We start from the raw sequence: 72,089 nt of genomic DNA, 5'->3' as shown, positions 1-72,089 counted from the left end.
ATTTAAAAAAAGCCATTCACGAATGACTTGACCTACTCAGTGCCGAGTCCATCCTTCATGGGACTAAAGGTGGCACAAAAATAAATCAGAGTGCGCCTTAATGAACATAGGTCAGCAATCAGGACCAAACGTTCCAACGCACCTTTGGTGGAACATTGGATCAATGCCCAACATAAGGAAATTGACATCAAGTGGTGTATATTGGAAGCAGTGACCCTAAATAAGAGAGGAGGAGATTTAGACAGTAAAAGAAAAAAGAGGGAGCAGTTTTACATGTCGAAATTTGAAACATTCAAGAGTGGATTAAACAATAGGGAGGAATGGGAAAGAATCCTATAACTCAATGAAATAATGTAACAAATCCCATCGTTTTATATATAGAAAGATAAGATGCTAAATATGAAAGGGCCCCTTTTTAATTTTAATAACTTTTAGAATTTCTGTCCTTATCTCTGTCAGGTCAGTATAACTATTACTGCAATACTGCCTGTTCTGAACATGATTAAGAGAAAGTTAACAACAAAGAGAAAGATCTGAGTACCGTTTCTCATGAATACACTAATAAAATTCTAACAAACAATAGGAAACACTCCATCCCCTCCCAGGAACGCAAGGATTTGACTAGTGCGTTCATCAGAAACCGGTCAGTGTATGACGGAAATAAGAACAACAGTATTCCTTTTGAAATTATATTCAAACGAAAGAAAAACTAATAAGATGAGAACTCGGATATATTTAAAATAAACTTATATCCTTCCTAGGAACGCAAGCATTTCACTAGCTCGTTCATTAGTAACTGGTCGGTCTATGGCGGAAATACGAACAACAGTATTTCTTTTAAATTATATAATTTTTTTAAATTATATTCGAGGTACTGCCATAACCTCGCAAAAATTATTAACAAAATGAGAACTGGCATAATTCTAAAATAAACCCAGAACGAAGCAATGGGTAATATGTATACACTCCTATTAACGAGGGGTACTTCATCTCAAGATGGCCGACGCGGTCACGAACAGCACAGAGCGGTACTAATATGAGAGAACCTGATACCAGGGCCGGTACCACGTGACCTAGCCAGCGGCACCCGGCGGGATATTAAGCGAACAAACTTTCCGCAAATAAAGTAGTGCCATTAAATAATATGAATTAAATCAGACCAACGCAAAAAAAACGGGGTCCGATAATTAAATAATTAAAAATAAATAATTAATAAACGAAAAAGTCGCAAACCATCGTAAATAATGAGGACCACTGATAAATGGGGTTGTATACAAAATATAAATCGATAGGGAAGTCGAGTATAATCATACTACAAAATAGTCATGAAAGCTTAGTCACCAGTGAGAATGGGTGGATCTCACTATGAAAATAACACACTACAAGATGGCCGACAGGTTTTATGTATATCCTTGAAGCAAATCTAATGAAGCCCGTTTTTGGCGGCAAATTAGTACTAATTAACCAATTGAAAATGGTATAAATAAACAGCAACCCGAAACCTCACTCTCAGTCACGATCTCAGCAGAGGACGGAGTGGATGCGGGTCTGCAGTTATCCAAGGTAAGAAAAACCAAGAAGTAAGCTCCTGAGTTAGAAATAAAACCTTAGAAGATCATAGAAGTGATACTTTTTGTTCCTTTTAGAAATCCCCTTGAAAAGAAAAGAAACTCTACCAGGGAGCAGCACCCAACAAGAATATTGATGAGTGTAATGAATAGAAGTCAAAGGTAATAAATAAAGAAGCTTAATGGTTGGTCAATTAATTGGACCTGGGGAACTGAACAATAAAACAGTCCTGTCCCTTATGTTTTCTAGCTCTATAACTCAGCAAATACGTACACCCGTCCTACCAGGGATCCATAGGGTTTTAACTTAAGGTAAGAACCTACAGTTAATACAGCTTAATCTAAAACAAGAAGAATAACCTATAATACTTACAAAAAATTACATCACTCCCACAGAATCCTAGTACAAAGTCCACAGGAAGAAATTGAAAATCAACCTGGGACTAAAATACTACCTCTACAGTTTGAGCAATAGAACTTATCCGCTTCTAAATAAAAAGGTCAGTACGGAACTGCGAGTCTGATTTGAGCAATACCAATATAATTCGGACAATCCAGACTGAGAATTATAAATTTCCTTTACAGGGTGCTTAATCCCCAAGTGGAATAGGAATGAGACTACGAATCCTTCCAATACTAATAAAAAGTGAGTAAAACGTTAAAATAACTAAGGATGCAAGAGCAATTTAGGAATCTCTTAGTAACACTACAGGCCCCCCTATAATGTAAAAGGGAGGAGGACACTGGGAGGAGGACATTGAGAGTCCTGTATAAAATTTGGTAAACCAGGTAACAGCGATGCTCAATGAACCCCCCTTTGAAGTTAACAACAGGGAGTTCATTAGTGCAATATGAGGCATTGCAGAGTAACAAATAGTAGAACGTTTTTCCAACTGCTGTATTTGTTAAATGTATCAATCTAATGGTCTAAATGAATTAGCCATGAGCAAAATGGACAGAGGGCAACTATGATGCGAGGTTGTTGTAACGCCAGAATGTGTAATTAAAATACTCTTTTTTTATCCTTTACTCAGAAATTTTTAACTTGCATAAAGCATAGTCCTGAAGAAGGTGTTCAAGCCAGTTCACCGAAACGCCGCGTCGACAATTCCTGTGCTTTCACGTTCATGTTTTTAATTATATTGTATCTCACATATCTAAATGTTTGTTTTTTAATGAAATTGTGAAAATTGTTTAAATTGTATGAATTTGTTTTTTGCTAAATACCACTCAAGCTAAATAAATGTATGAATTTTATTATGACTCTGGCACTCAATTTCCTCTTATCAGTCTGATATAAGACAGTTGCATGCAATAAGTACAAGTGTATTTAATAGTCTATGTGTAAATTTGTTACCTACTGTGGGTGCCTCATATCAGTGTAATTTAACTCGACATATAAGACTGGTTAAGTCCAGCCTTATCGGTCCACAACAACCAGGAAAAGGGAAAATTTTGTTTTTTGTCTGTACGAGACCCATTCCCTTTTCATTGAAGGGTGCCTCCTTAAAATCTTTATAACAAAAATAAATCTCACAAATCATCCTTGGGGACTTCAACACACATAACATAGGGGTCACTGCAACACAAAGCAACCATTCTGAGGCTACAGACGCTTTCAACGCCCTAATGCAGTCTTATAATCTGCTAACAGCACACTCTCTGTCTTTAAGGAATAAGCCAGGGGCATTCTTTGCTCCCACATATAATAATCAAACGACAATAGATTATATTTTATTAAGCGAAAGAATACAAAATCTCATGGCAAACTATACAGTGTACCCGCGAAACGAAAGCGATCATGCCACCTTAACGACTACGTTAAACCTCACATCAAATACACGCCACACTTTACGCTGCATTGGGGTATCTAACCGAGAAGAACTGCACAAGAAATTAAGAAGAATCAAATGGGGGCCAGCGCCAATTAACAAGTTTGACAAATGGAAAAAAACATAGGCAGACTGGTAACTTAGCGCAAACATCAGGGGCGCTATAGACGAATGGGATCAGTCCGCCAGCAAATTAGCCTCATTTCTCCGAGGGGACACAATAAGCAGAACCCCCCTATACCCATCACATACTTTAGGACTCGTCCCAGCAATTAAAGAGAGTGCCAAACAATTAAACGCCAAACTTAGGGCCTATCGATAAACCGGCTCAGCATCCACCAAAAGACTACTTAAAGAAGCCGTAAAAAGCCACTCGAAGGAGGTCTGGGCCGCAAAACGTGAATGCATTGAGGCGAAATGGCTGAAGATCTTTGATTTGCTGAGACCTTGCAAATCCCAAGAGTTCTGGCGATACCTAAATACTCTAACCCAAGGAGACACCCACAAAGAGAACTCACTCGACGCAGGCACCTGGGCCGCTCATGTTAGAACATTGTACTGCAATATCTTATTTCATGACGCAATTCAAATTGATGTCCAATACATAAAAATGGAGGTACCCAATACAATCAATGTTTCAATCGTTGGGTTTATGATGAACTATCCCAACGTGTCCTACATGCCGCATTGGCTGTATAGTTCCTGCTGGATGGCCAACAGGACTTCCTACAATGTTATATAACTAAAATTCTTTTGAATAATGAGGATAAATCCTCAAAGTAAATATCATAGTAATATATGGATATGCCTCATAAGGATGTCTGATATGTTTGTTATGTGAAGTGCTAAAGTGCTGACGTGAGGTGTGAGAAAAAAATATAGCTAATGCTAAAAGCATTTCTACATAACCGTAATACTTTTTTCACAGGTAATGTATCTGTTTTTGGTCTATGTTCTTTCTTTTTCTAATTTCAAGTGGTGGTTGCTGTTCCGTTTCTTTTGATAAATAAATAAATAAATGGCTATACGACCACCAATTTGAGATCATGTGGGGCCAATAGCACTTTATGAACTGACTTCATTATATAGTTTGTGTAAGTGCTGCAATTGTCTGTATATACATCTGTATATGCGGTTACAGAAAGGGTAACTATTTATTTATTTATAAAATTTCTAGAAGCGCACAAATACCTTGCGGTGTCTCGGCGCTGGAGTTCGTTAAGATTGCAGGGAGCTCCCACAGGGACTTACTGGTTGAAAAGCCAAGTTTTTATGTGCTTCCGAAATATAAGCAAGGAAGAACTTGATCTGATATTAAGGGGGAGCTGATTCCACAATTTCGAGGCAGTAACTGTGAAGCGTTTGTCACCCCATGTTGCTTTCCTAGTGCGTGGAATATCAAGTAGCTGAGATGCCGCAGAGCGTAAGGAACGATTGGGTTTATGGAAAGTGATAGATTTTTTTAGGAAGTCAGGTCCAATATTGTTCAATGTTTTATAAATGATGCACAGCGCCTTAAACTTTGTGCGACTTCTGACAGGCAGCCAATGTAGTTGGCGGATAATGGGAGAGATGGATGAAAATTTCGGTGTACCAGTTAGAATTCTCGCAGCAGCATTTTGCACTAGTTGTAATTTATTCATGACTTGTTCCTGTGCATTCAGCCATAGTCCGTTGCAATAATCAATTTTTGAAAGGACTAGTGTAGACATTAGGGTTTTACCTGAGTTTTGAGGAAGAAACGGAAGAAGCTTTTTTACCATTCTCAAGGTATAAAAGGACGCTGAAACCACTGCATTGGCATGGCTAAGGAAAGTAAGCTTATTATCGAATAGGACTCCGAGATTCCTAACTTTTAGCACCGGGAGAGGTGGATCTCCCAGCTCTGCTGGCCACCAAACTGGTGACCAAGACGGGGTCAGTTCACCGAAGAGCATGACCTCCGTCTTATCGGAGTTTAGTTTTAAGCAGTTCTGGTCCATCCAGGTACAGATCGCTCTCATTCCTTCCTGAAAGTTAGCGGCCACTGCAGCTCCATTTCTGTGAATAGCCAGGACTAATTGAGTGTCATCGGCGTATGAGGTTATTCCTATGCCGAATGACTTAATCACCCTCGCTAAGTCCGATACATAGATATTAAAAAGCGTCGGACTTAGCGAGGAGCCCTGAGGAACTCCACACGGCAAGGTGAAATCAGGGGAATAGTAGCTACCCATTTTCACAGACTGTTCTCTGTCTGATAGGAAAGATGCCAGAAGAGCCTTAGCTTTGCCTTGGATGCCCATGGCATTGACACGGTCGATCAAGATGTTATGATCGACCGTGTCAAAAGCAGCCGATAGATCTAAACGTATCAAAACTGCTGTGCCGCCTTGATCTAAAATTATTCTGACTTCTTCAGTTGCTTTTATCAGGGCGGTCTCGGTGCCGTGCCCCTTTCTAAACCCAAATTGGGTATCATCTAATAAGTTGTTGTTATCAATAAAGCTTGAGAGTTGTAAATTCATTGCCTTCTCAAATACCTTAGAAGGATAAGGAAGCGAGGCAATGGGTCAATAGCTTTTTAACTCAGCTGGATTTAATGTTGATTTATTTAGAAGGGGCTTCACGATGACTTTCTTCCAGATTTTGGGGTAGTCTCCTGTCTGGAACATCGTGTTACAAATGTGGGTAAGCACCGGAGCTACTTGATCAGATGCCAATTTGAGAATGCTTGGGGGACAAGAATCCATAGGAGATCCTGATTTGACCGCATTCATAATTTCCTCTATAGATGCTTGAGAGAGTGAGGAGAATGCTTCTAGGGTTGGTCTGGCAGGTATATAAGGAGCAACTGGGCCAACTGTAGCATCAGAAGTTTTTTTTGTGTGAAATGATTAAAAATATCTGTGACTTTTCCTTTGAAAAAATCCGCAATTTCATTACAGAAGGATTGAGAAGGTTCTATGGAATCAGGGACCATGGGGTTGGATAGCTTTTTTACCACCTGGAATAACTGTTTGCTCGAATTTTGAGCTGATTCTATTTGTGTGGTGTAATAATTACATTTTTCCTTAATAAGAAGTTTTTTATAATTTTGCAGGGCTGTCTTGTATCTCTCTTTGTCATTATTGTCGTAATTCCTGCGCCAGCGTCTCTCTAGATTGCGACATCTTTGTCTCTCGAGCCTTAGTAGTTCGGAAAACCAAGGAGCAGAAGGTTTATTACGGTTAGGCCGTAGATTTTTGATAGGTGCCACATAATCTAGTGCGTCGTTCAACCAGCGCACGTAGTTATTGGATGCTTCACTTGGGTCATTTGACTCTTTGTATTTATTGGCTTTGAGTACATTATTAAAAACATGGTGGTCAATATTTTTCCAATCACGACATTTAATTTGTGAACATGCAGATGGTACGCAATGTTTATGTTTCCTAATTAATATAGAGAATACGACTGCCGAATGATCAGTCCAGGTGAGTGAAATCACCGTAGGTTGATTCATGAATATGTTATTAGTGAATAGTCCGTCCAAGATATGTCCGGCTTGGTGGGTGGGTGATGAGACTCGTTGTTCTAAGCCTACTGCTTGAAAATCAGAGATAATCTTGATGGAATCTTTATCAGCCCGATTTTCTAGATGAAAATTAAAATCACCCAGTATTGTGTATTCTGTATAAGCAGCTACTGGTTCTAATAGAGGATTAAGAGCTTCCAGGAAGGATGTACGTGAGGTAGGCGGTCGGTAAAGTAATATGCCTTTAAAAGTTTGAGTGGGAGAAAGAGTAAAGGTGAAGCATAAGGCTTCCATTGAATCGTGGATCATTGGTTCAGTTTTTAGAGCCAGGTTAGCACGATGTATGATAGCTAAACCACCCCCTCTTTTTCCAGAGGGTCTATCTAGTCGGGTGACATAATAGCCATCAGGAGTAGCTATCTTAAAGTCCGGGCCAGAGGCCGAGTCTGCCCAGGTCTCTGTAATAAACAGTATGTCAAGATTTTGGGTGGCTATAAATTCAGCAACCTCATACCTATGTTTGACAAGGGAGCGAGCGTTTATAAGTGCACAATGTACAGAATCTTCAGGGATTAGTGGCATCCTAGGGGCAGCTAGATTAAAATGAGGAGAAGTAGATTTAAAAGCACAATTTGGACAAGGATTAATAGGCAGATTGGCCAGAGAGTCAACAGAGAAGTGGGAACATCTTTTATCAATTAAAGTATTGCCTATACACAAAAGTTGGGATCGCGTGTAGGTTATTACCTTGGGAATATTGTGGGTGTAGCAGGAGGCAGGGGGTATGGCGCACAGCACGGATCCAGCGCGGACTGGCGCAGACTGGCACCCCTTTGGCACGGCTTCGGCGCGGTGTCGGCGCTCCCGCTGCGCTCGACCGCTGCGCTTGAGAGTGACCATTTTATCCTTTCAGCCCCGCCCCCAGCTGGAACGCTAACTCCGTTCAGCTCGGGGAGGCGGGTCTGTAATTTTGAAGCTGACCCTGCCCTCCACACAATCGGCACAAGCCGCGATGGAACGGGGCTGGGGGTCCACAAATATAGTAAGTTAATAGATGTGTTTTAAGCGTCTTAGGCAATCAATTATTGTTCAATTAAGAGCACGTTTAAAACAGAGTACAAATACGATTTAAAAAAGTACACAATAATGAATCCCAGTGTGCAGAGGAGGAGCCCCTCGCAATCTGCATGAGCTCTGATATCAAAAAACTGCCAAGGAGCTGCCACCACCTTGTAAGTCGTCAGAGCCCTGAATCACGCTTGTATTTATCCTTTCAGCCCCGCCCCCAGCTGGAACGCTAACTCCGTTCAGCTCGGGGAGGCGGCTCTGTAATTTTGAAGCTGACCCTGCCCTCCACACAATCGGCACAAGCCGCGATGGAACGGGGCTGGGGGTCCACAAATATAGTAAGTTAATACATGTGTTTTAAGCGTCTTAGGCAATCAATTATTGTTCAATTAAGAGCACGTTTAAAACAGAGTACAAATACGATTTAAAAAAGTACACAATAATGAATCCCAGTGTGCAGAGGAGGAGCCCCTCGCAATCTGCACGAGCTCTGATATCAAAAAACTGCCAAGGAGCTGCCACCACCTTGTAAGTCGTCAGAGCCCTGAATCACGCTTGTATTTATCCTTTCAGCCCCGCCCCCAGCTGGAACGCTAACTCCGTTAGGAGTTGCCACCACCTTGTTCAGAAATGTACACAGGTATATTATCTGAACGGGTGTGTGTAAATCTGCTCATTATGCACAAAGATGCATTTGATAAAATACACATAAAAAATGTAAAATTGCATAAATAAATATATAAATATATAATACATAAATATGTAAATATATAGCAGCATTTAACAGTTCAAATAATATTGTGTAGTAATACAGTCTATAAAATGACATTAAAAATTGTAAATATTAGCAGCCGGAAATAGATACGAGGAGTTTGTAAAACCGATATAAAACATATTATAAACACGTATATAAATCCTCTGTTACATTAAGACCTACCGGGTGTTTAGTATCGAGTTCTAGAATATATCCAGTCTGCAGTTTTCTGAGCTTATGTTCCCTGTCCCCACCTTGTCTACTGGGGGGATTGTGTAAATCACATAGTAGATGAGTTCCTGATTGTTAGATTTGTGGAACTCCCTAAAATGTTGTGCCACTGGGTAATTATTGTCTTGATTTGTGATTGCGCGTAGATGTTGCAACATCCTTTTGTGCACTTGTAGTTTTGTGCTGCCTTAATACTGAAGGCCACATGGGCACAGCAGAACATATATGACATATTCCGTTTTGCATGTCAGGAACTTTGGATCTTATATTCCCTTTTGCTAAAAGGAGTAGAATACGTGTTTTTGTTGATACCATGTATACATGCTTTGCATGTTTTGCATTTAAAAAACCCTTTATGCGTTTGAAGCCAGCTTGTGCCTTCAATGATCTCAGGATTGGGTTTTACTAGGCTGTCTCTCATGGATTGGGCTTTGCTGTAAGTGATGGACACCATCCGCGGTAGCAGGGGTCCTATCACTGGGCCATTTAAGACCAATAACCAGATTATTTGTATAATCTTTTGTATGGTTTTCTGTTGCCTACTATACCCCATGATAATCCTGAATTTATTCATGTCACTTGATGTCCCTGATCCTGCTCCCTCTTGGGTCACGTTGCCTAGATGTTTGTCTCTCAGTAGTGCATCCCTAGTCAGTAGCATAGATTTTGATATGGCTTTGTTGATGATGTTTTGAGAATATGCCCTTTCCAAAAATCTGGATCTGCTAAGTCAGAGCCACTGCTGCAGAGGCGCCTGAGCCTCAACATCTCCCCATAGGGTATGCTAATAATCAGATGTTTGGGGTGCGAGCTGCTAGCATGTAAGGTAGAGTTACCCGCTTTTTCCTTTCCATATAAGCGGGTCTCAATCCTATTGTTATAGGTGTCGACTTGTGTATCAAGAACATTCACTGAGACCTCACTAATTGTTGCTATGAAATTTAGGTTGATGTTGTTTTGGTTGATAGTGTTGACAAATCCCTCTGCCTGTTCGCTTGTTCCCTGCCATATCACTAGGAGGTCATCAATATAGCGAAGCCAAACTTTATGTTACAATCAACAAAATGACCATGCTCTACTTTGAGGGCCAGCTTCTCCCACCAGCCCATGTGAAGACATGCATAGCTGGGAGAGAAGGTGGCCCCTATTGCAACCCCTCTTGTCTGCTGGTACAACAAATTGTTAAACATAAAGATGTTATTGTTAAGACAAAACTTACCCTTTTCCATTATCATATTATTATGCCCTTTATATTGAGGTGCTCGCTGCGCCAAGTAATATTCAATAGCATTCACGCCATCCTCATGTCTGATGCTACTGTACAACGAGGTAACGTCCAGCGCAATCAGCAAATAATCATCATGCCATTCGAAGTCTTTGATTTTTCTTATGTAATCACTTGTAACACGGACATAGGAGGGCAGAGCTTTAACAAAATCTTGTAAGAAAAAGTCAACATACTTTGATGTATTTTCTAATAGTCCTTCTGCGGCCGAAATAATAGGTCGTCCCGGGGGTTTATTCAAATCTTTATGTATTTTGGGAATAAAAGAAATAGATGGGGTTGTGGGATTTATATATATATAAAAAGAATTATAAATATTAAATATATTAAAGAATAAAATGAATTAAAAAATTCATTAGATTTAATATACATTTTAACAAATATATCAAATAAACTTAATTTTAAAAAGTTAAACACATACATAATAATTTATATACATATATATATATATATTTACTTTAAAACAATTAATAAATAAATAATTGTAATGTATTTTACAATTTTAAAATTATATATAATCAATTAACAAATAAATAAATATAGGTGTGTGTGTATATATATATATATATGATCCAGCGCGGGTGCCGGTCCCCCTACGTATTACTCCCAATTTTTCTTTCTGCTCGTAGAAAAAGACGCAGGATACCTCCGGATGCTTGAAAGATTTTATTAGGCAAAAAATGGAAGCTGACTACCGATGCGTTTCGCCAGTTACGGCTTGGTCACGGTAAAGCTACTCTCGTGATGGTGCTATTTACATACAAATTCATAGTTATGAAAATAGGACTGAGTTTCACACGATATAATAATCATAGCCGCCATCTTGGAATGGTATATATTAAACATTTCCAAAATCATTCGATACACGGTGGGTCTTACAATAACAGTGTAAATATAGATCATTTAACAAGTGTTGAAGAAGCACACTGATAGATGCCATCTAAATGCACGTCATATCAAACAGTTACGTTTTTCAAAATGATGTCAAATTCATATTTGTCTTCACTCTCGCCCCAGTGGGCGTACAAATGTTATTGATTCAAATACCGCCCCAGTGGGCAATTGAAAACATGACTGTGGCAACATTTCTGTGTGCTGTACATCCACCGTGATAAGGTCAAGGATAATGTTGGAGACGGTCCCATAATTTTGGAGTCCTACCTTACAAAACAAATGAAAAAAAGAAAATAACAGTGTGTAAAAAATCTGTGAAAAAGTGCAATTTAAAAAATATGTTCCTTGTATATACAACTTAATATTATAACATCAAATATGTTTGTTATTTACAAAGAAAATATTTGATGTTATAATATTAAGTTGTATATACAAGGAACATATTTTTTAAATTGCACTTTTTCACAGATTATTTACACACTGTTATTTTCTTTTTTTCATTTGTTTTGTAAGGCAGGACTCCAAAATTATGGGACCATCTCCAACATTATCCTTGACCTTATCACAGTGGATGTACAGCACACAGAAATGTTGCCACAGTCATGTTTTCAATTGCCCACTGGGGCGGTATTTGAATCAATAACATTTGTACGCCCACTGGGGCGAGAGTGAAGACAAATATGAATTTGACATAATTTTGAAAAACGTAACTGTTTGATATGACGTGCATTTAGATGGCATCTATCAGTGTGCTTCTTCAACACTTGTTAAATGATATACATTTACACTGTTATTGTTAGACCCACCGTGTATCGAATGATTTTGGAAATGTTTAATATTTACCATTCCAAGATGGCGGCTATGATTATTATATCGTGTGAAACTCAGTCCTATTTTTATAACTATGAATTTTTATGTTAAAAGCACCATCACGAGAGTCGCTTTACCGTGACCAAGCCGTAACTGGCGAAACGCGCCGGTAGGCAGCTTCCACTTTTTGCCTAATAAAATCTTTCAAGCATCCGGAGTTATCCTGCGTCTTTTTCTACGAGCAGAAAGAAAAATTGGGAGTAATACGTAGGGGGACCGGCACCCGCGCTGGATCGCCATAATTAGATGCCAGGAACAACCGGGAGAAGGGTGTACGAAATGTATAAGTATATATATATATATGCACACATATACCGATTACATAATATTTATTTGAAAAAAACATTCTATTATTCATTAAAACATTAAACTATTTAAAAATCTTTAAACCTAAATTTCCCACTCCAGTCAGTGCAACAGTAGGGAAAGTGTTGGATAGCTGAGGGATTTAAATTACTATTCACACTCCAATGAGTGCAACACTAGGGAAAGTGTTGTATAGTGGAGGGATAAAATTCACTATTCCCACTACAGTGAAAGCAACAGTAGGGAAAGTGTTGGATAGCAGAGGGGGAAAATGACTATTCCCACTCCAGTGAGTGCAACAGTAGGGAAAGTGTTGGATAGCGGAGGGATAAAATGTACTATTCCCACTCCAGTGAGTGCAACGGTAGGGATAGTGAGGGATAGCTGAGGGGTAAAAATGACTATTCCCACTCTAATGAGTGAAACAGTAGGGAAAGTGTTGATCAGCGGATGGGTATGGGTAAAAATTACTAATCCCACTCCAGTGAGTCCAACAGTAGGGAAAGTGTTGGATAGCAGAGGGATAAAGTTTACGATTCCCACTCTAGTCAGTGCATCAATAGGGAAAGGGTTGGATTGCGGAGGGGTAAAATGTACTATTCTCGATCCAGTCATTTACAAATTAAAAACAAACAAAATATCATCAACAGAATATAAAAGAAATTTTAAGAAGTAAAAAAATATATAAATATGTTAAAATATATATATATTCAATATTAAAAATGTTAAAATCGACAACATATTATAAGGTTAAATACATATCACAAATACCTATAAATATTATATTAAATAGAATAATATTTCTGAAACAACTAAATATTTTTATTTAGAAATTATTTATTAACAAAAACATGAATTATTACATACATTTAGTCTATTTACTTCATAGCCTATAACACCACACAACTCACAACACCCATCGAAAATAAAAACAATGTATTTGCATAATTCACATAATTAATTATCAACTAAACAATATTATTAATTAAAAAACAAATGATGACACACAAAATGTAATTAATGTCCAACCCTTTACACATATAATCCCCACAACCCACACCTAAAATTAAACTGTAAAAAAGTTAACTAAACAATGGCATTTTTTTCAATTACATACCTAATGGTATTTAACAACTAATTTTAAAGTAAGTACAATTAATTTACTCCCCACCATTCACCCCTATAAACCCCAAACCCTAAAACAAAAAACAATAATTATACAATTGCCCTAACTAATTACCAATTAATTAATTAATATTAATTATCAAGTAATTATTAATTAATTACACATGAATTACTTCCCATCCTGTACCCCTAAAAACCCTACAACCCACAGCTAAAATGAATTATACAATGTCCATGTTTAATTGTCAATTAATTGATTTATATTAACAAATATTTACTAATGAATTCAAAATAAATTACTTCCCACCCTTTAACCCGTATAAACCCCACAACCCGCACCTAACATTCATCATGCAATTACCATAATTAATTGTCAATAAATTAATTAATATTAATTAACAACTAATTATTCATTAATTTCAAATAAAATATTTCCCACCCTTTACCACTATAAACCCCACAGCTCGCACCTAAAAATTTCCCCCAAAAATTAAAAACACAATAACATTATAAAATCTCAATCAAATAAATATTTATAAATAAAAAATATTCATTAATTTATTATAATTATACTACTTCCCACCCTATTCCCCTATAAACCAGCAACCCGCTAGGAAACTAAAAAATGCAAAATGTAATTAAAATAAAATTAATAACTACTAAAAGTTTAATACATATATTAAAGAACATAAACAATACCTAGACAAAAAAATACATCTCATGCATTAAAAAAATATATAGTAAAAGAGATAAAACTAATTAAAAATTCAATATTTTAAAAAACGATATTTTTGAAACAATATTTATGACTTCTAAATTTTTCAAATCAATATTTCTTACCTAAAAGTCCATATTCTTGACCTCAATATTCTTGCTGTCGATATTTCTATGTCACGATATTTAAAACTCGACATTAGTGTAAGTCGACATTTGCAACTCAATATTTTGACTGAATACCTTTTGATATAAAAGATTAAGGGCCTGATCGAGTTTGGTGGTCCTGGAGCAGGCCGCCATGCCGGCGCCCCTCTCCAGGGCCGCCAAACCTGTAATCAGGCTGGATTAGGAGTTTTTTTCTGGTCTGTCGGGCAGTCCTTTGGTGTTCGCATGGCGGTACCTATTGAAAATGCACCGCAATAGGCATGCTAAAGCCCATTCCCGTAAGGCATGGACTGTAAAGTCCATGTCAGACAGGAAAGGGGGCGCATGCTGACAGGGGGGCACATCATGTGCCCCCCTGCATGCATCTCATGGCTCTGAGACAACAGGGGGCCCTGTAGGGCCCCCTAAGTTTCCTCGTGCTGCATATTTAATGGTGGGCTCACAGCCATTGAAAGCGAGGCAGTCAGGAAAGTCCTAATGTGCTTGGCGGTGCTGCAGCAGCCTGCCAAGCATATTCGGGCCTCTAATCGTTGCGAGATCCATATCCCCTGTGGTTGCGGCAGTCTTATGGCGGTCCCACCCCCGTATTTGTAATTCGTGGGTGGATCACCAGTCTGGAGGTGGAGGGACTGCCACCACGGGTTTGGAGGTCCGATGGACCACCAAGCTTGTAATCAGGCCCTAGGTTTTGGTGTGTTATCCGCTGCAGAGTTGTTTCAAGGCATCATTTGACATATCATACAGCCTGTCAAGAATTACAGTGATGACATATTGGTTTTCGGAACCACACAAAAAGATCCAGATAAAGCTCTCACACAAGTATGTGGTTTACCTGCTGAAGCAGGTTTGACTTTGAAAGCAGACAAGTGTTAGTTCCATATGACAAATCTAAAATTCTTACGCTATATCTTTTCTGATGCGGGTATGACACTGGATCCTGCCTGTCAAATGCTGATCCCCCACAAAATGTTTCTCCCGTGCGTACTTTTCTTGGCATGACCAGTTACTGTTCCAAATACATACAAAACTTTGCCACTGTAAGTACTCCGTTGAGAGCCGTGACAAAAAAGAATGCTTCATTTCATTGGTCACATATATGTGGGAAAAGTTTTCAGAAAATACTAAAAGCCATTGAGAATGCTACTGAAATGACATACTTCAATCCAAAGCTTCATACAGAGGTTGTTGTTGAGGCTAGCCCAGTCAGGTTAGGCACTATCATTGCACAGCACAGCTGACATCAGAATGCTCAAAAGCATATTGTGTTTCAAAAAACAATGGTCCCTAGACAGTCAGGGATAATTATGAGAAATAAATATACATCAAAATGGATTCTATATCATCTGTCCAGCCGGAAAGGGTTTAATAACTCACAGTCATTACGAGCATCGGCTCGACTGCAGGCTTGGACTCCCATTGAGGACCACCTTCCACGTTTTTAGATGGCATTCGACTTTTAAATTCTCTACTCGCAGCATATCTCTGACTGCGGTTTCGCTATAGTCTATTCCTTCGGTCCCCCACTCTGACCGACGCCTCCAGTAATTCTTTCAAGAAATGTAAATAAGGCATGAATCACAATGTCCTGAAGATGATCCCATTATCCTTAAATAGGGATAGAAACGTCGTTGACACCCTACACTATATGTTTTTGACTATATCATATGAAAAGTCACAATAGTGTATTCATGAATCATTAGCCTGCAAAATTTGATTGTATGCAGGCTGTCTCCTCTTGCCTGATACCCACCTTCTATGTATGTCACACCTGTCTATATGTGGTAGTAGGACACAGGCCGTGTCCCACTTGATATTGTAGAGATAAACTGACTACATCAACATATGCATTATTAAACCCTGTCCGGCTGGACAGATGATATAGAATCCATTTTGATCTATATTTATTTCTCATAATATTCCCTGACTGTGTAGGGACCATTGTTTTTTTTAAACAGTATATGTACCCAAGGTCCCTGACCAATTGCTCAGTTGGGTCTCCCTTGTACTTTGTAACACAAAAGCATATTGTGGCATATGCAAGTAGAGGTTTGTTTAAACAGAACATGCTTACTCACAACCAGAAAAAGAAAGTTTAGCTGTGGTATGGGCTAATGAACATTTCCACGTATTCCTATATAGAAAACCTTTTACGCTGGTAACTGATCATCAAGCATTACTGACTATATTTGACAATCTAAAAGCCAAAAGGCCTCCTCGCAGTCAACGATGGGGACTATGGTTACAAGAGTATAATTATATAATTGTCCATTGCAGGATTAGAACCCTTGCGACAACTTTTCCAGAGTGCCTATACAAGGTCACAGTACTCAATCCAAGACAAGTGAGGCCTATATTTACTTCTGTGTAAAATCAAAAACACCAGCTGCCATTTCATTAGCCCAGATTATCACTGCCACAAACCACAATAGTGACATGTTAAAGTTGAAGGATATCATTACACATCATTTATGGAACCAGTACACTTGACTGCTCACTTGACCAGTGATGCTGAATATCACAAATACAAAAATGTCATGGATAAACTGTCAACATCAGGAAGGAGTTATACTACCAGGGTTGAGAATTCTGATTCCAGAGAGTCCGCGACAGAAAATAATTGAAGTGGCAAATGGCGGACATCGTGGAATCATTGCCTTAAAAAAGCTAGTCTGGTTTTCTTATCGTGGTGATAGGGTTGAATGGGAATTACAGGTCTGTCATCTATGCAACTGCCCTTCTACAAAAACTGTTCACCTTACCTTGAACATGTCAGATCTCCCAAAACATGCATGGGAGAGAATAAACATTGACTTTTTTGGTCCACTAGACAATGGACATCACCTGCTGGTGATTATGGATGAATACTCACGATTTCCAGTGATTGAAGATCTTTTGTCTACTACTCAAGATCTAGTTATTGAAAGACTAGATGGCATGTTTGGACATGGGGTGTTCCAGCCATGGTGAAGTTTCACAATGGCCCACCTTTCAACATTTGAGAGTTTAAAGATTTCTTGGTGCTTTTCAATAGAAAGTATCAGAAGAGCACACATTTGTGGCCACAAGCCAGTGGACTTGTTGAGCGTTTTATGCGTATGTTAAAGAAAGCAGTTGTTTGAGCCCTAGTGTACCCCTATATAGGCTTAGGTAGCTGCCCAACCCTTTACCTACATTCGTCCTACCTTGGTCTACATAACGGTTCTGGCGCTGACCTTTTACCTAGTTATGTGCCGAATAAATGTTGTGTGGTTTTCTTTGAAAACTAGCCCCATTTAATATGTATGAGGATTCTTAGTTTCATGTCTTAATTCCTTGCCTATGACATGCACAGCAGGATTACCTAATAATTCTGTACAAAAGTCACCACTATCGTCATCCTTAAATGACAGACCCACAGTACCATTACACATCTAGGTACGTTTCGGGTATAAAAGAACCACATCTTCACTGGGGAGCGCTAGGTGGCGCCAAACCAAGATGGCCGCACTGTAGTGAGGCTCTCGCCAGATCGAGCCTTTGAACTATCCTTTTGACCATCCTGACCGGGAAAAACTACCCAGACACCTCGCCACTGTGTCTCTGACACTCCACGGACCACAGCGGTACTGAAACCGTCAAAATCGGCCAGCCGTAGGCGGAGATATCCACCAGCCTTTCTGGAAGCGACCTGAGGTGCTGGTCCGTAACCTGCCCATCTGTGGTATCGGCCTGCTGGGAAACTCCATGGCTGTGCGGCCTCATCGGAGCTGCGCCGCCAGCTAGCGACGGAAGCTATCGTCCTTGCCAAGATTCCTGAGCCAGTGACTTTGCCGAATGCTGCCCATACTGTGTTAACTTAGAGCCCTGCTTGAAGAGGGGAGAAATAAAAAGCGCGAATTTCAGAACTGCTGGCGGGAACTGCCGGCGGGCTTCACGGACTCGCCTGCTGTAAAGTATTGCGACCGGCGCTCCACTACCCACTGCATACGCGGCTGGGACGTTGCTTGCGAGGCCTGGGACACAGACATCGCCAGGCGCTCCATAACGCCCTACACAGCAGCGGCCGCCGAGGGGACCCGCCCGCTCACCGGCTGTGGCCTCCCCGCGGCCTACAACCTGCCGGAAGCGACCTGAGACTTTCCCCGAGGCTTGGAGGCCTAGAAGGGGCGCTTGCGGGGTCAGACACACAGTAAGTGCCAAGGCGCAAGATAACACGCTGCACTGCCTCAGCCGCCGACGGGGCCCGCCCGCTCTCCAGCTATGACCCCCTCACCGCCTACTAATTGCCGGCAGCCGCCTGCAAATTTACCCCGAGGCTTAGAGGCCTACTATCGTCAGTGACACTTGCCGAAGAGAACCCAGACCCACAGGCACAACAGCGGCTCCGTAAGACTATTGGGACAAGGGTGGATTAATGACCATAGCGGACTGTTCCCCAGGCAAATAAAGGTGCAGAATCTACCACTGGTCTAGCCCACTAACGTCACCGGCCCCTGACTGAATTGCCCGCGAAACACGGATGGTAGCTCACGGGTCACCTGCTTGCCTGGTGGGGGTTGCCTGCCTAGCACGACAGGAGGACGCTTCTCCCCCCAACCTCATACCCTACCGCGCTTTCTCCTCAAGGGTGCATTCAGGGCCACATCAGATCAGTGAGCTGCAGCCTGCACGCGGGGTGCTGGTGGGCCCGGGGACCGATATCCATCTTTACCTGCGACACCCGAACAGCAACTACCAGTGGCTCCACAAGGCTGCAGTATAACACCTCCCTCATCTAAGTTGGATCCCTCCAGCGGTGGTGCTGCTTCCCCGTGTGCTCACCTGTCGTGGTCTGGACCTTGAGGAACCCTACTGCGCCTGTGCCATGAGATCATAGAGGACAGAGAAGCTCCGCGAAACACTCTGTCCCGCAGCCATCTCCTGCCCAGACTGAGGCCATAGGAGAGACAGGTCCGCTGTCCCCATCTACGCATCGTGGGGCGAGAATATAAACTGCGCTGCGGAAGACGCTACAGATCTGAGCTGCACCCCGAGCGCCACTCACAGACGTAGCCTGAGCCATATCTCACAGGAGGAGCATTGCCCGCAGTCCCACTCCGCCCCGGCCACCCCCGTACAACTGGACAGGACGCCACCCCACTGCGCCCTGGCTGCTGCTGCCTCATCGGCCTCGCGAACGCCAAGACGCGACATGGGTCGAAACGACGCCAGACAATCTAAGATACCGTTTGAAACTAAGAAAAACCCCAAGGGTGCACAGGAGCCGGATGACAGTCCTTCCGCCCGAGGACCCCCAGACGAAGACTGGAAAGCCTTGCTGATAAGCATGCAACAGAGTTTATCTAACATCGACTCCAAAACAGACACGATAAACACTCGCATGGACAGCGTGGTCACTAAGCTGGAACAACACGACACCAGAATCAAAGACGCGGAGGATAGGATCTCTGAACTGGAAGATGGCGCCACCTCCAATAGCAGACAAGTGACCCAAATGGACAGGCTCCTAAAAATCATTGCTGAAAAGAACGAAGATTTAGAAGCGAGGTCCCGGCGCAACAACATTCGCATTTTGGGCCTTGCGGAGTCCACAAACACGGGGAATATGGAGGTATTTATCGAAAATTTGGTCATCGAACTCTTTGGTAAAGAATCATTCTCCTCGCACCTAATAGTAGAGCGCGCCCACAGATCCTTAGCCGCGCGCCCACCACCAGGTGCCCTGCCGCGTCCCATCATCGCGAGATTCCTAAATTACAGGGACCGGGACGCAGTGCTGCGGCGGGCATGAGAGATCGGTACTGTGGGCTACTGCAATACTACGCTCTCCTTCTTCCCTGACTTCACCCCATCGGTACAGGAGGCCAGGAGGAAATTCTCCGGAGTGAAGAAAAAGCTGCAGGATCAAGAGTTGACATATGCCATGCTATATCCGGCAAAATTGAAAGTTTCCTTCCAAGGCAAGCAACATTTCTTCCAAAACCCACAACAGGTGGAAGATTTCCTCAAACAACACAAGAAAGACAAAACCAGAGAAAGCGCTGAAAGACGCCGCTCCAGATCCCCCTCGCCCATGAACCAGCAAGAATAAAAGGCGGCCTCAACGTCTGCTACACCTCGGATGAGTATTGTCGGATGGGACTCCTATAAACTGGTGAGGTACACTTTAAAACTATTGCATAAACCGGTTATATGACTTTTTGTGCTCGATCACCCACCTCCGTCCCACGCAGAGAGACCGGGTACATACCTGGCTCCTAGTGGGTGCAAGTAGGGAGGTGGATGGCAGGTTGGGTGCCCCTAGAACTGACCCCCGATGGGCGAGCCCCAATACCCCCCTTCTGCAAGAAGAGTAGGGGAATTTGTATTATTGCTTCTGTTTCTAAGTTGGGGAGAGGGTGGGATGGCAGGGGATGGGTGGGTTCCATATTCCCGGTGGGTTGGGGTTGCCGGTGTGGGAGGGGAAGTGTTCCAACGTGATGCTTGCACGAAAGCACTAATTGTCATCTATTCCTGTTGTTGGGCATGCCACGAAGGAAGTTGGGGATCACGTTACATATTTGATGTCAAATGCTATATAAACATGGATGTTGGAGACCTTTGTTATATATGTTTTCTGTGGGAAATATGGGAGACGTAGCAGGACCGCAATCGGCCTCGCAGTTCCAGATTGCCTCCTGGAATGTACGCGGGTTAAATAACCCGAGGAAGAAGAGGCAGATTTTGGGGTATCTGGACAGACAGGGGATATCCATTGCTCTGCTGCAAGAGACACATTTAACGCCAGATGGATCCCCCTCATTTGCTTCAAGATGGGCAGCGTGCAAGGTGTTCTCATCTTACTCTAACTACGCTAGAGGGGTGGCAATTCTTGTAAGACGTGGGACGAATTTCACTCCGGCTGGCACTGAAATAGACTCCGAGGGGCGTTATTGTATGGTCTGGGGGAAATTACACGCACATACGATATTGTTTGCATGTTATTATGGTCCTAACACTGATGACCCGACTGCTCTTCTCATATTGTGGGGGAAAATACAGGCCCTGGGGATAGCTCACGTGGTACTGGGGGGGGGATTTCAACACTGCTCTAATACCTGGGATGGACAGATCATGTCCGCAAGCCTCCCACTACACGAATACTCAACGATCACTATTGGGAATAGTGAAAGAACACCATTTAGTAGATGCGTGGCGACACCTCCACCCCACCGCCAAGCAAGGCACCCACCACTCAACATTCCACTCCACATGGGCCCGCCTAGACTACATATTCTTGTCAGCAGGACTGTCCCCATGGTTGACCAAGACACACCACCTGGCGCGTACGTTCTCTGATCACTCACCGGTCCTCATTTCCCTGCAGATTCCCCTCATCATGGCCCCTTACCTGAACTGGCGACTGAACCCCGCACATCTTACAGATACTGCCTTTGCTGCTGAATTAGAACAGGACATCACAGAGTTTTTCGAACGGAATGTTAATTCAGTCTCTAGTCTTACTACTGTGTGGGAGGCCTTCAAAGTGACGATTAGAGGAAGTTGTATAGCCAAAGGAGGGGGTGTTCTGAAAGCACTGCGGGGAGACATACACAAGCTGGAAATCGAGCTCAAACAGCTGGAGCGAGAGATAGCTCAGGGAGACAGAGGCCGTGCAGCACAGGCTCAGCTTCGGGAAAAGTTGAATGACTACTCTGACTTGGCAGATAAAGAATGCAAATTTCTGGGGAAATCCTTCACGGCCTGAGTATATGGAGAGGGAGACAGGCCAGGTAAAGCGCTTGCTGCTGCAGTTAGAACCCCAAGGTACCAGAATTATGTCTCTACTTTACTAGACAAACACGACATACCACAACGTGATCTCGAGCAGCAGCTCCGAGTGCTCACTGAACACTACACCTCGCTTTATACCTCGCATAGAACTGACACACTCAACTTGCAGGAATACCTGGAAGACACCGCAATTGCCTGGTTAGGACCGTCCCAGCAAAAATTCCTTCATCATGAGCTTGAACTGGATGAGATCAATAATGTCCATGAAGTCCGGGAAGGCGCCGGGATCGGATGGCCTACCGATTGATTTTTATAAAACCTACATACATGTGCTAGCACCCATACTGAAGCAAGTCTTTTACGATGCGTTAGAGGAAGGCTCACTCCCGCCTACAATGCGAGAAGCACTAATAACGTCGTTGCTGAAACCAGGTAAACTACCAGAACACTGCGATTCATACAGGCCTCTCTCATTGTTAAATACGGACAGTAAGATTTTAGCAAAAGTTCTCGCTACACGTCTCAACCTTCTTATGGAGCGGCTCGTTCTTCCAGACCAGGCAGGGTTTGTCCCGAACTGCGCTACGTCCCATAACTTGCGTACTCTCCAAACGGTGCTGCAGGATATTAATCCTAACTGTGAAGCAGCTGCTGTATTCCTAGACGCCACAAAAGCGTTCGATTCCCTGGAGTGGGATTACCTTCTTGCACTGCTCGAAAGGATGGGTGTCCCATTTGCCTTCCTTGACTGGATTCGGCTACTATATTGTAAGCCCCAGGCTATGGTGCTGCTCAACGGCGCCCGATCTGCTCCATTTGCGATTCAAAGGGGCACCCGGCAGGGCTGCCCATTGTCCACGATACTTTTTGCGATCGCCATCGAACCCCTAGCCGCTAAACTCCGCCAACACCACAAACATCGCTCCCTCATTTACCCGGAACGACAACTTCTAATTGCGTTATATGCAGATGACATGACCCTCTATGTGGACAAACCACAAGAAAATCTAAATCCCTTGCTGCGGGAGATAACCAGGTTCGGGGCAATAGCGGGGATACAGATAAACTGGGCAAAATCGGCCATGTTCCCCCTGACTGACAGGACCGAGGAATTTCCTCTAGATTACCCCCTAGTGTGGGAATCTGAGGAAATCAAATATTTGGGAATTAGAATCACCAGAAACCGAGAGTCCCTGATCAGAGCCAATTACGGAACAGCGCTAGACAAACTGACAGACAACGTAACCAAATGGATACACCTTCCACTGTCCATGGCAGGCCGCATTTCCCTTGTAAAAATGGTGGTTCTCCCCAAACTGTTGTATCTTTTCACTAACATTCCCTATAGCCCCGGCTCATGTTTCTTTCGCGCTCTCGACTCTCAGATGTCGCGCCTTATCTGGGGAGGCAAACAGGCCAGACTTAGTCTGAAGACGCTAATGCTTCCCTACCACCAAGGAGGGTTTGAAGTCCCTGACTTCCGAAAATACTATGACTGTGCCCAAGGACATTTCGCTGCATACTGGTTCCACCCCCCTCCATTCATGGCCCACCTGGCGGTTGAAGATGGATACATGCGACCGGAACAACCCTCGGGATATCTTTACACGACAGTCCGTATGACAGACAGGGACCCCACTACGGTGGACTGTACTGTCAGGGCTTGGAAACGTATCGCAGAGCATATGGGAGTGCAATTCCTTTATTCACCTTTGATGGTGCTGGCAAATGACCCCAGAGTGAGCGTTGCACGTGAAGAAATAGGACGCAAGTTCCTCGCAAAACTCGCTATTCACACCTGGGGAGATCTCTACCTCCAAGGTACTTTCCGCACGGTAGTGCAGCTCTTTGGAGACAATTCCCCCACGATGATGGATACTTTCCTTTATGTGCGACTCCAGCAAAACATTAAATCCATCACACCCAACTTTCCGGATGAGCCGGAAACCATGGCACCTCTGCATTCCCTACTCCTGGCAGACACCCCAAAGAATGTGGTCTCTATGTTGTACAAACACGTTCAAATAGCTCCGTCTCCACCCCCCCTCAGAGCTAGACACGATTGGGACGCTGACCTGGACGACCCTCTGACTGACGAGCAGTGGGAGATGAGTTGCTCTCATACACACGCCGTGACAGGCAACGCTCGCCTTAGATTAGTGCACTATAAATTCTTGCACCGGCTCTACTTCATGCCGGCTAAATTGCACCGTCTGGGTCTCAAGGACAACGATCGCTGTCTTAGATGTGGCAGGCCTGGCGCAGACTTCATACACCTAGCATGGAAATGCCGTGCAGTTGCCTTGTACTGGATAGAAGTGTTCGAGGCTATATCGGTAATGATCGGAGTGCCCACTGACCCTTGCCCTAAAATAGCCTTACTCGGACACACTAACCCGGCATTAAAAGCACACCGAAAATTATTTGCGCTAGGCCTCCTATTGGCTAAACGACAAGTGGCGTGCAGATGTGGTAGGGGAAGGGCGCCTAAATTTAAGGACTGGCTTAGTACTATGTCTACATGGCAGGAGCAACTACATAACTACGCTGACCTCTTACCTCATAAGTCTAGCCCCAAAGACCTATGGGGCCCACTCACTACATATTTGCTACGGGCACAAGATAACGACGAATCCGAAGAGGAAGATAACGGAGAGATGAGTGACAATAGCCGCGCCACTGCCCCTCCCCCAGGACCCACTCCCCTGCACAGCGCGGCAGTAAAACTCCAGCACACACCCTCTAAATTCCTTCCCCCTTCTAGGACATGCGCTCCCCAGAACCCACATGACTAGACACATGACACAACGCCCGGAGCACCCTGGTACATAAGCCACCGACTGTATAGGAGGAGTGGAACGCGATGATGCCGGACCCCCCCCCCCTCTGTCTTGTTTCATTACAGCTTGTCTCACTTCAGGAAACACTCACTACATCGCATCCATGACATGACACAACATCGGATTCATTGAATGGCACCAAAAAGTTATACCTTCCCCGACATTACGTGAAGATTACAGGGTGCGCCATTATACTACTGCGAGTGCACGGCACTACACACTGCTGCAGTACATCATACTGGCACTCCACATTACAAGATCCACTACGCCACATACTTCGTATGGTGGCCCCATTAGGGGAAGGAAAAGTGATTGATATGTTATAAAGTTGATGTTCTTTTTTAAAAAAAAGGAAAACCAAAGTATAAAAAGTAACCTCAAGACTTTGTTGCTTATAAACTGCACTGTGATCATGTTGCTAAGATAAAGCTTCCACCATGGCCCACGTCTAGATACATCGCGGCCGGCCCGGATGGGTTGTAGGCGGCATGCTGTGTTAGTTATATACCCCTGCCGAAATCGTCTATATGTCCTCAGGAGTAATGTCATAGCTGCCGGCCTACGGACGTGGGTTGTAGGCATTCCGCAGTGTACTATGTGTTATTGACCAATAAAGGTTTTAGAAAATAAAAAAAAAACACATCTTCACTGGGCAACCAGAGGAAAAGCTTCCACGCTGACACAAGATGCTGAAGTCCCTATTCACAGAAACGCCAACAGACAGTGGTCTGACATCCCTTCCGGGGTGTCCAACTCGAGACTAAGACGGGGTCCTTCATTCTCTCCCATCAGAGAATGGGGTTGGCTCTTTTCTAGGGGATTCTTGGCTTTATACCTACTTACACTTAGACAGGGTTGCATCGTAATAGTACACCTGATTACTGCCATGTATCGATATGCCTACATATATTTACTGTTTTAGCACCATGGTATAATTCTACCTTTTATTTACTCTGTCAGTGCTTGTAATCTTATATATATATCTGTTTCTGTGTAATGATTGTGGCAGCAAACATGTTTTATACTAGAATGATGCTGGTTCAATAAATACTTATACAGAATAAATGATGGGGACGTTTTCAATACCTCTCTGAGACTGAGTGAGCACGAGTGACTGATCGAAAAGTACTGTACTGTTTCCACAATCCCTGAAGGAACAAGGGTTGTCATGTTCGATAGTTGCCAAAAACTATTCACTCCTTGGTAAGGTTAGGGGGGCTTATGGTCTCACTGCGAGCTAGCTGGTCTAAAGGCTAACATATCCTTTGGGGGTGTCTGGAATCAGTCTGGACACCAATCCCTTAGTTTATGTTTTCTAAACATGCAGACCCTATGTATTATAAGGGACTACACAACACAGTGCAGTGTGCTATTCTGGCGAAGCTCAATTTGAAAACTGTTAAATTCTATATTGAGAGCTTATCGTTCAACACCCCACTCGACCACTGGTAAAAGTCCTGTAACATTGATGTTCAGGAGAGCAATGAACACCAACTTACCTCAATGGACTAATCAGAGACAGAAATATGAGACAGCGACACATGTGAAGGATATGGTTAACAAACAAAAGATGAAAGAGTATGCTGACAAAAGACGACATGCAAAGAATATAGAGGGTCATTACAATGGCGGAAGGCTCGCCACTGACAGCATGTCGGTGGCGGGCCCTCTACCATCGTGCAGCTGTTTTCTCCCCGCCAAATTATGATGGTGGGGGAATCGTTGGTTGAGAGCGGCGGTCGTAAAAACTGCCTGCCACGGTTCCGACAGGGGGTCCTTTTCTGAACGCCTGTCAGAACCAAAACATTGCCCAACATTGTGGGATCATGATACCCCTTTTCCTCCGTTCGCTTTGCAGCGGACAATCAGTAGCAAAACAAATAGTGGGAACGGGTTTGGGGTCCCGTAGCGGGCCCCCCTTAATCCCTGAACCTGGGACAAGGGCAAGAGCACTGGGGGACACCTATGGTGCCCCCCTACATATCACTACACCATGTGGCAGGCACAGCATGGTGCCTGCCTCATGGTGTGTTACAATATCCTAGCACACATAAATACTTATTTGTTCTGTTTATAACACATATATACAAAAGACAGCAGTAATCATGCTCTCTATTCTTTTTTTCTTTTCTTTATTCCAGTAGTTGTTGCCAACACGTGTTTTGTCGCTGCCTATGTAGTTCACACGCGAGTTCGTCAGGGCTGTGTCACTGGAATCAAGAGCATCTGGCCTTACGACCGGTTGTAATTCCGTCCCGGCCAATATTGTTGGCCTGGGTGTAGATATAGATGTCTTCTGTTGTATGTTCAGTATTCTTGCAAATGTCTTTATTAGCTCGTAATATAAGGATATGAGAGACGGCGGTCCGCTATAAGTGGCGTTGTCTTCCCAGTATGTAGTTTTGACTACGTCTCAAAATCCTGATTCGGATTCCAGTGTTCTCACCAATCCCGAGTACAGGTCTCGTTGCTAGAGTAGGTCTCACCTCAACAAATTTGTAAGATCTCATGTGGAGATCTGAGTGATGAGGTTTAGGATGATGACCCCCCCCCCCTAAGCACCGTAACATACTAAATATTGTAGCATAGACACACCGGTGACCAAGAGAAGCGCCACATAACTAAACCAAATTGATCATCCCGAGAAGTAATGCCTGCCACGTAGTGCAGGGATATGCAAGTGCCCTTTTATGTTAGGGATAGGGCCTGCGACCGCCGCAGTGGCGGTCGCATCGTAATGCGGTAGGTAGGTAGGCCGCCTCGTAGGCGGACGGTCCCACTACCGCAACGGTTTCATCCAACCGCCATCGTAATGACCCCCATTGTCTTCAAGAATGGAGATCCGGTGCTAGCACAACAAATGCGGAGAGGAAAATCTTATGCTCCATTTGATGCAGAATCTTTTCAAGTAGTGTCTACCAAATGACACATGGTGACTGTCCAGTGCTCTGGGAATTCTATTACCAGAGGCTTTTCTCATTTCAGGCACTTAACTAATCGATCATCGGATCTAACTGTTGAAGTAGAGACTGGGTCTGAAACATCAGTACCTGCTGTTGTCTGTACACTCTTGACATAGATCCTGGACAGTGTTGGTGATAGTTCCCAGTTTCCAAGAACAAGGTCAGGTTGAACAATTAAAGCGATACAAAAGGGGATGATGGACGGAGCGTTTGAGCAAATCAAACACTCACCCCCAGTCAACTGATCTGGGTTTAATCCATCACCATTCTTTAGCTCACTCTGCCACCCCAGTTCAGACATGGGTATATGCAAATCAGTCTGACCCTGTGCCTCATGGGAACAGTCCAGCCCGAACTACCAAGAGTCCCTTGCTCACTTGGCCACTGGATTCAAGATAGCCTGGCTGATGAGGATTATGAATCCGAAATCGGTCCCAGGATGCTTGTTTCCGGTCCATGGAAGACATGGTTTGGCAGTTCGGGCTGGACTGTTCCCATCAGGCTCCTTTTGTGCGTTTCGGAGATTCCACCTCACCTTCATTTCTTCCTTGGAGAAAAGGCCTCGATGGTAGCCTGAAAAAGAACCATTTTTGTAATTAAAGAATAATAAAGGGCTTCTTGAAGAGGAAGAGAGATGAACTACTGATCTGAATAAGTGAACTCTTTCACCCACTGGGGGTGAATATTTTGTATCGATTAGTGAAGTCTTAAAGAGACCACGCAAGCGTAACTTTGATATGTTCAGTGAAAACATTTCTTTTTGTACCTTCTCGTGATTTTTTTTTCATACTTTCTTTTTAGCACTGACCATGATGTGTGTAATAAATTATAGGAGTCAGTACAGGTTCAGAGTGGCTAGGCAACACTTCAAAATCAATGCAGATGAGTTTGTAAGAGCTTTCATGCTTAAATCTCTGTTGTTTGATTCTGGATCCTGTCAAATAATACGGGAGCCACTCTATGCTGCGTCACCATCTTTGCGGCCTTGGCCACGCCCCACCATATTCTGATCGTATTAATAACAATTCAAATAAACAATAACAGCATACATACTGCCTACTACTACTACTACCATAATAATAATAATCATAATAATAAAACTGTTGTTCTGTAACACTTGTATAATGTAATTGTCAGAGCTACACCAGCAGACGCACCTTTCAATTGCATTACGCGTTTCCAAATTATAAGAACTGCTAGCGGGGAGAAAGAACAGATCAAGGGCTTTTCACGCAATCCTGTCTTTTTTCCATCAACAATGGCGGTATAGCTCTGTCCTTGCTTTCCTTCCTCTGCACGCTGCAGATTGGGTAAAGTGTCTCTAAAGGGTTCCGTCACACACTCTATTACATTCCTAATGCTGATAAATGAAATGCTGGCACGCTTGTGCATTTCTGTCACACGTGATGTTTCAATCAAGGCGTCCGCTGCAGACTTTGTTTCGAATATTTGAATGCCGGCTGTGCCTAGTTGCTTGGAATAAATCCTTTCTTTATGTTATTGCTCAGACATTGGGTGGCACCTGCTGTGTTCCTGAATTAATGGTATCTTTGCCCTCCACGTCCGGCATGTCTAGGACTTCTGCCCTCCCTCCTTCTCACACACAGCTCAAAGGCCGGGTTATGTGGAGGATTCTTTCCTAAAACCCGACGGACCCAGCGTTTTAGCAATGGAGCTATGACAACCCCTCCCCCAAAGGAATTCAGGACTCATTTGGTTGAGTAGGGACAGGCAGCCTTTCTTTGGGTGCAGGGGGGCCCTTAAATTCCTGGCTCTCGGTGCTTCTGCATAGCTATGCCACTGGTAGGCTGTGATGGCCGCTTCACTTTTGTCGTTTTCTCTGCAGCTATTAATATTTAATAGATTTTGATATGCCAGTAGAATGTCATGCACTTTAGTTTACTACTAGAGACGTATTTATGCTTTAGAACGGATTAATTAACCCCGCATATTACGTGCCGACTACCCAAAAAGTGTCTCTTGGCTCAGATGCACATCCATCTAACAGGCTGTGCATGATTTATTAAGGAGGGCAACTGTGCTTTGGGGACGGAATAATAATGACCTGCTCTTTATTCCAATTGTCCAACCTGTCTGTTCGTCCTTTAGAAGAAATCATTTGATATTACAGCCAGGCTCGGCTCTAGGAATTTTTAGTTGGGTGGGCCAGGGATGCATTTGGGTGGGCCATTGCGGGCCAGATTTGTCACTTATATGTCTAGCCAGGCCTGATTCATGGCCCTCGTTTATCTCTCCTTAGTCGTACAAGGGCCCAGTAAAACGCATTTTTGTCTTTCCAAATCTCCTCCTAAATGTTATCGCTCTCAAAAAACGTTTTTCCATGTAATGTACCTTTGATGAAAAGAGGAGGTTTCTGAGGTGGGAGTATCAGGCAAGTGACATTTCTGGGGCTCACCCTCATGACCTCCTCCTTGGATACCCTCACTGCCACCCTCCACCAGCGCCGCTCATCTCTCCATAGCCCCACCTCATTTACCTCCTTTTCGGACTCCCTCACTACCACCCTCCTCCAGTGCCCCTCAACTCTCCATAGCCCCGCCCCCATTGACCTCCTTCTCGGACTCCCTCACTACCACTCTCCTTCAGAGCCCCTCATCTCTCCGTAGCCCCCCACCCATTGACCTCCTCCTCCGATTCCCTCACTGCTGCCCTTTACCAGTGTCCCTCATCTCTTGGTACCCCCACCCACTCATGTCCTTCTCCTCAGATTCCCTCACTGCCACCCTCCTCCAGTGCCCCTCATCTCTCTGTAGCCCATGCCGCTATTGATCTCCTCCTCGGATTCCCTCACTGCCTCCCTCCACCAGTGCCCCTCATCTCTCCGTAGCCCCACCATTGACCTCCTCCTCGGATTTCCTCCCAGCCACCCTCCACCAGCGCCCCTCATCTTGCCGTAGCCCCCCCATTGACCTCCTCCTCGGATTCCCTCACTGCCACCCTACACCAGCCCCCCTCATCTCTCCGTAGCCCCATCCTATTTACCTCCTTCTTGGACTCCCTCACTACCACCCTCCTCCAGTGCCCCTCAACTCTCTGTAGCCCCTCCCCTTATTGACCTCCTCCTCTGACTCCCTCACTGCTACCCTCCACCAGTGCCCCTCAGCTCCCTGTAGCCCTCACCCATTGACCGCCTTCTCAGACTCCCTCACTACCACCCTCCTCCAGTGCCCCACATCTCTCCATATCCCCACCCCCTCATGTCCTCCTCCTTGGATTCCCTCACTGCCACCCTCTTCCAGTGCCCCTCATCTCTTCATAGCCCCTGCCCCTATTGATCTCCTCCTCGGATTTCCTCACTGCCACCCTCCACCAGCGCCCCTCATCTCTCTGTAACCCCCCTATTGACTTCCTCTTCGGATTCCCTCACAACCACCCTTCACCAGTACCCCTCATCTCTCCATAGCCCCCCATTGACCTCTTTGGATACCCTCGTTGCCACCGTCCACTAGCACCCCTCACCTCTCCATAGCCCCCTATTTACCTCCTTCTCAGGCTCCCTCACTACCACCCTTCGCCAGCGCCCCTCATTTTACCATAGCCCCACTATTTACCTCCTTCTCGGAATCCCTCACTACCACCCTCCTCCAGTGCCCCTAAACTCTTTGTAGCCCCTCCCCTTATTGACCTCCTCCTCAGACTCCCTCACTGCCACCCTACACCAGTGCCCCATATCTCTCTGTAGCCGCCCACCCATTGACCACCTTCTCAGACTCCCTCACTACCAACCTCCTCCAGTGCCCCTATCTCTCCGAAGCCCCTCCCCCTATTGACCTCCTCCTTGGATTCCCTCACTGCTGCCCTCCACCAGTGCTCCTCATCTCTCTGTAACACCTCCCCCTCATGTCCTCCTCCTCGGATTCCCTCACTGCCACCCTCCTCCAGTGCCCCTCATCTCTCCATAGCCCCATCCCCTATTGACCTCCTTCTCGGATTCCCTCACAGTGACCCTCCACCAGCGCCCCTCATCTCTCCGTAGCCCCCTATTTCCCTCCTCCTCAGGTTCCCTCACTGCCACCTTCCACCAGCGCCCCTCATCTCTCCATAGCCCCCCCATATTTACCTCCTTCTCGGACTCTCTCACTACCACCCTCCTCTCGTGCACCTCAACTCTCTGTAGCCCCTCCCACTATTGACCTCCTTCTCGGATTCCCTCACTTCACTCTCCCCCAGTGCCCCTCATGTCTCCGTAGCCCCTCCCATTGACCTCCTCCTCGGATTCCCTCACAGCCACCCTCCACCAGCGCCCCTCATCTCTTCATAGCCCCCAATTGACCTCCAGCTCAGATTCTCTCACTGCCACCCTCCGCCAGCGCCCCTCATCTCTCCATAGCCCCCCTATTTACCTTCTTCTCGGACTTCTTCACTACCACCCTCCTCCTGTGCCTCTCAGCTCTCCATAGCCCCTCCCCCTATTGACCTCCTCCTCAGATTCCCTCACTGCCACATTCCACCAGCGCCCCTCAACTCTCCATAGCCCCCCACCCATTGACCACCTTCTCAGACTCCCTTACTACCACTCTCCTCCAGTGCCCCTCACGTCTCCATAGCCCCTCCCCCTATTGACCTCCTCCTCAGATTCCCTCACTGCCACATTCCACCAGCGCCCCTCAACTCTCCATAGCCCCCCACCCATTGACCACCTTCTCAGACTCCCTTACTACCACTCTCCTCCAGTGCCCCTCACGTCTCCATAGCCCCTCCCCCTATTGACCTCCTCCTCAGATTCCCTCACTGCCACCCTCCACCAGCGCCCCTCAACTCTCCATAGCCCCCACCCATTTACTTCCTTCTCAGACTCCCTTACTACCACTCTCCTCCAGTGCCCCTCATTTCTCCATAGCCCCTCCCACTATTGACCTCCTCCTACTCTGACATCCTCACTACCACCCTCCACCAGCGCCCCTCATCTCTCCATAGCCACGCTCTCAAATACATTTTATTTGTTGTATAGCGTTATTCATATCAGTGTAGGGTGTCACAGTACTTTACATCACTTACACATTATACAGAGACAATTAATCATGCAAGTATGTAAATTAAACTACCGGGAATGTCACATAAGCCTATGAGGATTACAAGGTGTTGGAATCAAATGATATCCTATTCTGGTGGGGAGTATATTTTAAGAGGGTTTAGTCTGTGGTAAATAAATAAATAAATAATACCTCTCTTTTTGACTAGACATATATCATAACAGATAGCTCAATAAATAAGAGTCAAGATTCGAGGTAGTAGGAGTTTTGCAGGTTTAATACAGCATAAGGACAGGAACAGGACAACCTGCATAGGAATAGGATGACAGGGCCCAGCAGCTGCTGGGGCTGGGTCTGGGATGAGCGCGCTGACTTTTAATAACAATACATGAGCATATATACATAACGCAAACACATAGCATTACATTGCAGTAGGCGTAGCAGTGGGTGGAGCAGAAGGCGTGACGCGTAGCAGTCGCGAAAGATAAGGGTAAAAAGAGGTGTAACAGGGCGTATACATAGACATGTGATGCAAACGTAACAGAATATGTCATGAATGGGGCGGAAACCATGGAGGGGGCTACCTAAGGAGCCGGGGACCTCTAACCTGATGGTGCGCGCAAACTAGCAATGACGTATCACTAGGAGAAGCTGGGGGCTATGAACTCTGTGCTAGGAGCAGAGACTGAAGTCTGGAGAGTCAGGGCGACATGTACCTAAACAGTATCTAGTATCTGATGTTTAGAGAACATGTTGATATAAACTAGAAGTCAGGAGAGGAAAGGCTAACTTGATTCTAAGACTGGACCATGCATTATTCTACATGTAGTGCGCGATGAAGAATATTAAATGACCATTAAATGCAGTATTTCTCTAACGTGGAGACGTGAAGGCTAGACAATGACGGAAACTATTGATGCAGTTCAGTAGCTTAGGAATGCAGAGAAGGAGGACTGAACTGATAACTGGAATCATAACATACTCTTGGCAGACTCAGAGACTGAGCCAGGCTGGACCGGGCACTGCGAGGCAGGAAGTAAGTGAAGGGTCGAGGATACAGGTGGGGGCTGTATCGCTCCTCAGCGAGGCTTCAGGAGACAGGAGCTGAATCTGGTGTCCAGGCCCTTTTGAGGCCTAGAAACGGGGACTTTACAATAGAATAACGTGCACACTGAGAAACGTGGCAACGTAGCTTTACATAGACCTGATATTCGTAGTATTCACGAGGACTAGAAACTGGCATACTAGAGGTGGACACAACTGTAATTGCGTCATTAATCGGACATGGGGAGTACATATGCATATTTAATCATGCACACATAACATATGATGGATGACACGTAGGGACACAGAACATGGCAAAATTTACTTTTCCACATTCCCTCCTTGTCACTACTTTTCCATCAGGAAACATCAATATTCATGATACCATCTATCATTTCATACAGTATCATTTGCTCGTCTCGAATTATCCTGGAACGGGATTTAGAACGGGGCTTGGGACTAGGAATACAAGAGGTAGCACAAATGCCGCAAATCGCAGGGCCACATTGTATACAGAGGCAGCAGCTGAATATGATCGCTACTGCAATACCTAGGAAGGACAATATTTTCCATCCCCAGGCGGAAATTATATTCCAGAACCAACCGGACCATGTCCAGGTGCCTGGATCTTGGTGTATCAGATGGGCAATCTTATGGAGTCTGGTTATAGCTGAATAAACAGACGGTGCGTTATTTGGAATGAAAATGCAGCAACTAGATCCGATGACTCTACAGGCCCCGCCCCTATCGGCCAGTATGACGTCAAGGACGAGACGATTCTGTAAAACGACAAATCTCATAGCAGATTGCTCTTCGGTTAAGTTACCTAGAGCAGAGGCAGTCTCATTTACTACAGCTTCGAGGGTTCTGGTTAACCTACGGATCAGTTTACTATTCTGGATAGGTCCTATAAAGAAAAAGAAACCTCTGTTTAAGTCTGTATACTGTTCTAGAGCAGTTTCAGTATAATCGACAATTGGGGACTCCCTTCTATGTCTAATGTGTACTAGATGTGTGTTTCTATGATAATCAGGTGGGGCTAGAAAAACAGGTGGCAGTAGGAAGGCAATGTAACAGGTTCCCTCCCAATCGAGGGGCAAACGAACATATGCGGTTTGACCACAAATAAAATAAGAATGACGTGAAGCTTTGAAAATAGATTTCCCACTGTCACTATACTTGACAATAGTAGTACAATCACTATGTCCTACATGTACGGAACCATAATTACGGACACATAATTCGCCTTTGACTGGTAGTACTGAAATAGCGGGTAAGTCTGGAGTAGTATCAGACTGAACATTCAGGACCATAAAATTCGACGAATAATTACCTAAATTATACACTTCATTTTCTAGATCTAAACCTGTTCTGTGGGGGAGACCTTGCTTGTCTGGAAAACATGTACTGTTAAGAGAAGACATATCTGTTGAGGATGACGTTAACGTGGACCATGCTCCACACGAACCATTATGTGAAAATGGATAAGGAAAAAGTGGCAGAACTCCCTTTGGTGTCTGGAAAGGGGGGAGTCGACCACACACCCAACAATTAGTGGTATTGCTGGTCTGGTGTGAGTAATGTAACATGCGGATAAATGAGTTATTTCGCATAGCGAGGCGGTAAGAGAGTTCATGAGGAGGCAGATCACTAAACGTGTGCTCTACTGTAGCATTAGCAGACTTATTTGCATGAAGAACTGGGAAGTACAAGAAAAATGCATAACTGGTGCAGGAAATCATAATGCTGAGAAACAATATGAAACATAGAAAAACGATACATCGGATTGAGTTTTGACTAACTCTCTCACTATGGGGGTCTATTTTATACATGTCAGAAACAGTCTAACCGTTTCACCTAGGGGAGGACTTAGACAATCAAACTGACTGACTTATTTTACTAGACCGGAGTTTTAGCTTGTACTCCTGCTGCGGAGTTTTCTCTAACAGGGGAGGGGTTGTAGCAATGTCTTTTGCGGGACAGTCCTTGAGAACAATGCTTTGGCAATCCTTCAAATCCTGGGAAATGTTCTTTAAGACGGGTTTCAGTCCATTAAAAAGTTTAATATGAGAAAGGTGCACCCAGCCTTTGCGTCCTTCCAACTTCACGGCTGTACGGGTGGTGAGGAGGACCTGTCGGGGCTCTTTCCAACGAGGCTCCAGCGGACTTGATCTGTCAAAGTTGCGGACCATCACCATGGATCCTGGAACGATTTCGTGCGGTGCCACCTCGGTATTGTCTGGAAATGCGGCAGCAACCTGTGAACGACATGAGTTGAGGGCAGACATCAAGGAAGCTAGGTAATCTGTCAGCATATTACTTGAAACATCGGTAATACTTCGGGGTCTAGGAGTACCCCACATGTTAGGGGGGCGGCCGAATACGACCTCGTACGGGGACAGACCTGATCTGGAATGTGCGACCATGCGCATATAAAACAAAGCGACTGGCAGAGCTACTAGCCAGTCCACACCTTTTTCTTTACACACTTTTGCAATACGGATTTTCAGGGTCTGGTTATGTCTTTCTACGAGACCGGCTGCTTCAGGATGGCGTACACAATGGAACTTCCACTGGTACCCTAGCAAAAGGGAAACATGCTTCATGAGTTCAGATGAGAATGGCTGGCCGTTGTCAGAATATACGACTCTAGGGAGTCCATAACGGGGGAAGAACTCACGAACCAACTGCTTGGCAGTGGTCGCGGCTGTGTAATCTGGAACTGGATATGCTTCTGTCCACCTGGACAAAGCGCATACAACTACAAGGACATACTTGAAACCTCGACATCGCTCCATCTGAATATAATCCATCTGGAGGACTTCAAAAGGGTGGTCAGGGGGCTGGAATCCACCTTGTTCCACCGGGACACTTTTACCTGGATTAAACTGACAACATATCATACAGGTACGGACTTTCTGCTTGGCTGTAGCTCGTAAATGCTTGTTGAACCAAATGTTCTGGATACTGTCTAACATAGCTTTTTCTCCTAAATGTGCTGGACTATGTGCGGTATTGATAATGACTTGAACCATAGAGTCGGGGAGAAACCATGTGGCTCTACCCTTCGTTAACCATCCTTGATCTGTCTGGACCCCTCCTTGTTCGGACCATTTCTTGATTTCTTCGGGAGTAGCGTGTAACTGTATGTCTATGACATTTTGTGTAGGGTCCTTAACTGTCATGCATGTAATCGGATCTGGAGTGTGTGTCATGTTAACTGGAATGTCTAGAGTCTGTGCTGTAAGCTTGGCTGTACGATCTGCTAGATCATTACCTTGAGAAATAATGTCAGTAACTTTCGTATGTGCTTTGCACTTCATGATAGCGATAGATGTCGGCAAGTGTATGGCATCTAACAGAGCTTGAATAAGGAGACCATGCTGAATCTTGGTTCCATGAGAAGTCATGAAACCTCTCTCCTGCCAGAGCACTCCGAAGTCGTGTACAACTCCAAATGCGTAACGTGAATCTGTGTAAACATTAACTTTCAAGTTCTTGGCGTGTATACAGGCTTGTGTCAGAGCAACTAGCTCTGCTGCTTGAGCGGACAGGGTATCAATACGGTGTGTTTCAATAACTTCGGTGTCAGTAGTCACTGCATACGCGGCGACTAGTTCTCCTGTACTAGTTCTCATACATGAACCATCCACATAAAGTGTCAGGTCGGGATCTGGTAACGGAATATCTGTCAGATCTTGTCTTGGCTTTGTCGTAATGTTAACTACTTCCACACAGTCATGTGTGGCAGAATTTGAATTAACTGATGGTAACAGTGTAGCAGGGTTCAGGATGTTGCAGCGTCTGATTTCTATGTGTGGCTGGAACAGTGTCAATTCATAACCTGTTAAACGTGCAATTGTCAAGTGCTGAGTTTGTGTTCGGTTTAAAAGAACTTCCACGGAATGTGGAACTTGTACTGTCAAGGAGTGTCTTAAGACTATGGAATCACTTTGTCTGATAGCTAGTGCTGTGGCTGCAACTGACTTGAGGCACGCAGGCAGCGCCTGGGCTACAGGATCTAATGTGCTCGAAAAATAAGCACAAGGCTTGTATTGTCCTGCTTGATCTTGTGTGAGAACAGATAATGCTGTACCTTCGCGTTCAGTGACGAAAAGTGTAAAAGGCTTACTGTAGTTCGGTGTAGCTAGAACTGGAGCTTGGCATAGGGCTTTCTTTAACTCGTTGAAACTAAGTGTATGTTCAGATGTCCAAGGGAGAACAGTCGATACGGCTGCCTCCTGTGTTGTTAACTGTATCAGTGGCTTTGCTAGAAATGCATACTGAGGAATCCATTGTCTGCAATAAGAAGTAAGGCCGATAAAAGCACGTACCTCCTTCTGGGTCTTGGGCTGAGGAAGACTCGCTATTAACTGGATACGGTCTGGTGTCAACTGCCTACCCCTCTTGGACAGCAAGTGTCCTAAGTAGACCACTTGCTGGACACAGAATTGAAGCTTAGAAGGGGACACCTTGTGCCCCATCTCGGCTAGGAAATACAAAACTGTAAGGGATGCTTGCTCGCAAGCACGTTCAGAACGGGCTGTGATCAGTAGATCATCGACATACTGGAGCAGGGCAGTGTCAGTTGGCATGTGAATGTTGTCTAGTTGTCTCTTGAGTGCTTGACTGTAAATACTAGGACTTTCTGTGAAACCTTGAGGAGCTCGTGTAAACATATAGCTCCTTCCATTTAAACAAAATCCGAAAAGGAACTGGCTGTCTGGATGAATAGGGACACTGAAAAATGCGTTCTTGAGGTCTATGACAGTGAAGAACGTGGCTTCGGAATCAATGGCCGTTAATAGGGAAGAGATGTCTGGGACAACTGGGTACTGAGGAATAATACATTTATTAAGCTCTCGTAGGTCAATCACTAATCGATATACTGGGGGTGCATTTGGATCCGTACGTTTCATGACTGGAATGATCGGAGAATTACATACATTGGAGTCAGTTTCTACAACCACTCCCTGAGCAATAAGCTCGTCAATAATTTTGGATAAGGCTGCTACAGCCTCAGGTGGCAATCTGTACTGTCTGATTCGTGGTAACACTACACCTGGCTTGAGAGTCACACGATAGGGTGTGATTTGCATGTAACCTACATCAGTTGGACCTTGCGCCCATAAGTGCTGCGGGACATTAGACAGTCTTGAATCAAAATCTCGTAATACATAGTGACCCTTGAAGTCACGTAGGAACAATCGTATTCCCTCTGGGGAACAGCATATAACTGCACCTAACTCTTTCAGTGTCTTAATGCCTAATAGGTTTTCTGGACATGACTTAGTAAGTAACAGATCAGTAGTGCGGGACAATGGACCTACTTCTAGAGTAACTGGCTTTGAAATCTCATTTACGATAGGTTTTCCTGAAAATCCAAGGGAAACATTTCTTGAGCCTGAGAGCGGAGCCCCTGGAACTTCGGCGTGACTAATTGTGGTCCTACTTGCCCCTGTATCAATCAAAAACTTTCTGTCTTTCCCTAATACTTGACTGTGAACATAGGGACCCTCTTGATCTACAGGTATCTCGATGAGAGGCAAGCCTACCTCCCTCTCTAGGCTGTTTCATGAATACTGCTGGTACTCTGGATACTCAGACTGTGCATACTGGTACATCTGCGATGTAACGTGCTGTGTTGCAGCAATAGGCTGCGGTGCTGGAACTGTCTGTTGTGCATTCTGTGACTGAGGAATCTGTGAAACTTGTTCTTGTCTAGGCGGACATGGTCTTTCTTTAGTCTTACCAGTAGCTATGTTGTGTTTCAGAACTGCACACTCATTTATAAAATGACCTGGCTGTTTACAATAATTGCAATTCCCTTTAACGGGAGCTGCAGGATGACTGGCTTGATTCGGACCCCTCTTCTGACTGTCTTGAGGAACAGATTGTGCAACTAGTACTTTCATTTTCGTGTCTTTCATACGTTTTCTCTCGTGTTCTTGCTCTTCTCTGATTCTATTCTGATGGTATTGAAGCATTTGCAACATCTGGGACGGGGTATTAGCTTGCCAGGTACTTTCGACTTTCAGAACTCGATTTTTAATTAGTGGGCTTGAATTCTCGACTAGTTTAGTAACAAAAAGGTGAGGGTATGATTCACTACTTGTCTTGAGGCCACTGTTGATACTAAAACATTTTTCAAATCTAGAATAAAAATCACTAATATCCTCATCTTGCTTTTGTTTACAGGCTGAGATTGCATCCCAGTCTTCTTTTCTCGTTGTCAATAATCTAGGTAAAACTTGTATTAATAATTCTGGTAATTCTTTACATTTATCTTCAAGACCGGTACCTGGTACTCGTGCCTTGTCTTCAGCTTCTAGAACTGCCCAATCGATCTTTTTCTCTCCCACCTCCCATTCTTTTTCCTTGAGCTTTTCATACACCCCTGCGGGCAACAGAACCTTTAACATTTTAATTATATCTGGGTACGTGTATTCTCCCATACGGAGCATGTCTTTTAATTCTCTATGGAACCCTGCTGGATCTTTGTCATGACAGGGAATTAATTTCTTCATCTCGAGGAGTTCCATCTTTGTAATTGGAGTGTATACAAACACTCGCTGCATTTCGCCACCCGTTCCTTTAACTGGGTGGACTTCTCGTAACGGATTCTGTCTTTCCATGTAAAATGGTTTACCTTCTGGAGGTGAGGCATGAACAAAATGCGGGTTCAGAAACGTTCTATATTTGTGACGCTGTTCTAGAATGACACTAATTAAATCGGTACCTAGACCTTTCCATCTATACTGGAGTAACTCGTTCAGGACATCATGTAACGGACCTGGATCAGAGTGCTGACCCTCATACAATGTGATGAGGTGCTGAATCATATACATACCCACCAGTCGTTGTTCGGCTGGGGGCATTTTCAGAAACATTTGTGCCACTATTTCGTCTGGAAAAGTGGTAGAATCAGTAATCCATCGGACTGCTGATCGGGCTAGTTCTTGTTCATGCATGGTACTTAACTCACTGTAACCGATTCGTGATTTCAGAATGTGATCGGTAGCTTGAAACACTTGTTCTAGTGAACCTTGTTCTGGTGCTGGAGAATGAAAAATAGACTTGTGTTCTAGGCGTAAATGGCGATCTGGAAATCTAGATTTTCCTACATACGCTATTCTGGAGGGATTCTCGTCTTCTACCTCTTCAGTATCAGAATTACTTTCTTTCTCGCTTACTTGTGCTGCTTTACGTTGTTCGTGTATCTTTATTATTTCTCTACGGATTTTCTTGTACATACTCTCCATAGCACCGACGGTCTTGTGCTTACCCTCGGCTATATTATCACTCCACCTTGTCAGGATTTTCATTTCGGCCGGATCTTTAGACGGGTAATCTTGTTCTCTTATTAGACAATTGATCAGAAACTTTAATATCATGAGCTGGATCTCGGCTTTCCTTTGAGACATGGCCTCGCTAATACTTTCTGGATCATCCCCTGTACGGATGAAACGATATATTCTGTCTAGATCTTCTTTCATATTCGGTAAGGTGACTAGATACTCGGCCACCTTTCTTACGCGGAATGAATATAAAACCATATTATCCTCGCCTGGGACTGGATCATAGCCGCATTCGGCAAGGGATTTTCTTATTTCTGCTACAGTCTGATGTCTGGGCGTACGCTGTGACGCTTGTGCATGTAATTCGGCTAACGTTAAACGCTTGTGTGGCGGCGGGGTTTGAGGAGGACCTCCTCCTGCGGCCCCTAAACTGGAGTCTAGGTCTACTGAGGCTCTTCGTCCTGGCAGAGTGGGAAATGGAAATGCAGGCTGGACTTGTATGGCGGGCTGGACCGGGGGTACCGTAACAGGTACTCCCGTGTCTGGAGGAGCGGGAAGTGCCTGATTTACAGGGACTGGCGGAGTGCGAACAGGATTTGCATATTCTGGGACTGTGTCGTCCAAATAGGACGAAATAAAAATATCAGCTGCGGTCTGTTTGTGACGTAGCTTGGTCGGAACTAATGGTGGCGGGAAATTACTGGATGCCTCTGGGGTCGCTTTTGGCAAGCCCTCGGCAAGGAGAGGATACATACCCCTAATAAGGGCATGCCTCTGTCTGTCTGACTGTTCGGCTTTGACTTGTTCACCAATCTCGATTAGTTCTTTTTCTTGTGCTCGTTCTAAGGATTCTCTACTTAATTCTGACTTTCTGATTTCCTTTTCAGTTCTTTTATGAGATTCTTTACGCCATAACTCGATGGCATCTTTCTGTGACTGTCTGGCTTTCTTTTTCCATAATGCCTCTTCTACTCGCATGATGCACTCGGCATCCCATGTACCCGATACGGGCCATCTATACTTTTCTTCTAACTGTTTGGTATACTCTACCCATAAATCTAGATACAATATGGCGCTTATGCCATGCTTCTGATACATAAAGTGACCTGGACTGTCCCTCGGCGGAACAGGAACTGCTTCTTCTAACAAACCCTTTCTAGTTTTTAGCTGACGTAATCTCGAAAAGAGAGACATTGTAAACTTGAATCGGAACACAATACAATACACGAGGAACAATAACAACTGGGAAAACAATTCAGGCATACCACGACATTGGAAATACATTGAACAACATCATAACATAACAGTTCGGACAGAATATTACCTGGAATACTGAAAACAGAAACACAAGAATTTCTCGAGAACGGAACAGACTAGAGTTACTGGATGCACTGCTGAAACAGTACGGAACATACCGGTCCCATAAAGGGACGCATCAAGACCCGTATCCACCTAGGTGAACACTTTGTTTGTGAGTCTGTGTACCACCAACCCACGGACCAGAGTCAATTTAGATTGACCCTGTCTAGATACTACCCCAGTAATGGTACTCACCGGGCAGCAAGAACGGAAAGCCTCGGACTGGACTGGACTGCTACGACGACGGACGACGAACTTCAGACTTCAGTTACGGGTGGGCCTCCGGATACCTCGGACCTTGGACTCTTGGCTTGGGCTCTGGTCGGGACTCGCCGCGTTCCTCCACCGTCTCGTTTGGATGCTGGACCGCCTCCTCCGTCTCCTCCGTGGGCCTGAGGGATACTTGAAGCAGAAATATCTGCCGGTGCACAGAAGAGTTCCGTCACGACTGCAGAGGGTCAGGGGGTCGGCGTGGCTTCACCGACGCGTGGGGAAAGGGCAAGTCCCTGTTCGGGCGCCATTATGTGGTAAATAAATAAATAATACCTCTCTTTTTGACTAGACATATATCATAACAGATAGCTCAATAAATAAGAGTCAAGATTCGAGGTAGTAGGAGTTTTGCAGGTTTAATACAGCATAAGGACAGGAACAGGACAACCTGCATAGGAATAGGATGACAGGGCCCAGCAGCTGCTGGGGCTGGGTCTGGGATGAGCGCGCTGACTTTTAATAACAATACATGAGCATATATACATAACGCAAACACATAGCATTACATTGCAGTAGGCGTAGCAGTGGGTGGAGCAGAAGGCGTGACGCGTAGCAGTCGCGAAAGATAAGGGTAAAAAGAGGTGTAACAGGGCGTATACATAGACATGTGATGCAAACGTAACAGAATATGTCATGAATGGGGCGGAAACCATGGAGGGGGCTACCTAAGGAGACAGGGGACCTCTAACCTGATGGTGCGCGCAAACTAGCAATGACGTATCACTAGGAGAAGCTGGGGGCTATGAACTCTGTGCTAGGAGCAGAGACTGAAGTCTGGAGAGTCAGGGCGACATGTACCTAAACAGTATCTAGTATCTGATGTTTAGAGAACATGTTGATATAAACTAGAAGTCAGGAGAGGAAAGGCTAACTTGATTCTAAGACTGGACCATGCATTATTCTACATGTAGTGCGCGATGAAGAATATTAAATGACCATTAAATGCAGTATTTCTCTAACGTGGAGACGTGAAGGCTAGACAATGACGGAAACTATTGATGCAGTTCAGTAGCTTAGGAATGCAGAGAAGGAGGACTGAACTGATAACTGGAATCATAACATACTCTTGGCAGACTCAGAGACTGAGCCAGGCTGGACCGGGCACTGCGAGGCAGGAAGTAAGTGAAGGGTCGAGGATACAGGTGGGGGCTGTATCGCTCCTCAGCGAGGCTTCAGGAGACAGGAGCTGAATCTGGTGTCCAGGCCCTTTTGAGGCCTAGAAACGGGGACTTTACAATAGAATAACGTGCACACTGAGAAACGTGGCAACGTAGCTTTACATAGACCTGATATTCGTAGTATTCACGAGGACTAGAAACTGGCATACTAGAGGTGGACACAACTGTAATTGCGTCATTAATCGGACATGGGGAGTACATATGCATATTTAATCATGCACACATAACATATGATGGATGACACGTAGGGACACAGAACATGGCAAAATTTACTTTTCCACAGAAGCACAAACTCAGGATTTAAAGCATACCCCAGTGTTTAGGGGTTGGCTTTACTGATAAAAATGTATATCTGCTCAAACAAACTCTTTTTAGCAACATTAGAATAGTGAAAGACTGGGGAAGTTGAAACTGTAATACAACACAAAAAAAGCTAAGTTCTAACTATATCATTCAGGATTGCATGCAGCTATTTGATGAAAGTTCATAGGTCACTGTCCTATGATAGGATTGTAATTTCTGAACTGAAAGTAACACAAGAATCTTTGTGATAAAGGCAGTAATCCACTGAGCTATCCACATAAAATACTGTTAATCTGCATTTCAAAACTACCAACAGACAAAGGATTGGCAGGATCATGAATTACCAGTAATCTGGACATTTTTATTGTTGTCTTACATCCATGGCAGAGAGGCATTGATAATGATAAAAACTGTTTAAATAAAGCATACAGGAAGTATATGTCTTGCTGGACCTTCCCTGATGATTTTAAAAGGAAGAAAAAATAGCTAGACATTATCTCACTTGCTTGGTCCTAATCACAGCCCGAGCTAATAAGCAGCTGCGGGGGCCAGGAAAGGTGAATCCGGAGAAACATAAATTTTTTATCCAGTGTGGAATAGAAAAGGAAATATCCACACAGCAGAATGGTTAAGGTTACCCCCTGCCAAAGAGAGGATTTGGCCCCTTCGCCATGCCCCTATTTTACCTGAACGAGTGGGCGGGGACTCAGCCCACCTTTCTAAAAGGAGATGTGTGATTGGGGGTGCCTGTGAGAGAGAGCCCAGGTCCAATCATGCAACTCCCAGAACAGGAAAAAAATAAAACAACGTTCAGAAGAACGTTTTAAATGATAGATGTCATTTACTGCTGGCCTTCGTGCCGTCTCTGCCAGGGCCAAGGCTCATTTTTGGGAGGGCCAGGCTCATGATTGGGTGAGCCAGCCCACCTGCTAGACTGGGCCTGATTACAGCACTTTTTTAATGTCTGCAGAAGACACCCACATGCGTGTTCCAGATAAAATGTGAGGGGGAATCAATAGTGCTGTGTGATTGGTTGGAATCTAGGAGTGGTTGTCAGAAACCTGACAGTGGCTTGCATGGTTTACTACAAGTCTGAACCAGGCAGTAGGTAGACTACCCAAAGTGCAGACTCCCTCACAGCCTCATCCCCTTTGGTATTTTCTCAGCCCTTGTGGGTTTGCTAAAAAATTCTTACGTCAGACTGTCTTTTGACACAGACTATTGTAGTGTAAAGAATGACCTTTCCAACTTATTTCAGGAAGTTTGACTTTCCTACTCTACAATCACATGTCATACGTTTACGTCCGTAATTGTGATGCAGTTGAATAACTGAAAAAGGCTTCAGCTTGTGTGCCTTTGATTACCAATAAAGGGTCCTAGAATCCTCCACTTGGATACTTAATTCAATAGCACTACCCTGTATAGCCTAAACTCGAAGGGGGGGGGGCAGACGCGGCTGTTTGATCAGGGCCATGCTTTTTTTTGGGGGTCCATTTTTTAAAAATTACGGAATTAAAGGCATATGTTGCTGAGTTCTTTGTGTGACTAGCAATTATCAATGGAAAATAAAAATGTCAAGAACACTCTAGTCATTAGTATAACTGTTGGAGAGATTTGAGTTTTGTCTAGTTTCAGTTTTGACTCCTCATAAAGTAGCAGAGATGGCTAATGTCTCTACTGCAAAGCACGAGTAGTATGAAGATCACAGACTTTTATTTTATGTGGATTGCCCAGTGGGTTACGGCTTTTTTCACAGAAACCATGTTGTTGCTTGCAGGTTATACGTTAAAAACCTTCCAATATAGCATAGTGAGCAGTGAGCTGGCATCAATGATCGTCTTGCAAATTGCAAGACGTAAATTGGGGAGAGGATGTAGCCTTAGGGCTAGAGCTGCTGACCTAGGAACTGGGGATCCAGGGTCAAGCCTCCATGTCGGCTCAACATCCTATGATTCTGGGCACTCCACATGCCTACCAAAAATAAATGGTTGCTTGTATAAGGTAATTGGTGCCCATGTAAAGCGCTCCAACACCTTCGGGTCGAGTTCGCACTATATAAAATCTGCAAAAAATAAATTTAGAACTCTAGTGTTTTTCTCAATCTTTCATTATTCTAAGGTTGCTAAAATGGGTTATTTTGTATAGTACTGCATTCTTAGCAGCACTATGAATATAACAGGTTACTCTAACTGATTCCCAAAAATAAATATGTAATATAAAACATACAAAAAATTAACCATGTGCAATATGACCCTATATTGCCATCTCGGAGTTCTGATGACATTTACAGATCTCGTGACCTCGTGGATTATGATGTCACCACAACGTCTCCATGCAAAACTTGGAGGGGGGCCTGCAAAGTACTGGGAGGGCACCCTGTGAGAAGGTGGCCTGGAATATGCTGTCCACTAATTAAAGTGGGCATCCTGTACCAGTCCACACAACCCTTATGATGTATGAGGTCAAAGATAACCTTTAGAAAGCTATCATAGTGGTAGCTGTGGAGAGCAGCCTTCAGGCTTAATCTTGAAGGAATGTAAAGCAGCTTGTTTTACCAGAATATCACCTCCTAAATGACTAAATGAAAGAAGAACCATACAGTAGACAGTAGTTATATAAAAATATGTATTCATTAATAAAACACTCTCTACTAGTCTCTATGTGAGACTAGGGCACAAAGTACACAATACTGAATCAATAGAACATTCGTTAATAGCAAAATACACAGTGGGCTCCAGGGGGAGATCAAATCAAATACAAAAAAATGGTATAACAATAACAACTTGACTAGACACAGTTCCTAGAGCACGTAGAATTGCTGGGACCCCAAGGGACCACCCAGAGGAGTGACAGAGGGAGCCCACGAAGGACGGGTGCAGTGACGAAACACAACTGTGTGCTCCGTACAACTCTATGGGAAAGTCGCGGTTGTAAAGTTACAGTTTAAGGACACTTCTAAGAGGACTTTGAGCAAACCCTTTGGAACGTAGGAGGTTCCAAGGCCAACCCACCAGTGAGTTCCGAGGTACCCGTGTTACCTATCCCAGAGGAGCCAGGTGCATAGTGGTGTTGGAAACCTTCATCGTTTTCATTGGAGAGTTGCAGAGAAGTACTGCTGCCAGGAGGGTGAAGAGTGTCCGGTGGAATCCTGTAGTGTAGTTTCTATATTCCCAATAGGCTCTGCGCATTGGAATAATATATTCTATAGGTTTGACATAGGACTTATGTCGACTAGATCTCTATCGAATATATTAGACTTGATTGTGAGTGCCAGCTAGCTCAGAGGTCACTAGAAACTTTCTCGAACAAACAAAAAGGGATTTGTTTCTGACAACCGCATAAACATGACAACTTTGTTTCCCCAAGAATAAAACTGATCTTCAGAGTCGTGGAACCAATAGATAGATATTTTACTCAGTCAATCGTGCATGCTTTGTTTCATCAGAGGTGCAGAGAAATAGAGAGACGGGCGTTTTCAATAAAAGGGTTTATTGAACAGTCTTCTTTCTCAGAGAAGTAAAATGAACTGCTACAACCGTAATACTGGTTGCAAAGTATAATGCGTACAGTAAGAAGAGTATTATAAAATAATACTGTAAAAGCATTGCATGGTTCCTAGACCATAGATAAATACATACATAAATAACAAAGGCTAAAACGTACCCAACTAGTGCTTCTAAAATACGCCTACCCCGATGTACCTAACCTAAGTCTAGTACGAGGGAAGAAGTAAGTGAGGTGTCGAATAGGTTTAGTTTTTCTTTGCCAAGAATCTAACCAAGGTTTCTCTTAGGGTCTAATCAGCTCCGTACCTTGGTTTTAGAATGAAGGAGGTCTGGTATCTCTGTCTCGGGACTCGATTTCCCAACAGCCCGCGAGGGGAGCTTGGAAACACTGGAGCTGGATTCTCAGCGAGAGAAAGGACAGCTTCTCTGTTAGTGCATCAGCTGGATGGTTGGCTTCCTTCGGCACTTTCTGTAGCGAGCTGCGTCGGGCAAGTAGATAGTCGAGCTGCTCCGAACCACCGTGTGTTTGCTAGGGCAAGTGTAGGCATATTTATACCTTGAAGGTGCCTATTTTGACGTAAAGTAGGACATAATAACGTCATCAAATAACCCCAAAGGAATGGTAGTTCTTTGAAAACGCCATGATTTCTAGGACAAATCAATATTCAAGTAAGGGGATGTCCCTGACTGCTGAAGCCGAGTTTTCCAAGAAATCGTTTTGGCTTTTTGGAACTAGTGGAAGTAGCCATGCCTGTATTTGGACTGGTTGGGTTATGTCTAAATATGGGTATGATTTCTACGTCTAAATAAGGGCAATGTGAATTATACCTATATAAGGGCATGAATCGGTAAATTTCGCTCGGATCCTGAAACGCCATACAACACCCACTCCACTTATTTATGTTCGATATTACTAAATTCGAAGCATTTAAAACATATCTAAAGCATAATTTGTTATAAATCCCTCCCAAAATACATAAAATGCATTTTGAAATGGCTGTACATGAAAGGTTAAAATTTGTGCTGTACGCATTTCTAAAAAAGCAATATTTTCATTCAAAAGCACGTAGTGTGTCATGGAAAATGCTTATCAGAATGAATCATGAAATTACATTTATGAAATGGCTCTTAAATACAGAAGAAAAAGTCGAGACCATTCCATGACAGAATATACTGTTTAGGTTGTAGACAAGGTGAAATATTGTCTCTTGGAAGTGTTTCAAAGAATTCTTGTTCTCTAAGAATAGTTCTACTCTAAGCAGATTACTTTGTGCCAAAAAAACAGTTTTCAATTTTGGAAAAAGTCAAATTGCAAAAAAAATAATAGAGTTCTAAAATTGGAAGTTTTGTTTTGAAAAGTGAAGGTCAAATAGAGTTCCGTACGCTGTGTGCTAACTTCAAAAGTCATTCTCGTTGTTTGGAGAAAACATCAAGGGTGCGATGTAGGTGGCTCATTACCATTCAGTAAACCCGAAGTTCGGTAAATTTCAGGCTTACCGACCGGTATTTAGCCATTTCCAATGTAGGTGATGATTCGGTAAATACAGAATCGGTATTTACCGATTCTGTATTTACCGAAACATTATTTACAGAATCTGTAGATGGTATGTAGGAAGCACATTTAAGGGTGCTTATGTGCTTTAAGGATTCGTTATTTACCACCAACTACAAGTTGGTGGTAAATATCGAAAACCTTAAAAAAAGCAATTTTGTGCTTTTTTAACTGTGCCATTTGGCAGACATACATGCCCTTAGGGCATGTATGTGTGCCACATGTGAACACATGCACGATTCAGGGGTGCAACACGGTGTCAATGTGACACCCTGCCACCCTTGAATGTGTTCCCCCTATTACTGAATCGGTATTTACTGATTCAGTAATGCCCATTCATTCCTAGGGGCCTCCAGGCCCATAGGAATCAATGTGAATTACCGAATCGGTAAATACCGTTTCTAAAATACTGAATATTACAGATTCGGTAATATTTACAGAATTTTGTGCTACATACCATTTACCGATTCTGAAATACCGAATCGTTAAAATTCAGTATTTTAGAATCAGTAAATGGCAACTACCTACAAATGGCCCTTTATCTTTTAAGCTGGCAAAGAAATCGTCTACCACAGTAAGTGAAAGTTGGACCACTTCATTAAGTAAACCGATAGCACAAAAATGTGAAGCATCGCCGTCAGCGTTAGCCGTATTAGCAATGTTCGTCGGAGATGGAGATGGAGGTGGTACCTGTGTGCCTGTCGATCCACATATCTCACCGTCAGCAGATTGCGTCTGTGAGATCTCATTGAATGCCGACATCAAGATTGGTAGCCACTGGGGACAACACGATGCATGGGCCGTTACCGAACCAAGCAGGGTATTAACATCCGTTGGCAGTGCTGATGGAAGTGTTAGACAGACATCCAACACGCATTCTTCTCTACATAGCAGGCATCATAGACAGGTTAGATGAAATCTTGCCAGATAGGTCGGAATCATAGGAACCATGTGGTATTCAGGTCTCTTAGACGAGCCAAGCCCAGGATCTGTATCATGCGATCACAACACTTCATTGCCAGGAGTGTGCTCTTGATGGTAATCTGGGTGTTGTTGCTGACTGGACTTGTCATATCGGAGCAGAAGGAACAAAGAATAGTATTCCTGCTACGAGTCCCAAAATGAGAGGCAGGCCGCCTAACACAGAGTGCACGAAGTTTGGAAAAATGCAGAGGACTGTTTCAAAAGGTGATAACAGTTCTGAAAAAACTGTCTTAAATACCTGTACAATACACTGGTATCAGACATGTTTAAGATACAACCTAACATTTCTACGAAATGTATTGGACAGTTTGTGGATAAAAGGGCAGGTGTCTCTGCAGAGGACCTTGCAACTTGTAGTTCATACGACTCTTTAGACGAGGTCAGTGGCACCGTTTTTTGTAAAAGAATGGCTTTCATTCTGCTTAAAGTATCAATTTGAATAGAAGAGATGTTCAGTGAAGGCCATAGCGGCGACTCCCCGTCTGTCTTAGCTTTAGGAAACAATACTTGCATACAACAAGTGACCCTGGCTGACACTGTTACGAGATAGGCTATTCCTGGCATCATTCCACACAGCTGTGAACATTCAACATTATGTAGCTCCCGTTAGAAAGCTTCTTAAAAATTGGATCTATCACTGCTGCTGGAGAACCTTGCAGGTTGCAGGATAAGTTGTTCGAAGAACCTTCACAGGCTGCATGTAAATTAATACCCTGGCATAAAAGTGTCCTGCTTAGTGCGCTTTTGCATTGTGTACCACTAAGAAATAATTATTTTCTCCCACTCCAACATTTGTGTGTGTTTGGTAATTCCCAGGTTGACTTTATGTATTCCTTTCCCAACCTTTCATACACTGCAACTGGTATATGTTTCAAACAGTATTGAAAGTTGAAAATTATGACAGGCAGAGTGATTATCCTGTGTATTATCCATTCTGTTGCAGGCTTTTCTGAAACAGTTAATGGTAATCTTTCCAGTTTTTCATTGCTCAGCACCGTATAGTGTGCTCCTCTTTGTGCCAAAGTAATTTGTTTATCTGTAAGGTTAAATACAGAAAACAATGACGTGGTGTTGATTAGATGCCGTGGCACATATCCAGAACGAAGATTTTGTAACGTCCAGCCTAAAAGCATTATAGAACGTAATTGTGACTGTCCGTGCTGTAGCATGAGCAAGTCCTGTTCCATTATATCAATGGCAGAGGATACTATGATGTCCAAAGAATAAATTCTGGATGACATGGTCGTTAACCCATGGTCAACTACAGAGAGTGCTTTCTCTAAATTAATATGATCAATTTCTCGTATCCTTTTTGCAGTCTCTGCCTGTGTCGCTTTCCAAGCTTCATTGTATATGAAACATTTATGACGTCATTTTGACAGACCTGATAAGAAGTCCCTTAAATCAACTCCATCTTTAAGTAAATATAAGTGTTGTTTAACCTCTGTAAGTGTAGATTTTTGTAGCCACTCAAGGCACAGTTTTCCTACACTGTATGTTGTTACTGTCACTGGATGTTGTCTCTAGACATATCTTGGAACTGGCCTGGTTACTGTAAACCCTTGTGTCTTGTTCAGGAATATATCTTGACAGTTATTTGTGTCTGTGGGCCAGATTAACTATTTTTTCCATTCAGGATCAATTCTGTTTTTTAGAAGAATACATTTTACGTCGCCCCTCCCTCTGAAGTGTTTTTGCCATCAAGTGTAGGTGTAGGTATGGACGGCTTGTTCAAATCTTTTATCTTGGCCAGGCCAAAGCAGGATGTCTGTTGTACAGTGTCATTCAAAAACATTATTTGTTCAGGGATAATGCAGGCTCGAAATAAAGCTTCTGTTCCCTGCACTTCCCAGTCTTTTGCGCCCCAGACAGTTTTTGTTTCTATGTTGTCACTCCAAAAGTCAAAACCTAATGAGGACAGCTGGGCATAAAAGGCTGCTGAATAAATTTGCTTTGTATTAGTTAACATACTTTTCATTCCTGTCTTATTAACATTTCTAAAGTAAAATGTCTGGGATTTGAGACATTAAAACCTGAGAAATGTGGAAATGTATCATAGTATGTTTTTGAGCGACCTTTTGGTGGCGTTGGACAATGTTCCCATTGATTGTAAGTATAAATATTCCTAGAGTTTGCAGATTTGTGCAAGCAATGATGACAATAGTGATTATAACAATGCATTTGTGCATAATCTCATGAACCTTCTAAGTATTCATGTTTTGTAAATTTAGCAGACATCTCTAAATCTGACATCATATTATTAATCATCAGAAAACGTGCTGGGTGGAACAAAGTCACTCAATGAAACCTTTAATTGATGTGGAATCTTCAACTGCTCTGCCGGACTGTAAATATCATAATCAGTTCTGTCCCATGCTATACCACCAGGTATAGGGATGGCTGTGATGTTTACTGATGTCAAGTCTCTTTGTTCCCGATGAGATGATTTGTGTTTCTTCAGGAGCAAGTTGATGTTCTTACTTGCTATGTCCATTTTACTATATTTTCCATTTATCAGCATCCCCAAAGTTAATACCATGATTAGCCAAAGTAGGAGAAACAGTATGCCAAGCACCCTCCAAAGTTCAACCCAGGGTGAAATTAGATACTTTTTTCAAGTTGTTGAAAAAGTTCTGTTACTTGATCTTTAAAAAAACTTTTTGCTGGTGTCGTTTCAGGCTCACTGGGATCCTCAGAAAACGTAACAAAGTTAATGAAATAGCCAGAGGCAGTTCTGTCAATTGTTGGAATTGCATCAGGATTATTTGAAATCACTGGGGCTACCGGATCCTTTGTCATATTAGTGTAATCAGATGCTACATCATTGTAGACATGAGTGTCTTGATGAACTGTTATTTGAGTATCAAGAGGCACAAGTTCCATTGCTTTATTGCTTAGTCCTTCTTTTCTTACTGCAGATTCTTCAAAGGTGATGAGTCTTTCAGTTTGAACCTCTGGGATAGTAGCAAGATTTGGTCTTCTGCTACATCTTTGTAGTCAACTGGGCCTACTACTTATTATCGGCCACATGATGTGGTTTGACCAGGTCGATGGATACAAACCTGTTCTCTTTTCTTCCAGCAAGGGGCTGCAGTAACACTGTTCTTGATCCGTGGATTGCTAGCACAGGTACTGGTTTTCTGTAAGAAGGCCCAAATTCCTTCTTATCCGCAATCTTTTCTCTGACTAAATCCCCAATCTTTGGAATCCTGACAGGCCTTGCTGGGACGGGTGGTTCTCCTTCAGTGGCCGTTGGCTTTTGTATTGTGTTGCTTTGACTTCTCCTTTTCTCGTTTAAGTCCTACAAAACAGCTAAACGGTCTTTGATATCAAAGGGTTTTTGTTCCACCACTGAAGTGTGACGATCGAGGGCCTGGACAAGCATTCTAGTACCAAAAAGGATTTCATATGGAGTGATTCCACCCAGAGAATTTCTTGGCAAATTATTTAAACTACGTTGGACACTTATCAGATGTTTGACCCACCCGTCACCCGAGCCTAATACCCCAGCTGTTATAGATTGCTTCATGTCCCGTTTTTTTCTTTCCACTACATAATTTCCCTCAGGATGGAATGGACTTGAATACCGCAATGCAACGAACAAATTGGCCATGGCCTTCTTGTAAGCCTTGGAGCTAAACACAGGACTCTGGTCAGAATGTAGCGTGCCAATTGCGTATGTGCTGATAAAGACTCAAAATCTTTTATAACAGTTCGGGTGTCAGCCGAGCACTGAGGCCACATCCAAATGAATCTGTCCTAATAGTTGTGGGACCGCATTTGTCCCTAGGGACGCCTGCGTGTAGATAGTCTAATGCTGTCTAACAAAGGTGTCTGTACTGGGCTGGCACACTGTAGTCAGGTATCAGGTGGCGCTCTTTGCTGCGATCTCTGTTGCAGTCATGGCAATTAATTGCAAATTCATGTATGTGGGCATTCATCCCTGGCCACCAATATGTCTCTATTAATTCTAGTATTGATTTAGAGATCCCTTGATGCATCAGACCCTCTCCCATATGTGCTTCTTGCATCAAAGCCCCTCTACGTCTCCTGTTTGGAATTACTCTATCTCCACTCCAGGGATTCGAGCAAAAGGGATGGAGTTAGCGTCAAATATGTATGAATATTCGAGTGGATTGTTTAGAGGTAACGCTGCACCGCTGCCTTTGCTTGTGGCATTGACAGCAAGCATTGTTTCGCCGTCTATTTTTGTTATCGAACAAGTGATTGCAGCTACGGAAGCCGTTCACACAGCTGCCTTCGCGGCTTCATCAGCCAATGAATTCCCTTCAATGTGAACGCCATCATGCTGATGAATCAGTGTATGGATCATGTGAGTCTTTTGTAGTTCTTTCTGTAATTGAAATACTTGTTCCCAAAGCAACTTATGCTTGATTGTGCCACCTTTTGCATCTTTGAAACCGTTTTAAACCCAGTTCTGCAAGTATTCATTGTAAGATTGAACGCAGTAATACGAATTGCACACTATGAGTGTGGGGAATTCGCGATCAGTATTTTCCAGCGCCATCTTGAAAGCCTGCAGTTCAGCTCACTGAGCTGTACAGTCTCCGAGAGATTGTGTTTTTGTTACCATAGGTCGGAATTTACCATTGCGCCAGTGACCTTTAACAATCGCGCACGCAGCACTATAAGCTTGTTTACCCCCAATTGCAGGTTGTGCTGACCCGTCTGTATAAATTATACATTTGTGCTGTTCCAGAGGCAGAATTTCAGTCGGCAGAGGACATTCTTGTTCGTATTGTAAAAATTCTTGAGTTTTCAAGTAGGAGTCAAAAAAGTATTCAACGTCTGTTGCAGCAAGAGAGTTAACCCATTGTATCCATCTCGGATGTAAAGCCTTAGTATTTGGGATGCTTGCTTTTGTTACCGACTCTAGGGCAGGTACAGGAGTTGTGGTTCTGAAAATCTGGACCCTATTGTTATCCCAGTATCGAGGTCCAATACCCGTGTCACAAAATATCAATGTACCATGACGAATTTAGTGTCCCTGAACCGATAATGATTAGGACATCATTCCTATGTATTTGCGTGACAATCGAGGGTAGCCAACACCCCTAAATCATAGTTTCCGTCCCAATCCCTTAGACTCCATTTTGTGAACGGCATCCATCTTACGTCTTGCCCTCATGTTAAGTCAATTAAAGGTCGAGCTTGATCCAAAAGGACACGTCCACCTTCCCTGACTTCCCCCTGACCTGTCCAAACTGACTCCATTGCCTTAAGCCAAACCTGTTTGGGCGGCTCCCCGCCCAGTGGCCGAATACGATACTATCGACACATAACATTCCACAAACCATTCACCCCATACAGAACATGCTTTCTACAAACATGCACCTGTCCATACTTCTTCTTTATGGCCAGTTTTATGACTGGGTGGTACCTGCCTTTATTGGTGTTTCATCGATATCTGATGGGAGTCCCGGATCTTGCTGGGTAATCTGTCACGAACTGGACATCTAAAATGTGGGTTTGCTTACGTGACGCCGCACTTTGTATTATTACAGAAATATGTTTACAGCCATATCATAAACTCAAGAATTCTTGCTTGAAGCCATTATTTCTGTATAAAAGGAGAAGACTGGTTCTGTAAAAACGAACACGTACAGTCTCCTGAGAATACATGACCCGTGTTTGTCGTGCTTCTAGGACACGTGTTACTTGGTAGCTACCAATAAAAACTTGATCTCTGACTGCGACTAGAAGACTCATTGTTTCTGTGGTCCGGAACAAGGGAGAACTCAGAGGTCTTCGGGTGTTGTCCCCTGGCACCACCGGGTTCCTAAAAACCCGGCACCTCAATTGGCGCCCAACTCGGGGCGATATCAAGCGGCGACGGTCCAAGCCAGATGTTCGTGAGGAGCTTCGTGTGAAAATTCCGGAGGACGGCCAGCCACTTCAGCGACCCTTGTATGTCGACGTGGTTCCGAAGGTCTTTGCTGCGAGGTTCCCCGCGTCCCGACGGCTACGAAGGACTGCTGCCCTGACTATCGCCTTGTTTTGGACCCAGTGATCCTTGGTAGAGCGAAACGATAGACGAGTCTTCTAGCGACGTCACCGATCTTCAAATACTTCAGTTAAGTATAAGTGGAGCGTCTCCCAGTCCTTAGTTTGTCCTTAGTTTTTGGTATCCTGGAGATACGACTTGATTTGGCACTTGCAAGCCCCAAAGCCGAAGGACTCGTGTTTTCACGAGAAATATCATAATAGATAAACCTTTGAAGTTTGAAGCTAGACTAGTGAGCGAAGATGCCTGGTTTTAGCAGACTTGGAAACTTGTTTTGTCTTGGTTATAATAGGGACTCCCGATTTAGGATTCGTGTCCGGTTCCTCCAATTGGAACTCCAACGTATGAGCTCTATGTAAAACATGGCGTAGGTCCTATCACATATAATGAAGTGTGGATAAAATACACCCGTAAAGATGGTGTTTTAAAATGGCCCCAATATGGTAGTTTCGACTCAGAAATTCTAGATAACCTAGAGGTCAAACTGTTCAAAAAGAAAGCCCGACCGGCGATGTTTGACTCTTTCCGCTTATGGCGTAAAGAGCCCAAACAAAAGGCAATTAAACTAGAAAAGAAGAAAAGGAGGGAAAGGGGTATTTCAGTAATACAAGCCGCGATAAAATTTAAAGACAACGAAGAGGATCGAATAAGTGAGCAGTTGCACAGGCAACGTAAAATGGCAATAGATAAATGCTATCCTGTTTTACCATCTCTTCAGCAAGAGACAGTAAAAGAGCGTGAGAAAGATCCATTAATGGCGCATTTGCTGAGTTCGCCACCACCCTATGCGCAAAATGCCACAGCACCTCCGCAACCTTTAGTTGCACCTCTGGTAGCTGTTATACCAGCTCCTCTACAGCACTCACCAGCTACTCTTCAGCTGGCTTCTATTTCTCTAGTGCAGCCTCCTCAAGGCTCACCAGTCACATCTACTTCTCCTACTGTTCCTTCTACAACTTCGCCTAGCGCACCTTCTATTTCTTCCGATACTAGTTCTGCAAACGCTTCTGTTTCTGCTTTGCGTGACTCTGTTCTGACACCAGTTATTCCTCCACTTTCACCTTCCGTCTGGCATAAAACGGCCAGCATTATTACTAACATTCCTTCACCACTTTTTCGGTCGCCTAAAACGACCCCTAATACGGGACTAAGACAGTTACGAAGCCAAATGCCTGATTATCGAGAGAGGGAATGCCTGAATAAGTTAGCACGGAATTGGGCTCTGGATACAGCCAGATATGATGTAGAGTCCGTCATGAACGTTTTTCGTCAATGGGATGAACAGACGCAAAGATATGTTTTTGAACAGATGTGTGTTTTTCTGTGTGAGGATTTGGAAGATAATGGTCAAGAGAGCAACTCTTGAGAGTTGTGTAGTATACGATTTAAATTTGGGGAACGCATGATTGTAGGTCCCGATGTCGACAAAGCAGTTGAGGTATTATTATCATATCGAAGCACAGGTGGTAACTCTGGGTCATCGTCTGAATGTGGTACGTCTAGTAGGAAAAGAGCGAGACAGTACCCCATGAGAGAGGTTCCTCCTGTTTGGAGGGAAGGTGATGCGAATGCTAATCCACCAATTCTGCCCCATTTCCAGCGTGTATGGGTACATGTCCCATGGAAAAGATCGGAAGTATTAGCACTCAAACAGTCACTACCTGACCCTCGTAAGAACCCAACTGGGTATTATAAGGAGTTATCGCAAACTGCAAGCTCATGTATAATGAATTTAGCAGATGTAGACATGTTATTTGGGAACGTTGTTCCACATCCTTTATGGAGCAAGATACGTCATACGGATCACGATCAGGAACTAGGTGACTCATGGGCGAACATTGCGACTACAGATGCTAGACAAGTCGGTGGTTTTAAACCTGAGCCGTTAATAGTTGAACTTCCCGGTAGAATTATAGCGTACATGAAGACAATAATGCCTGAAGTACGCGTAAATTGGGACAAGCTATCAGCATGTAAACAAAAGAAAGATGAGAATGTGTCTGACTTTTTCACGAGATTTGAGGAAACATTCACCGACCACAGTGGCCAAGATATGGCTACCGAGGGTGGCCAAAGATTGTTTGTGGACAAGTTCGTACATAATTTGCTCCCTGAACTATGTAATAAACTAAAAGACTCTGAGAGTGCTTGGGCTGTCTCTACGTCAGCATAGATTTTAGCTACAGCCCAGTACTATGAGAATAGGCGTAAAGACGAGCTAGACAAGGCAGATAAAAAGACGAAAGATTTGAAAACTAAGGTTCTCCTCCAGCAGGCCTATCCGCCTCGCACGGCTAGTCAGCCCGACTATCAACCGCGACAGCAGTATTCGAGGAACGCGCAAGGTAACGAGTTTTCCCACCAGCGTCCTACATATGGCCCGAATCAATGTGCGTATTGCAAAGAAGAGGGTCATTTTAAGGATAATTGTCCGGCTCTTGCGCGACGTTTAAACGGTGGTCAAGGTGTAAGGGGGAGAGGTGTTCAACATGCCCCTAGAGGTAGAGGCCGTGGAAATTTCACTCAGAATACAACTTCTTTTCCGCCTCAGAAGTCCATGAATAGCTTTGACCAACAGAATAATTAATCGTCTAAATCAGCTCAGTACTATGCTGACGACTATTACGCTGAACACGAAAATGAGGGTAACGATTGCTAGGACAGCCATGGACAAAGAGAGGGAGTTGTCTCAGTTCCGGTAGATCAGAATGGACCTTATGTCGAGGTAATAGCCTCAGGAGTGTCAGAGCCATTTCTGCTGGATACTGGTGCCACAAAAAGTTCTATCATGCACTCGAAACTTCCTGGCGCACCTTTGTCTGGCGAAATGAATGTCTCAGTAGGTTTCTCTGGCGCCCCTGTTAGAAACCCGATCTCTAGTCCTATGTCTCTTTCTGTTGGCCCATGCGAATTAGAAGCACCCCTCATTTTGACAACAGGTTGTGGTGAAAATTTGCTAGGTTTGGACTTACTAAAAAGGTTATATGCGACCTTGTACTGTTCTCCCTCGGGAGTACAACTTACTTTAGGCAAGAAGGTCATTTCTTCGATGTATTTATCAAAGGAAAATATTCCAACTGAATTATTGTCACTTCCTGATATACTCTGGGCTAATGGTTCTAATTATGTAGGTCGTTTGGAGATAACACCATATGTCATAACGTTGAAAGCCGACGTTAGGTTGCCACGTATTCCCCAATACAAAATATCTAGCGAATGCGAAAAAGCGTTGTTGAAAATTGTTCATAATTTGATTGATAAAGACGTCATCGAAGAAACTACAGGAAATATCTGTAACAGTCCGGTTTTGCCCGTCTTAAAACGTACTGATCCTTCACAACCCCCTGTGTATAGGTTCGTGATCGACCTCAGAGAAGTAAACAAGATAGTTATCCCACAGTTTCCAGTCGTCCCCGACATTACTGCTTTATTGACAATGGTTCCAGCTTCAGCAAATTGGTTCTCGTGATTGACCTGAAGAACGCTTTCTTCAGTATCCCGATTGCCGAGGAGAGTAGAGATATTTTCGGATTTAATTTAGGAGGACGAAGCTTCCGCTTCAAGTGCGCTCCTCAAGGCTACTGCGAAAGTCCATCCATATTCAGTCAGGCCCTGAAAACACAACTAGACACGATTGTTCTACAAAGTGGTTCAACTCTGATTCAGTACGTAGACGATCTGCTGATCGCTGCGGACACTGAAGAAATTTGCAAGAAAGCTACGTTATCATTATTGCATCACTTATGTGACATGAAGCACAAAGTCTCCCTTTCCAAACTACAATTTTGCCGACAAGAAGTAACCTACTTAGGTCACGTCTTGTCGAAGGAGGGAAGGAGACTGACACCAGAAAGAATACAGGCAATTGCAGAACTAAGTGCCCCAAGGACACAGAGAGAAGTTCGAGCTTTTTTGGGCATTACATCGTACTGTAGACAATGGATACCGAATTTCTCACTGCTAGCTAAACCCTTGCTGGCACTACTCCGTAAAGATACGCCCAATCCTATGCCCTGGTCTGAAGATTGTCAGACGAGTTTTCACAAGTTGCGTGATGCATTGTGTTCAGCCCCTGTGTTGGGAAACCCCAACTACAGTAAGCCTTTCACATTATATGTCCATGAGAAGGAAGGCTGTGCATTATCAGTCTTAACACAACATTTTGGGAACAGACAGCGCCCATGCGCGTATTTTTCGGCAACTCTGGATCCTGTGGCTAAGGCACTACCAAGTTGTCTGAGGGCTACCGCCGCAGCAGCTGTCTGCATTCGACAATCGCTGGATTAGTCATGAATAATACTCTGATCGTTATGGTTCCGCACGCAGTAGACATTTTACTAAACAGGACGAAGACACAACACCTTACTAGCGCTCGACTATCCAGTTACGAACTGACGTTGCTAGCAAGCCACATCCACATAAAGAGGTGTGATACACTGAATCCCGCAACGTTATTACCCATTCCGACAGGAACAGACAAGAGTGATAAACATGACTGCTGCTTTAGGACAGAAGAAGAGACAAAAGGGAGAGTAGACTTACAGGACACTCCCCTTCCTGAATGCAATGATACTTTATGGGTTGACGGTTCATGTTTCAAGTTACCGAATGGTGATACGACTGCCGCATATGCTGTAACAACATTACACACCATTATAGAGACCACACGTATTTCCCACAACTCTGCACAAGCTGCGGAAATTATTGCACTTACCAGAGCATGCGTGTTAGCAAAAGGAAAGCGAGTGAATGTGTACACGGACAGCCAATACGCCTTTGGCGTGGCTCACAGTTTTGGGAGATTATGGCGTGAACGTGGTTTCCTTACCTCACATGGTGCAAAGATACAACATGGTCAGCTAGTTAATGAGCTCCTTGAGTCACTGACCATGCCACTACAAGTTGCCATTATGAAATGCAGTGCACACAAGAAAATTCAAGACGATATTGGCCGCGGGAATGCATTTGCAGACGAGGTTGCGAAAGAGACCGCAAGGGACACGATGAGTCGGATGTATGTTGCGGGTCCCGCTAGATGTACTGCTGATGTGGGAATGTGTGAGGACACCATTGAAAGCGTAAAATGCATACAAGCTGAGGCAACTGAGAATGAGTTGAATGAATGGAGAGAAAGTAAGGGTAGATTGGATGCGAATGGTTGTTGGGTCGAATTATTGGAACACCAGCGATGGCTACTACCTAATGCATACGTACTTGCAGTAGTAACAATGGCTCACGGCATGGCACACATCAGTTCGAAAGGAATATGTAAGCTATTGGCCCCAGTATGGCAGAATAGCAATATCCCAAAATATGCAGAAAATGTGGTCAGAAACTGTATGATATGCCTAAAACACAATCCCGGTAAAGGAACTCCAACTCCAGCTGGTCACTTTGCGCCTCCTACGTATCCGTTCGAGGTTTTGCAGCTCGATTTCATTCACATGGAAAGGTGCAACAATCTAAAGTATGTGCTCGTTGTTGTTTGCGCTTTTTCAAGGTGGGTGGAAGCGTACCCCCTTAAAGACAATACTGCTATGACAACTGCCAAAGCCCTTGTCAAAGAGTTCTTCCCGAGATTCGGTATGCCTAGAATTGTCTGGAGTGATAATGGAAGTGAATTCATAGGACGAGTGATGAAGAGAGTGTGTGAGTGTCTAGGCATACACCAGAAATTCCACGCTGCAAATCACCCCCAATCAGCTGGATTAGTAGAGTGCTACAATGGCACTTTGAAACTCAAGCTAGCCAAGATCCAAGCCAGTACAGGTCTTAAATGGCCTGACGCCTTGCCCCTAGCACTCTTGTCAACTAGGATGACCGTCCATTCCAGATTAGGTCTTAGCCCCCACGAGATCGTGTTTGGCCGCCCAGCCAACGTCTGGGGCGTGCCAAGACCGAAGAAACTCCGCGAAATAGAACACCCCGTACTGCTTGATTATTTGTGCGAATTGACAGCTAAATTGCGTGTTTTACACCAACAGGTTCACAGTTCCTCTCCGCCAGCCTCTGACGATCCAGGTCATACAATCAAACCCGGTACGTGGATATTGGTGCGGAACTTCCAGCGCACCAACAACGGACAGCCGAGGTGGACCGGACCATACCTGGTACTTCTTTCCACGAGATCAGCGGTTCGGGTGGATGGCAAAAAGAACTGGGTGCATGGGACCCATTGCAAACGGGTCCCTCTGCCCCTTCCATACGACCGGTGGGTCGATAAAGGACTTGCCGACTCTAAGACTGAATCCGTACCTCGTTTCATCCCTTCCAGCGATGCACGTTTAAAAGAGACTGGTACCGAAAAGGAGAGTGATCGTATTTTGCAAGGACGTGTGTCACCATCTATGCAATTGGACACTACCGAACCTGAGACATTGTTTAAAGACCACACCGTACCTGAGAAGCGACGATACAACCTGAGATCCAGCCCCAGGGACTAATAAAACCTTGATCTAATGTGATTTCCCTTTTCCCCCAAGAACTATTTTTTATCTTCCAGCTCTCTCGTCCCAGGGAACTAGCTCATTTTTGATTTTCGAACCGCCATCCGGTTCCGCTGCTAGGGTCGCGGTTGAAGTGTAGGGAGTGCAACCAAGGAAGTTTTAGGTCCACAGTTCTGGTTGGTCCGAGGGAGTCACCCCGGACCGAACGGAGCGCGCTCCCTGGCAGAATCAACCTACCACCGCGGGCAGCAAGTAGAGGATGGAGTTTCCAAGGGTAGAGAGACCTGTCAAGCTTACGAACTTTGAAAAACAATTGTGTACTATACTGTCCAAGAAAAGATTTTTAATAATATGTGTTCTAATGCTGTGTAGCTCTGTGATGCTTTTGATTGGTTATGCTCTATTCGTATTTCAAGTTTCCCTACTCTCAAATGACACTCTGCCGACACCTTCTCCCACTCTCTCCCCACATTCTTTTCACCCTCTACCTGAACACGAGTCTGCCAGAAGGCTCGAATTTGTAAATAACTCTTTCATCCAACTCCTACACCAACACCAGTCTATAATGAACACATCAAACTGTTGGATATGCGGACTCATGCCGCACACGACGGATAAGGGTATCCCATACTTCATCCTGCCATTTAGTTATTATGGTTCTCTGTGGGCTTTTCAGACCATGTTCCTATTCGCCCTAGAACCATACCCGACCCGTTCCACTGAAAGCGATTCCAGTAACAAGGCACTAATAGCAGGGATAAGAAATATGAGTAGAGAGTTCGACACATATCTGACTATCCCCAAAGATGAACTGACCCCATACACTCGTTGGAACGTAACCAAACATGGCGTTTACCTGATCAAGAGCCAGGCAGCAAAGAAATCCCGCCCAGTTTGGATAGTGCCCCACCGAGGTCACCTATGTTTACAAGGTATTGGTGGAGATCCCACTGCACAGTTAGGAAAGAGCATTTGCACAGAAACATATGTGCTCGCCTCCCGAACTTCCCCTATACTCTTAGCAGCCAAAGGCACGTATTTCGTCTGCCACGACCAAGCCTATACATGGTTACCCCCTGACTTCTCAGGCACGTGCTTCATCTCATTTCTGCTGCCTCCTACCTACACGGCCCGAGCAGATTACCATCGGACAAGGACAGCTAGAGGTGTCGTGAGTAAAGACGACACCGCGGGTCAGGAATTCGCTGACTTCGCAAAAGGTTTTCTGCCATTTTGGGGGCCTATGGTGAACAGCAGGAATATTCGCCAGTTAGCAAGGATAGTTGAATCCGCCGTGACTACAACGGCCGGAGCACTTGGCAATTTGACAACCGAGCTTCAGTCGGATCGACTTATGACCCTTCAGAACCGAATTGCCCTTCATATCATACTCGCCGATCGTGGTGGTGTGTGTAGAGTCATCCAATCCAGTTGTTGCATATTCATCCCTGATAATGCACCGACAGTATACCAGGCCATCTCTAAACTACATGAAATATCTGGTTCCCTTCACGTTGAGAAAGGGGATTAGTCCTTGCTAGGGTGGTTCTGGGGACTGATCGCTGCCTGGGGATGGAAAACGCTAATCTTCATTGGGATGATCTTAACACTTCTGTTTATGTTCTGCCTATGTGTCCAGTGCGCTCCTGCACTCTGTGGCCTCTGTGCTACTTCATGTGTACGGAAGCCTGCGTCAAGGGACGAACTAAGCAACAGGATGATGTTACAGCAGCATCTCCACGAATTCCTTCATACAGATTTGGACTCGGATTAACATGAGTTATTGCCTTACATAAGGGCAAAAGGAGGGTCTGTGGTTCTGAAAATCTGGACCCTATTGTTATCCCAATATCGAGGTCCAATACCCGTGTCACAAAATATCAACGTACCATGACGAATTTAGTGTCCGTGAACCGATAATGATTAGGACATCATTCCTATGTATTTGCGTGACAATCGAGGGTAGCCAACACCCCTAAATCGTAGTTTCCGTCCCAATCCCTTAGACTCCATTTTGTGAACGGCATCCATCTTACGTCTTGCCCTCATGTTAAGTCAATTAAAGGTCGAGCTTGATCCAAAAGGACACGTCCACCTTCCCTGACTTCCCCCTGACCTGTCCAAACTGACTCCATTGCCTTAAGCCAAACCTGTTTGGGCGGCTCCCCGCCCAGTGGCCGAATACAATACTATCGACACATAACATTCCACAAACCATTCACCCCATACAGAACATGCTTTCTACAAACATGCACCTGTCCATACTTCTTCTTTATGGCCAGTTTTATGACTGGGTGGTACCTGCCTTTATTGGTGTTTCATCGATATCTGATGGGAGTCCCGGATCTTGCTGGGTAATCTGTCACGAACTGGACATCTAAAATGTGGGTTTGCTTACGTGACGCCGCACTTTGTATTATTACAGAAATATGTTTACAGCCATATCATAAACTCAAGAATTCTTGCTTGAAGCCATTATTTCTGTATAAAAGGAGAAGACTGGTTCTGTAAAAACGAACACGTACAGTCTCCTGAGAATACATGACCCGTGTTTGTCGTGCTTCTAGGACACGTGTTACTTGGTAGCTACCAATAAAAACTTGATCTCTGACTGCGACTAGAAGACTCATTGTTTCTGTGGTCCGGAACAAGGGAGAACTCAGAGGTCTTCGGGTGTTGTCCCCTGGCACCACCGGGTTCCTAAAAACCCGGCACCTCAGAGTAATGACCATTATGCGTTTACCCTGTGCGAGAGCTCTCTCTTTTGCTACTGCAGTTTGAACAGCTATCAGAATTTTTTCTGTTGAAGTGAATTTCATTTCAGCTTGTGTGTACAAGTGTGATTTGTAAGCAATTGGTACTTTTTCACCTTCATTAAAGGTTAAGTACGTTAATCCGCATCTTCCTGGGATTATTCTGATTACAAGGTTGCGTACATTTACACATGTCTGTAAATGTGTTGTTGCTAACATGTATGTTTGCACGGAACGCAAAATTTATGTGTGTTTTTGAGTCCAATTAGTAGTTTTGAAATCAGGTTTGATTAATTCGTAGAGAAATATAACCCTTTCTGCGTGGTTTAGAATGTAAGTTCTTGCGAAATTCAGGAAACCTAGAAATGACTATAAGTTTTTCAGTGTTTTTGGAGGTTGGATCAGCACACACTTTTCTAAAAAGTTGGTTGCCAGGCTTTTACCTTCACTTGATAACTCATATCCTAGAAAAAGGACGTTGAGGTGGGCAAATCTCGATTTCTTAAAATTTAATTTGTACCCTTCAGAGGCGAATCCAAGTATAATGGTATTCACTCTGTTCAAGTGCCTGTCCAAATCATCGTCTGTTAGATAGTTGTCATCAACATAAGATAATGCCTCATCATCATACATTTGTAGTAACTCTGTTACTCTTGCTGAAAATAACCCTGGACTATTCTTGAATCCCTGGGGGAGATGACAGAAATGACGTTCTGTCCCCATAATTGAGAAAGCGGTCAAGTTCCTGCTTTCAGGTGCAATGTTTTACAGAAGAAACCGTTACAAATATCTAATGTGATTTTATATTTTTTGCGCACGATGTTATTCATCAGTGCTGCACTGTGTGCATTTTGTACTGCAAAGGTTTTGCAACAAGAGTTTAAATGTCTGTAGTCCAAAACTAGACGATATGTGTTGTCTGGTTTGGAGACAGGAACAAAGGATTGTTCATTGATGAGGTGCATGTTTCAATCACCCCTTGGTATTCAAGTTGATCTAATATCTCCCTGACCTGTTTTTTAGCTTCTTGCTTAACTGGATACTGCCTCTGTTGGTGCAGTTGGTTGGGATTTTAACTGGATTTTATGGTGAGGAGAATCCTCATCCCATCCTACATGCTTTTTATATAATGCTGGAGCCTGGGCTACTGGCCATTTTCTGGCATAGGTGTATTTTAAGTGAATTGGAGTTTGATTAGAGAAGGCTGGCATAATGATGTATTCGCCGTGTGGGCACTCCCTGTCAAATTTTGGTGGCCAGTCTTTTTCAGCTAGAAGAATGACATAACCTTTAGAGAGCTTCTCCCAAAAGAGTGCTCTTATTTTCCTAGTTATGTCCCCCTTCATCCAGAGCGTTACTTCATATAACTTATGTGGTACACTAACCCTGGTATCAGCTGTTTCAACTTGAATCTACTCATGCAAGCCTACTGTCTCCAGATGATCCTTCACGATCTTGCGAGCTATGGTGACTACTACTGCGGTGTCCAGCATTGTCTGGGCCCACTCCCCGTTCTTGAGTTGTGTCCTCAAGATCCTCGGCATGTCTGATTTTTAGACCTGCTACCTTCTTTTTGGTGAATTGGGGTTTCTTATTTTTTGGAACGTGTTGATCGTCTTTGGACTTCATGCGTTCTTCCTTGTGTTCTGACCGTTCTCTTCTTTCTGATTTCTGTGAGGAAGTCTGAAAGGTACGAGAGGAACATGCATCAGTATCTTGATATCTATCAGGTTTTCTCAAATTATCCTTGTTCCTGAGGTTACACCTCTTTTCAGAGGGCTGCTTTTGAGGAGACCTTCCTCGGGACTGAGAACGCTTCTCAATAGAAGTTTGCTTAGTATTTTCCCACTTCTTTTTTGGAGTAATGAGAGTGTTTTTAATAAAGAACTTTTCAGGATTTTCCGTTAGTTGGGGCTTTACTGGTTTCCCACCCAAACTATCTCTACCTAGTTCTTCATAGAATTTTTCAATTATTCTGGCCAGTTCATAATATGGTTGCTCAGTTATATCAATTTCCCTTATTTTTTGGCGGATCGCCACTGATGCTGCTGCACCTTTAATATTAGCTAATATTATAGCTGAGACCTGTTTGAAATCTTTCAGTAATTTCATACCCAGATTTAAAGCAGGCTCTGCCCCGTATTAATTTTTAATCTGTTTCAGGGCGTAGGGTATCACTGCCATTGACAGAACACCATGTATTTTTGTGTAGAATGCAGCAAAGACTGTACCCCAAGTGTCGCCGTCCTCCAGGTGTGGTGCGATCCCTATTGGTAAACAGATTGTTAAAATTCTGTGTTTCTCATGAGATGTACTGTCAGGAAATACTGCCTCGATTTGAGTAATTTTTGTAGCTATCCAGAATTGAATTTGTTCCCTTTTTGCGGGCAATTTACCAATGACTGATTGTATAGTCTGTGGTGTAATTCTATTTGTGTTCCCCTGGTGAGGGATTTGTTGTGGAATCCTTATAGGAGGCTGGACTGTTAGAGTCCGCATGACATATTGAACCAATTGTCTATGTATTTTTATTAGTTGTTTTAGTTGAACTAATAATTCCACACCTGACATTTCTTCAATGTCAGGGTGTGGTGTATAGCTGGCTAGTACCAGCTATGTTGCTCCTGGTCTACCTAGTGGACTGAGCCTGGTAATGTGATTTTAATGTTGTAGGGCGCCTTTAAACCAGAGCTGATGCTCTTGGTGAGGTAGTGGAATTTCAATGTTCTCGTAGGGGACATATTCCGTTGGATTATCCTCTACTTTGTAGAAGTGAAACACATGCAATACAGCATTTGCTTCAGGGAAGATTATCCATGAATAGAATACCTCTGTCTGCCGCTATTCGTGTGCCTCTATGACAAAAATTACCCTACCACCTCTTGATGATAGGCTGTTTGTTATAAGCTTTATAGTGATGGTTTTCCTTAGGTTTTCTGGGATGATTATGGCATCCAGGTCGTTTTCTTGGAAACCTTTAACGTCTAAACCCGGTCAGGCTGCAGCTGCAGCTCCACCGTTCTCGGGTCACTCATTTTGTTGACTGAAAGTTTTCAGAGCAAGTTTCAAGGAAACAAAGATAAGGTGCACAATATTTTGGAACACTGTATCCTTCAATGTTAAATCAAACCAAAAACAAATACATAGGATTTTCGTCCTACTCAGTAATGGCAGATATTTTATCCTTTTACCCACTCTAGACGTCTATTGGAGTATTTTACGGGGAAAAATGGGTCTCTGTGAAAAGCACGACTGAGTTACTCTAGTATCTAGCATTAAATTAGTGCCTTACCAAACGTTGGGCGCCATGTAATGTAGTTCCTATATTCCCAATAGGCTATGTGCATTGGAATAATATATTCTATAGGTTTGACGTAGGGCTTATGTCGACTAGGTCTCTATCGAAATTATTAGACTTAATTGTGAGCGCCAGCTAGCTCAGAGGTCACTAGAAACTTTCTCGAATAAACAAGAAGGGATTAGTTTCTGACAACCGCATAAACATGACAACTTTGTTTCCCCAAGAATAAAACTGATCTTCAGAGTCGTGAAAACCATAGATAGATATTTTACTCAGTCAATCGTGCATGCTTCATTTCATCAGAGGTGCAGAGAAATAGAGAGACAGGTGTTTTCAATAAAAGGGTTTATTGAACAGTCTTTTTTCTCAGACAAGCAAAATTAACTGCTACAATTGTAATACTGGTTGCAAAGTATAATGCGTACAGTAAGAAGAGTATTAAAAAATAATACTGTAAAAGCATTGTATGGTTCCTAGACCATAGATAAATACATACATAAATAACAAAGGCTAAAACGTACTCAACTGGTGCTTCTAAAATACGCCTACCCCGGTGTACCTAACCTAAGTCTAGTAAGAGGGAAGAAGTAAATGAGGTGTAGCATAGGTTTAGTTTTTCTTTGCCAAGAATCTAACCAAGATATCTCTTAGGGTCTAATCAGCTCCCTACCTTGGTTTTAGAATGAAGGAGGTCTGGTATCTCTGTCTCGGGACTCGATTTCCCAACAGCCCGCGAGGGGAGCTTGGAAACACTGGAGCTGGATTCTCAGCAAGAGAAAGGACAGCTTCTCTGTCAATGCGTCAGCTGGAGGGTCGGCTTCCTTCGGCACTTGTTGTAGCGAGCTGCATTGGCCAAGTAGATAGTCGAGCTGCTCCAAACCACCATGTATTTGCCAGGGCAAGTGTAGGCATATTTATTCCTTGAAGGCGCCTATTTTGATGTAAAGTCGGACATAATAACGTCATCAACGAACCCCAAGGGAATGGTAGTTCTTTGAAAATGCCATGATTTCTAGGACAAATCAATATTCAAGTAAAGGGATGTCCCTGACTGCTGAAGCCGAGTTTTCCAGGAAATCGTTGTGGCATTTTGGAACTAGTGGAAGTAGCCATGCCTGTATTTGGACTGGTTGGGTTATGTCTAAATATGGGTATGATTTCTAAGTCTATAGAAGGGCAATGTGAATTATACCAATATAGGGGCATGAATCGGTAAATTTCGCTTGGATCCTAAAATGCCACACAACAATCCAAGCCTGGATTTGAGGTGAGAGGTTCCTGAAAGCAGAGGGGACAGAGATTGGGTCACTTTAGGAGACCAGGGGCTCGGTAGTCGAATGCCCACCGATGTCAGGTGCTTCAGGTGTGAAGAAGGGTTGCTTGACTCTGCAGCCACGGGGACCAGGAGACATCGAGGATGACCATGATACGGAGGTGGGCTGTCCCATGAAGGATGTTGAGAGCTGAGGAGTCGATGTCCGGCTGGAGCACCAAGAAGCCTTGGTGCAACCCACGTGGTCATAGGAAATAGGTTACATGTGGACCAGCAAAGTCCAGGGGCCTCTACAAGCCTTGGAGAGTCAGGGCACATCTGGAGCAACCAGGTAATTGCAAGAACAAACAAGGTGACCCTCGCCAGGACCCACAGGCCAACGGACCAGGGACTGCGAGGAGACCTCAAGCAAGTTTGCAAAGTATAAGCCCACAGGGCTTTCGGTGAGTGGAGGCCGGAAATCTTCAGTGCAAATACTTCTCGCGGTCAGTCTAATGCAACTGCAAATGTACCAAGTGCACAGGGTTTTGGGTTGCATGTTCACCACGAGGTATACTGGTCTCAGAATTGCTGAGAGGGGAGATAGACCTCAGGGACTTCGGGAACCCACCTCATGTGTTACTGAAATTTTCGGAGTCCTCAGGAGCTTGGGAGAAGCAAACCGGTCAGATGGATTTAAGGTGCCTGCTTTTGCAAGGTAAAAACTCCGTTACTCCAAGGGAGATTCTTCAGTCGTCCAGCTTCGAGCAGGCAGTCAAAATACATTGTTTCTTCTTAGCAGAATCTTGTCCAGGTAAAATCTAAAGTCATGTTGTCAGGTAACCCACTTTATAACCATGGGAAGGGGTTGTACGGATTCTGTGGACCCTCCTATGGGAGGGGCAGGACAGAGGGGTGGCTACACCCATGTCCTTTGTCCAGTTTCACACCAGAGCAGGAGCCAAAGGCGCCCAGAACCGGTTTGAGCTGGAATATGCACAGGGACACCAAATGTGCCCCCAGTGCAGACTTTCTGGCACTCTCAGAATGCACCCACCCAGCCCCAATACACTAAACCCTGTCTGGGAGGTGGCCACACCTTCCTGTGACAGGATTCCTATTGTCATGCCTTCCTCTGCTAGAGCTTGGCTCAGCAGCAGGAGAGCAGAATCGTGTCTGTGGCTGGCTGCATCCATTCTGTGCAGCCGTGAAAATAGGGTACCAGGTAGACAGGTGACCCACACTAGTGGTTCTAGAAGGGTGGAATCATACCTCCCAAACCAGTTACTGGCGTGGAGGGATGATTTCAAGGTGTTTGACACCAAACACGACATGTTTCTAAACAGCTGTTTTAAAGTTAGCATTTACCACGAGGATATAATGCACTTAAACATATATGTCTGGCTGCATCACAGACAACCCCAGAGAATTGTCTCCGAAGGCTTCAGAGGGGCTCTGCTCATGCATGGGCACCCTCGCACGTAAAACCCAGCACCCTGCCTTCAGTATTGATAAGGCCTGCCATAGGGGTGACTGATGGTTTTTTTACGTGTAGGGATTTAGATAGATATAGTGAACCTATATCTTAAGTAAGTGGTGCAAGCACCAGCTTATAGTCTGCTGTAGCAGGCCTGTCGTGTCATTTTGAATGGCCTTTCATGGGTGGCATAATACATACTTCAGCCCATGGAAGGCTTCTGGGGTACCTGTGCCCTGGGTACATGGTGTACCATATACTAGGGACTGATAAGGGTACCCCAGTATCCAATCTCGAGTGTACCTAAAGTACATACATGCAATTTAAGGGAGAAAGCAGATAGACTGGGGTCCTGAATAGCAGGATCCCAGTCAGACGAGGCCAAAACAGTGATACATCAGTAAAAAGTGGGTGAAACCATAAGAAGCAGATCCTACTTTCCTACATCCCCCAGCCCCCCTCCGAACACAGTCAAGAG

The sequence above is a fragment of the Lissotriton helveticus genome, chromosome 4_1 (assembly GCF_964261635.1).
Source record: "Lissotriton helveticus chromosome 4_1, aLisHel1.1, whole genome shotgun sequence".
Taxonomy (NCBI): Eukaryota; Metazoa; Chordata; class Amphibia; order Caudata; family Salamandridae; genus Lissotriton; species Lissotriton helveticus.
Note: the sequence above shows the minus strand (reverse complement) of the source record.